This window comes from Engraulis encrasicolus, chromosome 9 (genome assembly GCF_034702125.1).
Source record: "Engraulis encrasicolus isolate BLACKSEA-1 chromosome 9, IST_EnEncr_1.0, whole genome shotgun sequence".
NCBI classification, from domain to species: domain Eukaryota; kingdom Metazoa; phylum Chordata; class Actinopteri; order Clupeiformes; family Engraulidae; genus Engraulis; species Engraulis encrasicolus.
The window spans coordinates 222946-295034 of NC_085865.1; the positions used below are offsets into that span (position 1 = coordinate 222946).

General features: G+C 41.3%; 1 protein-coding gene and 1 long non-coding RNA gene across 2 annotated transcripts; one reads left to right on the plus strand and one right to left on the minus strand.

Moving 5' to 3' along the window:
• The first annotated feature begins 2459 nt into the window (after positions 1 to 2459).
• LOC134455334 (galactosylgalactosylxylosylprotein 3-beta-glucuronosyltransferase 2-like) lies at positions 2460 to 48926 on the plus strand. Its single transcript, XM_063206357.1, has 4 exons — positions 2460 to 3167; positions 41600 to 41741; positions 48420 to 48568; positions 48733 to 48926. The coding sequence occupies exons 1-4, from the start codon at positions 2715 to 2717 to the stop codon at positions 48808 to 48810; spliced, it is 822 nt and encodes a 273-aa protein (XP_063062427.1). The 5' UTR covers positions 2460 to 2714; the 3' UTR covers positions 48811 to 48926.
• Positions 17549 to 19550, minus strand: LOC134455335 (uncharacterized). Its single transcript, XR_010036092.1, has 3 exons — positions 18996 to 19550; positions 18696 to 18789; positions 17549 to 18236 (listed from the first exon to the last, which is right to left on the minus strand). It is a non-coding gene; the product is annotated as an uncharacterized LOC134455335 (long non-coding RNA).
• Positions 48927 to 72089: the final 23163 nt, after the last annotated feature.

Consider the following 72089-nt stretch of genomic DNA (forward strand, 5'->3'; position numbering starts at 1 on the left):
TTTCTAAACTCTCTGATACAACAGTGATCACATATTGATTAGACAAGGCAGAGGGTGAGGTATGTGGAAAAAGTAGTGCAGATATTGTTTGGTCCTTCAGTTGTGCATCAATGTTTCAACCTTGCACGATAAGAGCAGTAAGTGGTTCAAACCAAGAGCTTGGATTGAGGTTACTCTGTTTCTTCACCGTCTCTTTATTTTTCTCTCTCGGTGTCTCCCACTCTCAAAAATATAAATAAACAGAAATTCACATGCAGAGTGAGGGGAACATGAGGGTGAATATGAACTATGATTTTTTTCATTTTTCCTTATTTCTCTACATGCCCGGGTCAAATTGACCTGAAAACCTTCTATGTAACCAAAACACAAACACCTTACAAGGGTTAAACCATAAGTTAAACCATAGTCACAAAACATGGTTGTCATGGTTACACTAAAAACCATGACTTACTAAAATCCATGGTAAATCTATGGTAAAACCATTATTATTTTTCATAGTACACCCATGGTCACTTTTCGTAAGGGGAGCTACGATGGAGGCCGGCTAGATGGCACCACAGCACATACGTAGTGGAGAAGAAACAGAGAAGTGGTTGAGAGAGAAAAGCAAGATGAGAAAGAGAAGAGATAATAGGAGAGAGAATTGGGAAGTGCTTGTTCAAGGCAATTCCTAGTTAAATGTACAGGTATTTCTCAAATAGTTAGCATATTGTGTTAAAGTTCATTTTTTCCCCCATAATGTAATGATAAAAAAAAACTTTCATTGCACACCGACTGAAATATTTCAGGTCTTGTATTGTTTTAATATTGATGATTTTGGCATACAGCTCATGAAAACCCAAAATTCCTTTCTCAAAAAATTAGCATATCATGAAAGGTTGTCTAAACAAGCTATTCCCCTAATCATCTGAATCAACCAATTAACTCTGAACACTGGTAAAAGCTTTCTGAGGCTTTAAAAAGTCCCTGCCTGGTTCATTGCTCAAAACCGCAGTCATGGGTTAGACTGCCGACCTGACTACGTTTAACATGAAGTCAATGGCAGTGGCATTACATGACAGTTATGGAAGCCCAGATATCCTTGATGCTCTGCTGTCAACTGTTGTTGGATCTGGTGATTTCCTGTTGAGTATACCCCATAGATTACCATACCACGTTTTGGTGCTTTGGTGGTTATGGACATTGCCAGATATGAAACCCCATTGAAAGTCAATGGAATGTTCTGTGTGGTGATTTAGAATGTTTTGGAGATATCCGATAAGAACTCTTACTGGCTCTGCCCAGATCAGCTTCACCAGCAGTTAAGCTCTTAGGCTTATGTTGATAAAAATAAACGCCGAACCATCACTTAAAAAAACCTAAAAAACGAAATGCTTCTCGCGTGCACACCTGACACTGTAGCTTCTGGTGGGCACAAGAAAGTTTCTGCTCGCAACTTTTTTTTCTTTTTCACTCTCACGTGTCATTATAAGGGCTCTATGTTATTTGTTTCTAACAATATATTTTAGTGCAAGAGAAATGTGCGGCCTGCCAGGGTTCCACATTGAAAACAAGTCATACGGAAAAAACAAAACAGGCAAAAGAAAGCTTAGGGCTGAGTATATCAAACCTGGGGTCCGTATCTCGAAAGCGTCTTTGCTAACGACGGTAGCAACGTCCTTTGCAAGTGCAACTCAACTCTCTCTCGACAGCGACGCTTACCACTAAATCCAAGGGAATGGTGTTACGTCTTAAGACGGTCTTAAGACGGTTAGCAACAACAAGAATGGAGAAACGGACCCCAGAAAGCACAGCATAGTGAATTGTGTCTTGGGAAAGAAGAAAATGCTTGGTCACAGAACGTTGGGTCCATAGCTGATAAAGCAACCAGTTTTGTTGGTTAACAAGTTTGTTTACAAGTTTATTTATTTAACAAAGGGACTGCATATATTACCAGCATAAAAAACAAAATGCTAAATATGGTACCTTACTTTATCTGTGTTCTCCACCCAAAAAGCCCTGCTTTGTGTAGTTTTTAAAATATGGTGCTTGTTAAAATTGCTACCCAAGTCCCAAAGCTGAAGTTAGTATACCTAGGTCTTTTGACACACATTGTGTGTATTTGTGAGCTCTGTGTTTTTAAAATAAATATTCTCTTTTTTCTTCCCTTTTTCTCACACTCTCTCTCACACAATCTCTCACTCACTCACACACACACACACACACACACACACACACACACACACACACACACACACACACACACACACACACACACACACACACACACACACACACACACACACACACACACACACACACACACACACACACACACACACACACACTCCTGATGGCAACCCAGGCTGCCACCGCCGCTGCAGTACACTTGTTTTCAATTCTTGGGCAGCGTTAGAGAGAGAGAGAAGGAGGGGGGGGTCAGACAGACAGCCATAAAGAGACGGAGGCACAAGCACAGATGCAGAATCTCAGTGAAGAGTTGTGGTACACTGGTTTGGATGTCGTCTCTACCTTGCCATTGGCCAATTTTCAGTAATTAGGTTAGTATCTTTTGTGTACAGCTCCTGTGTTCTGTAATTTAGCTAAGAAAAACATCCACCAAGCCATTGGATTCTTTGCGGGGACTATTGCGTGGAACTCTCGACACACTCTTACTAGAGAATACTGCACCTGACACTGCAGGCAAAGGCCTTGTATTATTACTGAGCCCTGTCATGGCAGTGCAAAGGAAACTACTCTCCATTTTCCATGCTCTGGCTTGGGCTCTGACAGTTGGGGTCCTGATTCACCTACATCCCTTGGAGATGCCTGTTGACCTTCCATTTGTCTATTTCATCACCCCGACCTACACGAGGACAACACAGAAAGCAGATCTGACCCGCTTGGCAAACACCCTTGGACATGTACCCAATCTACATTGGATTGTGGTGGAAGATGCTGCTGTCAGATCACCAATGGTAGAGCTGGTCCTGTCCAAGTCCAACGTGCCCTACACCCATATGAACATCTCTACACCGGCATTCTGCAAGAAAGGCTGCGTGGCCCGTGGCACAGAGCAGAGGAACCTGGGCCTGGATTGGCTGAGGGGGAACAGGGGACCAGTGGACTCTGGTGTTGTGTACTTCGGAGATGATGACAACACCTACGACCTGGAGCTTTTCACACAGGTTTGTACTTGATTAAGTCTTGATAATAATAATAATAAAAATAATAACAATAATAATAGTAATAATAATAATAATAATAATATATTTTATTTAAAATCGCCACACTCAAAACACTCAAGGACACTGTACAGAGAGAAACAAAAATAAAACAAGACACAAAAACATACATTTTAAACAAAAATAAATAAGTAAATGAAAAAAAAAAAAGAGAGATAAAGAATCATAAATAATAGGCTACCTGAAACAGTTTTTTAGTCTGGGGGATGTCAGGGGGAAGCGCATTTCACAGCAAAGGAGCAGAGCAGCTGAAATCTCTATTCCCCATGGTACTAAGACGGGCAGAGGGGACAGAGAGGAGAATGGAGGAAGAGGAGCGGAGGGGGGGAGGAGAAGCAATGTGAATGGTACAAAGACGGGCAGAGGGGACAGGAGAGGAGAATGGAGGAAGAGGAGCGGGGGGGGGGGGGGAAGCAATGTGAGTAAGACTTGATGGATAAGGGGGGCAAGATTGTTGATAGCCTTGGTGGTGGAGGTGTGGAGCCAAGGTGTGGAGGAGTATTTTAACCCTATCCAGACCGAGCTTTTTTTGGCATTCCTGGGAATCAGGGGGGGGGGGGGGCCCTTTTGCCCCCCCCCCCCCCCCCCCCCCCCTCATAACTTAGGAACCGAATGGCGTATGACCACCAAACTTGGAGGGGATGCTCTTCAGCCAAAGATCTATGAATGATATCAGTTTGGTGTCATTATTCGATATTATGACGTCATTTCCTGATTTTATTGCCCAAACTGTCACCTTCCATCTAACTTGGATAATGCACATCAATTTTGGTTATTATGTGCATCAGACGACTTCAAATGTTCACAAGGGTGTCTGATGCTAATGAAAATGTAAAAAAATATGAAAAGTGATGATGATGAGACTTAGATCAGTGATTTTTGGTCAGACGTACCTGTCAGAAAACCGTTGCCATGGCAACAACAAAAATGATAAACCTAATCTTTTGGTATCACATTGCAGCCAACTTAATTTTAGGAAAAGTCACAAAGTTTCGTAGTCATAGATTTAGTCATTCAGGAGTCATTCTTCTCCTTGGCACCATTGAGGATGCTATATAATGTATCTTAATACTGTAGATTTGGCAAAAAGAGAGGTGGTGATTTCAGTAATTAACTGGATTGCATTCTTGCAGAAAATGCTGGGAGCAGGCTTGCCTTTGGGAAAAAGATTGGCAGTTTTATATTTGATATCTGTACATAGATCTGTGCCTTTGTGTGAAGGTGAAGTTTCTCTCCCCCTTCTCACTGGCTGATTTAGCATATTTTAAAAACTCACAAACGGTTAATATGTGAACATTTTGAGTAGTCTAAAATGTCAGGACTTCGACAAGCAAAAGCAGATGCGTACACTCGCACACTTGCGCTCGCAGTGAACACTCTTCTCTCCAAACTTTTTCAAGGCCATAGGCGGAAGAGCGCACTGCCTTTGGAGATTCCATCAATGACTTTTGGGAGGGGAAATGTGTGGGGATCATGCAGCGTTAAGTGACTGATTGAATTAGTGAATAATTGGCTGGCCCTAGGAAGCGAGTTTATTTCAGCTGTAGCCAAATCGTTGATGTGAGCGATTTTGATGGAGAAGCACCTGGTAACCAGTAGGAGGTGGCTTCGCGTAAAACTGCTGCATATCGGTGTAAGCAGAGAATTATGCTGTAGACTTTGATGCTGCTGAAGTTAAGTAATTTCGAAGAAGTCGTTTATTTTGTTGCCAGTGACGTGTCCTGTCCCTTTTGTTTTGATGCCCATGTTCACATATATTTTCTGATGTCTGGTGACAAGGTAAATAAAAAGGCCTAAACATTTTTGATACTTCCGACTAAGTGCCATCTCCACTCCACTCGTTACGCACACATGCTTGACAGAGAGGTAGCAGTCGCTTCCTCACAGCCTTGCTTAGACTTAAACCCTATCGCACCGGACGCATCATATTTGATTAATCAAATTCAAAGCCCTCTCCCCGCTGACAAAAAAAAAGATCTCAAAAACATCCTGCGTGTCATTTCCAAACGTCCTGCAGTACACGGAAACCGCCACAAGAGAGCAGCGGTCAACAACAAGTTGACCACAGCTCGGCGAAAAATGCAAAAATGGGGTAGAAGCGGTTTCCCTGACCGACGCTGAGATATCGTCAAATTGCAAAGGGTTTGTGTACAAATTTCCGAAATATAACTCTACATCCTTTCATTTGAACACTTGCTTTGTGCAATCAATCTAGGAAGAGTTTATATTTTTACACCGTATTGCAGAGAGATCGTGCTAAAACTGATGAAACAAATAAGCACCATCCGGCGGTGGCAGGAAGTCAGCCATCAACGCATTTTGCCATAGAGAAACTTACAAAGCATACCACGACGATCATTTAACAAAACACACAAGTTGTTTTACTTCAAGACGAAGATATTGCCTTAAGAAACAGGTTTTACTTGCAATTTTGAAAATGTAATGCAAAATGTTGAAATTATGATCTCGTAAAAAATGCATTGAAGTGAATGGAGAAATGGTCCAATTGTAGTAATGGACCCATATATTCAAATTCCACATAAAAAATGAATAATGAACTATATTGCACTCATAGATAGGTTGTTAAGCAGTCGATCAGCTATGTTTTTACATAGATTTAAAAAAATTACCCAACCAGGCTATGGGAAATGTAAAATATGGTCCTGCTAAAACAAGGATAGGCTAAAAAATGGCAGGATCTCACTAAATATTTAAAGATAATCCTCAAATTAAATTGTCTGACAACTTTTTTAAATAAAAAAAAAAGTTGTAAATGCATTAAAAGTCATTTTTGAATGGTCATGAAATCCTGAAATCCTGACCCATTAAAGCCTGATGCATCATATATGATGCATTAAATATCTCAGTGACCTTAACAAAATTTTGATTTTTTTTTTTACATTCCTTATAAGGGACCAATATTGAAGCATATTCCAAAAAAATAACATTTTCTCTCAATGCTTTCATGGTTCAGGTCTCACAGGGCTAAATGGTCAAAATGAAATATACCGGTATGAATGAATGAATGGAGAATTGTGGATACTACATCTTCTATTCAATTCTATTCAATTGCAAATGAATTGCAACGCGAGAAGGGAAGCGCCGTCTGTGCCTGGGAGTTGGGACACGGACGGTCATATCCAGGCGGTCATATTCTACCCTCAGAGCTTCTGTTTGTTTGGATTATCTGGCTGGAGACTGGTTCTACGTTGCAACACGTCCCTCTTTATGGCGTAAGTAGCCTTCATTAAACCACAATCATTGACACAATGTTTTGCATGATCGGGAAATGGGTTACTTTGGACTAGTAGCAACTGTTAAATCAAAATGTAACGGTGGGGTCATCCCTACGTCCTATGTTCCCCGGATTTTCAAAAAAGGGTTCTATGTTCCCCACTGCTTCAAAGTAGACTGCTGCCACATGGCAAAGTGCAGGTTGCTGTTGCAACTGTGACAGGTTATGTTTAGGGATAGTTTTGGTCACGGCACAAATTGAAAACTCAGAAACATTGCATTACAACAGGTTAGGTTTATGGATGGTTTTGGGAAGGGCGCAATTTGAAAACTCGGAAACATACAAGGCGAGGAACTTAGGACCCTTTTTTCAAAAAAGGTTTCTACACTGTGTGTAGAATTATTAGGCAAACATGTTTTTTGACCATATTGTCCATTTTATGCGTATTTTCTGCCACCAACCTTTATGAACATGAAAACCTATTGGATTTAAGCATTCCAGATCATGCATATGTGTATAATAAGATGGGGGTGTGATCAAAGGAGCCCAACACCCAATATCCGGTGTGCATAATTATTAGGCAACTTTGCTTTCTTCTGGGAAAATGGGCCACAAAATAGATCTAACAAACTCTGAAAAGTCTATAAACAATTTTGAAGTCTTCCAGAGGGATGTGGCTCTCTTGAAATTGGCAAGACGTTGGTCACGTTAGCACAGAAGTATCAAATGCACCGTTGCAAAGTCATCAGTCTCACATGAAATGTCACTGCCAAAAATGTGAAGAATTTAAGGTGAAACTACAAGAAAATTATTACCCTGCAGTGCTATCATATTCCAGAATGCAAACTTACATCAGGTGTCCAGAAGAACAGGTTGTTGAGCACTCAGAGACATAGCAAAGGTAAGAAGGGATGACACCAGACAACCGTTTAACAAGTTAATTAAGTCAAGACTGGGTCAAGAAATACCCTAGGACAGAGTTTTAAAAGGTATTATGGACTGGTGAAAGTGACTATTGACAGACAGGGTGGATGCGCCCATAGCTGGATCTGTGAGGGAAAAGATTGCAACTTTCAAGAAGACAATGGTATTTATGCAGTATTCTGCTGGCATTTGAGTACAACTCAGCAACTGATCTGAGTGTGCACATTACCGATCTAGCCATAGGCTCATCAACCTGGTCCATTAACAGTCACTTTCACAAGTTCATAAAACCATTGACAAAATTGTCTAAAGACCTTTCTTGACCCAGTCTTGACTGCATTTCTTGTTGAGTGGTCTTCAGGTTTCAACCTATTTTACCTTGGTCATGTCTCTGAGTGCTGAATACAATGTTCTTGTGGACACACGATGTAGGTTTCAGTTCTGGGATATAACAGCACTGCAGGGTAATAATTTTGTGATAGTTTGACCTTCAATTCTTCTCAATCCGGCAGTTACTTTGTGAGCACAATGCATGTGACACTGATGACTTCGTAACGGTGCATTAGACGGATATGACCAATATCTGGGCAATTTCAAGACAGCCACATCCCTCTGGAAGACTTCAAAATTGTTTATAGACTTTTCAGAGTTTGTTAGATCTCCTTTGTGACCTATTTTCCCAGAGGAAAACAAAGTTGCCTAATAATTATGCACACTAATTTTGCCCTGATATAGGGTATTGGGCCCCTCCGATCACACTGTCTCTTATTATACCAATATGCATGACCTGGAATGCTTAAATCCAATAGGTGTTCATGTCCATAGAGGTTGGTGGTGGAAAATATGCATATAATGGACAATATGGTCAAAAAACATGTTTGCCTAATAATTCTGCACACAGTGTATGTTCCCCTCTGCTTCCAAGTAGACTGCTGCGGGGGGCAACCGCTATTCCGACATGCCGCTATTCCGACAGGGTTAGGGTTAGGGTTAGGGTTAAGGTTAGGGATGTTGGAATAGCGGCATGTAGGAATAGCGGCGGACTGTGGAAAACGTGTCGGTATTCCGACAATAGACATTAATGTCGGAGTAGCGGCATGTCGGAATAGCGCCACGTAACCGACTGCTGCCACATGGCAAAGCACAGGTTGTTGTTGCACCTCTGACAGGTTAGGTTTAGGGATAGTTTTGGTCAGGGCACAAATTTACAACTCAAAAACATTGCATTTCTGACAGGTTAGGTTTAGGGATGATTTTGGGAAGGGCACAATTTGAAAACTTGGAAACATACAATGCGGGGAACACAGAACCCTTTTTTTTTTTTTTAAAGGGTCCTATGTTCTCTGTTCCCATACAAAGACAGGGGAACATAGGACCCGGGGAACATAGGACCTGGAGAACATAGGTACGCTCCCGTAACGGTAACCAAGCTTGCTGACTTTTGTTTACACTCTGTCAACTACACTCTGGCAGCGATATTTTGTATGACAGTGAAATATTTTGTTGGGAGAATGGATAAGACTTTGTTGACATACATTCTATAGCATTAATGTGAATAAATCTCCCAAGTAGGCTATTATCGGATCTCTACGGGGGGGTTCGCATAACAATACCCTAGCTAAGTAGCATTTTCACATGCATTCACTGGACTTGGTCAATTACCAAAACGTATAGACTACCAGGATGTGACAGAACTAATTGGGGAAAAAGAAATAGGCTATCCACAGTAGAGTGCCAGATTCACCACTTTGTCATCAAGTTTTGCATGACAATAAAACTAACCGTGTTTCTGCCTTGCTATGGTGATTCACCCCAACATGTTTTCACAAGCCTACTGTGCTACTAGTTCGGCTTTGAATGGGCATAATATTTCACATTAGTAAGATAGTTAGCTGAGGGAAGGAAGAAAATTATTTCCTGAAACTTTTATCTGCATAAGCACCTGTAACAATTGGCTGGCAGACAGGCCTACTAACATCTGTCCAACCCAACCATTGGTAGCCTACAGGGCTAAGGTGCTACATTTCTTTAACTGGCTTACATTGCCTTACCAAGTCCAGCCTACTGATATTGTGAAATGATATTAATTGACCTGTAAAACAAACCAATAAAATACTTCTGTTCTTTTTTTGTCATCAGGTGGTGTGAAACCTCTCTTAAGAGTCACTACACCACCCCAGCTTGTTGGAAAGGCAACTGGCACTGTTTATCAAGAAAGACTGACGTCCCTACTTCCGAAGACTTTGTGCACATTAACACATTAGTTGAGGTATTTTCCACATTGTGTACACTCAAAACATAATTCCATGAACATGATTGTGTTTCATACTACGCTTGTGGTACATTTAACATGTCTCATGTGTTTATTCTGTCAAAGGTTTAATACCAGGTGGCGCTTGTAAGAATCCAGTGTGATGTTGAACCTGTCCAGTGCCAGGTACTGTAGTCAAGTCAAGTCGGCTTTATTTTCAATTTCTTTACATGCGCTGGTCATACAAAGAATTGAAATTACATTTCTTACTTTCCCATGGAGACATATATTAACCCTCTGGTTGTGTTTCGTTCAAAAATGACCGTTTTGAAACTTCATTCTTAAATAACTTCTCTATTTTTCAATATTTTGACGCTTCATGACATCCTCCAGCTAACCTAATCAACCATTCCATGATTGTGTTTCATACTACGCTTGTGGTACATTTAACATGTCTCATGTGTTTATTCTGTCTTGGCGCTTGCAAGAATCCAGTGTGATGTTGAACCTGTCCAGTGCCAGCTGACCGGACCATTAATTTACACATCCCAAAGTTATATACAGTTATATTACATCTGCCTACACCTGTCTTGGCAGACCTGCACTGGTTGCCTGTCTCATACAGAATTGACTTTAAGATTTTGCTGACAGTATTTAAACCATTAGATGGACTTGCCCCCAGTTACTTATCTGACATGCTCTCTTTTTATGCCCCTGCTCGAGCTCTCAGGTCCACTGATGCCAAGCTGCTAAGGACTCCCTCCCCCCGCAAAAAGAAGATTGGAGACGCTGCGTGCAATACGCCCAGATGGAATGCCCTCCCCATCGAGATCCGATCAGCCAGCTCCTTCGAATCCTTCAAGAAGCAGCTGAAGACCCACCTTTTCACCCTTGCCCACACCTAGCTGCCAAGGCGTCACAGTGTCCCAGCTGCCGCAGCCTCCTTCAGGGATTAAAGCAAAAAAAAGTCAGATGACTTTTTTTACCGGTTAGGCACCCGATCGAGTATCACTCCGTAACCCAACGAAAACCAATGTAGCCAGGCTCTGCCCTCATAACGAAACATACACTGGTTTTATGCAAGGAACGGTGCCAGAGCCAACACTAGGCATAGGCAGACAGGGCAGTCGCCTAGAGCAGAATAGGCCTATGTCTTGAGGGCGCCAGTCAGTGGTGTAGTCTACTTTTTTATGGTGGGTATACTGTATATTTGAGCATTTTTTAAAGTGGGTATACTGTATATATTTGTGCTATTCAAAACAATGGATCAATCAATTTTAAGTGGGTATACTGAAATCCCTGAAATTTAGAAGTGGGTATACTCCGTATAACCGCGTTCTACGTAGACTACACCACTGGCACCAGGAAAACCAAAAAGTGCCACAAAATCAGAACTTCAACCAACATAAAACTTTACACTTCACATTAACAATGAATATTCATTATACACTCAGTAGGCCTATATACACACTCAGTATGAATGTACCTGTAGGTACTAGATCAGATGTGCTCAATCAGATGTAGGCCTACAATGCTATGTTTACAGATGCCAATTTCTAAATACAAGAAAAAGGAAAGAGGGAAAGGGGCAGGCCTAGGCCACCAGATTGACTAGAAATGGCCGAGAATGGAGGGATAATGGATACTATATCAGACTGCAAACATTGAACTGCAATTTGGTTCATGTTTTGGTTATTTCCTCTTATATCTACCCATTATTTATGAATTGTTCACAACATTATGCAGAATGGATTCACAATGAGTGTTGCTTCAAAATGGTCTAGCTGATATCATAGAATTATTGAGTTGGAATTGCAATGCGTTGATACAGTGATCCCATTATGGGTTTTTTTAGTAGTAGGCTATATTTTTCTTTCCCATCAGAATGGGCAAACACTGTTCTGGTGAAAGCACTGGTGCGCATTGCTTGCAGTATTTCTGACATTTAAAAAAATAATGCACTGGTCATAGCAATCAGAGGGAGAAAACTAGTTGTTGGTTATTTTGTATGTTTTTCACTATTCATCCTGTAGTCTACCTCTTGTGTTCTACCGTTTTGAAAACCTATGGCTACCGGTACTTTTTTGCTTCTCGATGTGCGGTGCCAGGCACACGCTTACCATTGATTTAACCCTTTAACGCATAACATGGGTCTAAATAGACCCGGCTGAGTTTAAAATTTCTATATCTTTGTAAGAATACAATTTTCTTACTCAGCACTCCATGAATTCCTCAATTGACTTGTTTTTGTCCCTGAGATGACTTCATTTATTTTTATGCATCATAACTTTTTGCGTGAAAACACTTTTTTGGTTACTACCCCTTTAACGCATAACATGGGTCTAAATAGACCCGCATTCATTTCCTATGTAATTTCATCACAAGCTTAATGTCTCTTAGCCATATTGAAAAAGGATTTTGATTATTTTACTAAAAGTCCAACTTTTTATCATTTATGGAGTATTAACTCCCAACATCAATACTTATTTTAAATTCTTGATGGTTATTCTTTGATATAGAAGTCATTTTATATAACTATATGATATTTAGACACATGGGTCTAAATAGACCCACATTCATTTCCTATGTAATTTCATCACAAGCTTAATGTCTCTTAGCCATATTGAGAAAGGATTTTGATTCTTTTACTAAAAATTCAACTTTTTGTCATTTATGGAGTATTAACTCCCAACATTAATACTTAATTCAAATACTTTATGGTTATTCTTTGAAATAGATATCTGTTTATACAATTATATGATATTTACACACATGGGTCAAAAATGATCAGCATTCATTTTTTATATACAGAATTATTAGGCAAACATGTTTTTTGACCATATTGTCTTTTTTATGCTTATTTTCCAACAGGAATCTATATGAACTTGAAAACCTATCGGATTTAAGCATTCCAGGCCATGCATATTTGTATAAAAATATGGGGCTGTGGTCGAAGGTGCCCAACACCTTATATCAGGTGTGCATAATTATTAGGCAACTTTGTTGTCTTCTTGGAAAATGGGCCACAAAATAGATCTAACAAACTCTGAAAAGTCGATTAACAATTCATTAACAAAGTCTTCTAGAGGGATGTGGCTGTCGTGAAATTGGCAAGACGTTGGTCACTTTACCACAGAATTATGAAATGCATCATTACAAAGTCATCAGTCTCGTAAGAAATGTCACAGCCAAAAATTGAGAAGAATTTAAGGTGGAGCTACAAAAAAGTATTACCCTGCAGTCCTATAATATTACACAACAGAAACCTACACCAAGTGTCCAGAAGAACAGGGAATTGAGCACTCAGAAATATGGCTAAGGTAAGAAGGGATGACACTAGACAAGTTAATTAAGTCAAGACTGGGCCAAAAATACCTGGGGACAGAGTTTTCAAAGTTAGGCCTATATGGACTTGGGAAAGTGACTCTTGACAGACAGGGTGGATGAGCCCATGGCTGGATCATTGAGAGGAAGACATTTGCATCTTTTGAAGACCATGGTATTTATGCTGTACTTTGCTGGCATTTGAGTGGAACTCAGGAACCCATGTAAGTGTGCACATTGCTGATCTAGCCATAGACTCATCTACCTGGTCCATTAACAGTCACCTTCACTAGTTCATAAAACCATTGAAAAAAAACTGTCTAAAGACATTTCTTGGCCCAGTCTTGACTTAAGTTTCTTGTTGAGTGGTCTTCAGATTTCAGCCTGTTTTACCTTGGCCATGTCTGTGAGTGCTGAATACAATGTTCTTGTGGACACTCAATGTAGGTTTCAGTTCTGGAATATAACAGCACTGCAGGTAATACTTTTGTGGTAGTTTCATCTTCAATTCTTCTAAATCTGGTAGTGACTTTGTGAGCTCATGTCATGTGACACTGATGGCTTTGTAACAGTGCTTTAGACGGATGTGATATTTCAAGACAGCCACACCCCCCTGGAAGACATCAAAATTGTTTATAGTATTTTTGGAGTTTGTTATATGTCTTTTGTGGCATATTTACCCATAGGAAAGCAAAGTTACCTAATGATTATGCACATTAATTATGCCCTGATATAGGCTATTGGGCTCCTCCGATCACACCGTCTCTTATTACACAAATATGCATGACTTGGAATGCTTAAATCCAATAGGTCAGCAGTGGTCAACAGTGGTCAAAAACAGTTTATTTGTTCCTGACTGGAATCCTTTTAAATATATTTTAGTTCCTTACGTGAAACACTTCAGGCTATGTCTGCAATAATGGGGGAAATTATTTGTGTGTTTACTTATATAAGATACAAAAAATAACACCCATTTTGTGCATTAAAAACACCCTAAATCACAACTTTTAATCCATTAGCTATTAAAATACATTAATTGTGGAAGTTATTATAGTGAAAGATTTAGACTTCCATTAGAAATGAATGCGGGCCATTTTCGGTCCACGTCTAGAAATTTGTGATTTAATTCCAAATTCATGTTTATTTGTAAAATAAAAATATAAGAACATTTTAAAAAATACTTTTTTGAATTAAGGACCACCTATGTAATTACTTTTAGAAGAATTATGGGATAAAATGTATTGGTTTTAGAAGTTGTGTGAGAGAATACATGATAAATGCTCAGAAATACATTGGAAATGAATGCGGGTCTATTTAGACCCATGTTATGCGTTAGTGTGAGTCCAATGGCTTATGCATTAAAGTGTTAAAAAACGTCCCCGATTCCTAAACGTACTCGTGTTCTCTCCTACAAGCGGACACGACACAGTCACAGACATAGCCTACGTCTATCGTTTAACAAAAGTAACACACTTTCCCAAGCTTGTCGCGCAACTTTCCACTCGAATCAAGACAATCCACCCACCCATCAGTCCTGAGTGCGCAGTGCGCAAATAACTGAACTGAAACGAAGCGAACACAACTGTTGCTGCACACTACTCCAGTTAGCAAAAATAGCATCACACAGTAGCCTACAACAAGCCTTGAAAGTGAAAGAAACACCGAAACGGCATTTATTGACCATGAGTCCACCCATCAGAACACTGTTTCCCAGAGCAAGACGTGGCATAAAATATTGGCTCTGCCAGGGATATCCTCCGTGACCCCTGTAAAATGCAACCCATTTTTAACTTATTTCTTAAATATATATCGGCAACAACAAAGTTAATATGCTATGATTACAAATGAGACTGTACATTATCCGTTGTCAGAAAGACAACTAGAGCTAGTTCTACACGTAGCCAGTCAAACGCGCTAAACTTTGAGGATGAAAGGTATTACGCATGGCATATCCTAGCTAGCTGCCAATGATAGCCGTCCCATTAGAGCTATGAATAATGTTAGTAAAAGTCACAATGCTTAAAAGGCAACCCCTTCATGAAAAGGACATCATGCGCAGTCGAAGTAAACTATTCATTTTTTCCTAACTATCCGCCACGGCAGGTGCAATGATAATGGAAACGTGTCCTACCTTCTTCAAGCTATGCATTCCATGCATATGCATTATTAGCCCATATTGGAATATCAGTCCAACTCATTTAATGATTGTCATTTCATGGCACTTTAAACATAGTATTACACTTATTTTCTTTTCTGCCATCAGCAACAATGTTGGCTATTTGTTTTTTTAATCTCTCGCGCTGCGCCGCAACCGAATTGCTGACCGCTCGGGAATGGCTCAAAACTACTGAGTGAATCTGTTGTATGACACCACCGGTGATGGCGCGTGTATAACTAAATCCGTACACCAAACACACCTCTCCTTCCCTTCTCATGACCAGGAGTGCTCTCGATTTGAGTTCAGTTGGAAAGTAAAAATTGTAAATTAATTGACATGAATTATAAAGACGGAAATCCGTCCAAACGAAAATCCAGTTGACGGAAATCCGTCATAGCGACGGAAAACTTTAATCCCTGCTCCTTACTGTTCACAACCAGCCCTGGCAGGGGGCTCCCCTAGGTGGCCGCTGGTCTCTGCCTGAGGTTTTTTCCTCAGACCTTATTGAGCTTTTTCACCCTACAAACTATGAATCAAGAGAAAGGGAGCTTTTCCTCACCCATGATGCCACCAGGGGCCGCATCTGAGCACCAAATTCAGTGTGACTATCTATCACTTATCCTGGACCGTAGGGCTGCACGATTATGGAAAAAATCATAATCACGATTATTTTGATCAAAATTACGATTTCGATTATAATCACGATTACACCCCCCCCCCCCATTCCAGAGTAGTCTATCAAAAAAAAGAAGCCACATTTTAAAAAAAAATCTGTTTCTTAAAATTTCAGTAAAATTATGTAGTGAATATGATCAAATATGCCATAGGCCTACAGTGGCAAAATCTTATTGGCTCCTCAACAGGCCAACTGAGTGGCATCACACTGTATTTTCCCAAATCACTTGCAAAAACACAAGTAGGGCCTATTTCAGGAAGGGGGGGGGGTAATCAATGTGTTTGATTTGTAATATGACATTGGCAGGGCAGGGTGAGTGAAGACCAGCACAAGCACAGCACGAAAAGGGGGATTTGTGACAATGAACTCGTCCCAAATCGCCCACGGACTTGCCTAACTTTCGTCTGATTTTGAGCGCTGAGAGAATGCGAAATTAACAGTTTTGGGGACACGTAACTCGCCCGGAAGCGAATCAGAGCCGTGGAGAGGTCTCACAGCAGGGTGTTAATGGCCCAACGATTAACATGAAAGGCAATGACAGCCAGCCCGGAACGCGGACTAGCCTTGCTCTTATTGGACGAAAAAGACACGTGACTCAAAGTAAAAGAGCTGCGCTGTTGGTTAGCAGGGTCGGCAGCTACGACCTTCTATTGGTCACGTTGGATTAATTTATGCATACCGTAGACCTATACAGTAGGTCCGTATAATTATGCAAAAATTATTATTACTAATATACCTAGGTTGATTTTACTTTGTATATTCACATCATTATATTCACATCATTATAGACTGCACTGTGATGGGGCTTCAGCATGCATGATGTGAATTTATTGATGAAATGAAAATGATTTTTTTTAAATGCTTTTAATATCACACCAAACAATGTACACACACTTAGACAGGAACCGTGCATTTCATAAATATACATAATTTAAAACTACACACATACCCTGCAAACAATATACTCTAGGCTATATGCAGTGATGTATACAGTAGCCTACTCAGGTCACAAATGTACAACTCAGAAACAAACACGCATCTCTCTCCCAAGCGGCGTTTCCGATTGTCTCCCACGTCCTAACACTGGCCGTCAGAGCATTGAAGAAATCTTAATACTCAACAGCACTCAAATTTTGCGAAGTCGAACAGGTGAGGTCAGGCATAAACGCGTTGTCCTGACCGTCTGTTAAGACAATGCGATGCGACACAGAAAAGACGGGCGGCTCTCCGTGCATAGTGACTAAAAGTTAGCATCAACTTTGAAAAAGGGTCAAGTCACCATCAGAAGAAAACGGCCGTCTTGTAAAACATGTGTTTGAGTGAAACGGTAGACGGTAGTAACTTTGCGAGGCTATTTATTTAATGCCTACATATAACGTGACCCAAAATGTCTCTAAGCTGCACGTTGCAATATAGCCAAGTATTCGAGAAAACCTGATGCAGCCAGAGTCCAACAACTTCAATGCACCAGAAGTGAATTCGCCTTCTAGTTGGGTGCGTGCGTCACGTGTATTTAATAGAATATATGCGCATGTACAATTACAATACAGCTACCTTATTACCTGGAATATTTTTGAGGGCTGATATTACAAAAAGCTAGTAGGTAATTTCACTTTTATTTTCTCTACCTACCATTCAACCTTGAGTGGTTGGCTCTGTCCACCCACCAGTTTGAACTAAATAACTAAGAATTTAGTTGGGGGGTGAAAGGGGAAAATAAGGGGAAAGGGGAAAATAAGTTCAAAAATGTAAAAAAAAAAAAAAAAAAACAATTTGGCAAAAAATAAATCAGAAAAAAACTGAATGAGGAAAAATAAAACGGATTTCATAGGCCCCTACGACAGGTTAGGTTTGGGAAGGGCACAATTCATAAAACTCAGAAACATACAATGCTTTTTCAAAAAAAGGGTTCTATGTTCCCCGCTGCATCCAAGTAGACTGCTGCCACATTGCTAAGAGCAGGTTGTTATTACACCTCTGACAGGTTAGGTTTAAGGATAGTTTTAGTCAGGGCACATACAAAAATGGATTTGAGTAAAAGTTGTCAATTCATAGTAAATACGTGGTAAATATGAAAGTAAGAGGAAAAATAGTACAGGTACAGCATTTTAGTGCAGACTATACAGGTATGTACAATATTATAAACATTGCTGTTGATGTCATGTTCTTCAGCCGCCAATCATGCCAGCAGGGTCTACTGAAGGTCTCTGGTCACTGCTTCCTCGTCATACTGCAACAGGCACTCAGTCTCACTTCTGGGAGCTGTAGAAACAACAAATAAATAAATACTTCGTCATGCACCTCATATTGACATAGCAAATATATCAATAAGCAAGACATATTGAGCCCAACAGGGATAATCTTACACTATATCAGTTTTCTGTGGTCTCTTGTAAGATTGCCCATCACCATCCTGCAGGACACTACCGTCTCCCTGCCAGGATCTGTAGGATGTAAGAAAATAAATCAAAACATAGCAATGCACAGCATTGACAACTTATCTATAAAGTAGCACAAGTCATATTGACAATGTAGGACAGGGGTGGGGAACCTATGTCTCTAGGGCCGTTTGCGACCCTTGAGGCTGTTTTATCCGGCCCCCGATATAATTTTAATGCACATTTAATGCACAATTTCTTCACATGAAATATGACATATTTTGTAAAGGAATCTTAGAAAATACATTAGCAATACAATTAAGTTATATTCAGGGAACCTGAAGAAGTTGGCGTTTGTTTAAATGTGGCTGCATTCAATATAGGCCTAAAGTGAAAGGGAAAATCCTGGTTTGTGTTCATAGTACGGCCCTTGGAGGACTTTTATGGCCCCTCGGATGAATTTGAAGTGGCCATTCGAATGAGAAAGGTTCCCCAACCCTGACGTAGGCTATAGGTTAAGCTTACCCTCTTTCACTCTACTGTGCCCATTTCGGGTTGACCTCCACACGCGTCTGTAGCACAGCACACAGGATTGCAGGACACAGCATCCTGCAGGACACTGCAAAAAACAAGGGGAACGAATAAATGACCTGTCCAGTTCTATAAAAATGAAAAGAAATTTGATGCAGTGCCAGAGCTGTGGTAAAAGTAANCTTGGTTGTATCATCTNGGACTAGGGTGTGTGTGAGTGTGTGGTAAATCTAGTGTTCACATTATTCAGATATGAGAATTAATTCATTAATTTTAACTGATATCACCACATACCGATATCAGTGCCATTTCACCCTGCCAAGACACTGGACCTTCTATGATCAGGGCGTCCTCGTCATACTGCAGCAGGCACCCTGTTGTTTCTACAGCTCCTAGAAGAGAGACAAATAAATTAAATACTTCGCCATGCATCTCATATTGACATAGCTAATGTATCAATGAGCAAGTCATATTGGTCACAAAGAAGTTAATCTTACATTCTTTCAGTCTTCTATGGCAAGACTGCTCCTCATAAGAGCTGTTAGGCCTTCAAGTGACTCGTCTTCTCCATATTATGAGACAGCAGCCTGTGAAAACATGGTAAACAGAATAACCCATTAACCTTGGGTCCTAATATAATACATGGACATAAACTAGCCTACATTATTTAGACAATGTCAGTAGACCTCCACGTGAAACAATAAGAAAAAGTGACCATGCATAATTTCAATTTCTTGAAGAGGCCAGCTACACTTATTTGTGCAACAAGTGCTGTTTTGAGGACCCATACGTTTTAAGGACATGCTGCCTACTGTTGCAAATGCCAGGGTATTTCACATTGATTTCGGGGTGGCGTGCTCTATGCAACACTTATTTGTGCAACAAGTGGTGTTTTGAGGACCCATACTTTTTAAGGACAGGTTGCCTACTGTTGCAAATGCCAGGGTATTTCACACTGATTTCCTAACTACAGGGACGTTAGTCGAGTAATGACGCTACGACCAAGCTACTAGGGAATGTAATTAAACTAGTCGCTTCGCTACTGCCCAGCACCGAAAACCAACATACCCAGACGGCACACCAATCTTGCCAACGTCGCCTAGATGCATTTTTGCCGCTGTAAAATACATTGGCAAGACGTCCAAGCGTTAGTTGATCAGCGAAATGCCGGGCAGGCGTGAAAAACGAGCAGTGCCCAGCAACTAGTTGATGAGCTAACGCAATAGCATGCTAACGGTAGCCCTTGTCCAGTGCTTCCCAAACTTTTTCACATCACGTACCCCTTGGAGCATTTCAGCTCCATCCGCGTACCCCCCCCCCCCCCCCCAAAACACGATGCACATCAACAGAAACGTCCACAGATGAATGGGCATAGAGTTAACTGTTAATTGTTGCAACATGTTGTGTAGTCTACACCAGTAGGTCACTATGAAAGACTTCCAGCCAAAGATGTAATGGCCCATTAAGGTTGCTAAATTCACATGTTTTCAACCAGCCATTATTATTTAACGATCTCTCAGCACTGATTAAGGAGAGGGTACTTAGAGGCGTGAATGTAGATGAGAACGTGCCATGGCTAGTAGCCATGTCAACTTTGTAGACAAAGTTAAAATTTGAATGAAATTTGATGGACCTGTGACTGCGCTAAAAGTTATAGGAGTCACCTACATTGAACACACATACTTGTTCATGGCTAATTACGGATGTTTAGGGGGGTGTTATAATGTAAGATGACTGCTCTTGGCTAAAAAATGACATTGCATGAACATAGCAGTTCACTAAAAGCATGCTAACAAACACATAGCCTGCAATCTGCCTGACGAACTAGACCTGACGAAGCTTATTTTGTCAAAATCCCAAAAGTAGCAAGTTATTACCTTGCTCTTGGCGTAATAACAGGTACTTGTGGATTGAAGCACATAGTCCCAGAAACTCTTCACCAACTCCAGAAGTTAACGTGATGATGCTTTGTTTATTAACAGCCATTCATTTGATGCTGCACTATGCAGACTGGAGGAGATGGAACGCACTGAGATGTGCCACGCAACGCGACTGTCCTCAACAGCTGATTTTGCGATTACCGGTAACCCCCATGGAGAAATAAATTAAGATGTGTACTGAAAACGATGTTTACGAGGAAGCAATTTAACCAATACCCATGAAATACCCAAAACATCAATGCCCATGCCTGATTCGAATATTAAAAGCTATTGTTAGTTATATATTGAAAAACTATTTTTTTTTCAAAATTCAAAATCCTCTCGCGTACCCCCTGCCATCACCTTGCGTACCCCTAGGGGTACGCGTACCATAGTTTGGGAACCACTGCCCTTGTCAATCTTAACCCTTGTGTTGTGTTCATAAGCTGCATACACCTGTGGTGTTCGGGTCATTTTTGACCCGTGATAACAAAACTCAGCTATAACATACCTAAAAACACTAGTTATCATCAAATATTGTTTTTCATCTCATAGCTAACTTGATATGTATTCATATCCATGGAAATATTACTTGATGTATTCATCTTTTTGACTTTAAAGATCTTTTATCTTACATTATGCAAATCGTTTTTGATGACCAAAACTATCAAAATCTGCATAAATTTACTATTAATACCTCCCAAAGTGATACAATTAGTGATTATGTTGTCCATGTATTACAGCTGATATGAGAGTACAAGAATCCCCAAATTTATTTATTAGTTTTTCTCTAATATTAAAAAATATCATCAAGAGTGGCATTTGTGGTGTTCAGGTCCAAACCAACCCAAAGAGATTTATAGCAGGATAAAGACCAAATGTCAACTAAATCATTTTTTCAGTGCATAAAATTCATGTTTAAATATGTTGACTTGGTGTTTTTCAATATTCATATGATTTTAGTGTGGTAAATATACAAAATAACAATTATGTCAGAGTCACAGCTATTCCGCCAATCTAATGCAAAGGTATTGGAAATGAACACCTCAATGAACATGAAAAAGTCACACTATTCATCTGAATCCCCTATGCCATGAACATGGACCATTATGTCATTGCCACATCAACTTCAACATCAATAAGACCAGTTCTACAGGTTTGGGTGCCATTATGAATTTTTGATACGTTTTTTGGAAAAAATAATGTGCAAAAAATCTCATTATATAATGCAGAAATGAATTCCCTGACCATGAAAACATATGAGTAGACACCAGAAATACATCTGTACTCCTTTCACAACAGGAGATATGACATATTGTAGTGTATGGGACTGTCCGGCGGCCATATTGGATTTGTAATATCAAAAAGCTGGCAAAAAAAAAGTTCAGGCAAGAAATATATTTTCCTCACCATAAATCACCAAACTGAAGACAAAGGGCAACCAACAGCTTTTCAGAAATGCATAAAACAACCAAAAAGCTATACCGGGTCAATTTTGACCCCCGAACACCACAGATGTAACTTTTTTTTTTTTTGGACCTTTAAAATTTACTAAAATGATAAAACATATTTTTTTTGTGTTGAAATGATTGTGACTGAGGATTAGATGAAGCCTTATTCCAAGAAAATAAAGGAAAGTGTGTTTTTTTCACACTAAAACTTGAAAACGGGTCAAAAATGACCTGAACACAACATAAGGGTTAAGCGCTGGGAGATGGTCACTCCCATGTAAGATCACTCCCGGACGTGTAGTCCCAGGTGATTCTATCAATCCCAGGCGTTCTATCCCACCCGATTACATTTCTCGTATTATCATACACTACCACATACAAGCAATTTAGGGTTAGGCTTAGGGTTAAGGTAAGGGTTAGGTTTAGGGTACGTAACAAAAAACTAACATCAAAAAGATAACTAGCTCGGTGGGCTCGATAGTCTGGCTAGTGGGAGCGAACCGACTGGGGATCGAACCGCGCTGGGAGCGACAAACTGGGAATCATCTTTAGGCAGGGGAAAGGCAATTGAGAACGAGCAATGTCAAACAACTTACCATCAACAAGTATACTTAACATATTCACCGTTTCACTACTGCATTTTGTCATTACGATGCTCGCAAGTTATCAGAATTTACTAGCGTACAGCAGCAACAAGAGTAGTCACATTCATTGAGGGGACTTGTGCTACAACTTAGCAATGGCGGATCTGTGTTCAGAGGAGCTATTCAATCGCTCTTGAGTACTGAAACTTTAAACCACAGTTGAGTAAAATTTACTTACATGTATGTGAAGCCCATTTTCCGTTGGTATGTGAGGAACTTTCCCCCATATCGCCAAGAAACTTGTAACAGTGAAACCACACAGACAGCGCGTGGTGCTGTTCAGATAGGTCGGTGTTGTTGACCGCGGTAGATGGCTTCTTTGTGGCTTGTGTGTGGAATTCGCATTGTGCGAATTAGTTGTACTGCCACCTAAAGGCTTGGTGTAGAACTAATTTAACCAGAGACAGTCTGTTTTGAACTTCCTTGAACAATCCTGGCTTTAGTTCAGAATAATTTAAAAACCAGAGTGGCCAAGCACATTGATGTTTTTCCTCAAAAGCAGGGGTGAGGAAAATTTTTAATTCAAAGGGTCACTTCAAAATGTAGGCTATGTCCAAGAAAGATCATTCAGATGTTTCTATTCTGATTTCTATTCGGTTCATTTAAATGTTTATAGCACCGATCGAATTGTTTGATCAACTTCATTTCTGAGCTTATAGTATCATAATAAAATGCACTGACAGCAGAGCTGTGGCTAGAAGAAAGGTTTAATGCAGGGGTGGGGAACCTTTTTCATTCGAAGGGCCACTTCAAATTCCTACCATGGTCATAAAATCCTCCGGGGGCCGTACTATGAACACAAATCAGGATTTCCCCATGAAATTTAGGCATATATAGACACCATTAGGCCTATATAGACATATAGACACCAGGCACGTGCAGAGCATAGTTGCCCACGGTGCCCGAGCAACGGCCCTTTTGCCCACATTGGCTGATATTGCCCTTCCAAGGGAGGGGAAAATAATATGGCAATTATAATTTCATATTTCAATATCATTTGATTTCTTTATAATTCATAATTTTGATTGAAGTTTTGTACAATAAAGACTTAAGTCAGTCATACAAATTCATCAGACCCGTCGAGAATGGGCACGAGCGATGTGAGGTAAGTAGGCTACGCAACAACTCCGGTGGGGAGGGAAAAGGCACGCGACAGGCGCTTGAGCGCCTATAAGACACACGAAAGATTTTGAAGATGCCTGGGTGTCGGCTAGAGCCCTACACACAGTCTACATATTAGGGTACAAAATATGCTCACAATCAACCTCTCTAATACAATGTTGAGTTTAGAACTTTTAGTTATCATAGCCTACATCTGACAGCCAGCCAGCGCCACGTTTAGGTAGCAAAAAAACCCGACAGCCAGCTGTAGATATGCCTCGGACAAATAGGCTAAGATTTCATGTTTCAACTGATTTGCTTTGCAATTCGTATTTCTGATTGAAGCTTCCTAAATTAAGTTTTCAAATTCAGATTCACCTGCACCTCGAGAGATAGGCAAAGGGAGGGGCAGCATGCGCGATGCGGGGGGCACGCGCAGCTCTACATGGGAGGGAGGGGGGAACAAGCATGCATGCGACCAGGGCAGAGACGCAAAATATGTCGAAGATGTCGTGGGAGTAGAGCGACTGCCCTGACGGCCTGAGGTGAGCTGGAAACACAGCAGACTACACAGTATTAAACTGCATGATCACAATTAATGTCTCTTAAAGCCGATCTCGAGTTTAGGACGTTTGATCCTAAATAATCTGACAGCCGGGGTGTGCCACGTTCAGATATTGGGGGAATACGACAGCCAGCTAGCTTGCTTGCAGTCAACGTTTTACATGGCTCAGGTTGTTTTGTGGAAGGCTAACCCAACTAAGAAACATGCAGATGACATGTCGTTTTATCAAGCAAGAGAGAACTTAAGGGGGTAGGCTAGCTAAAGGAAGCACATCTCTGCAGAGTTGGCTGCGAAAAAAATGAACAGGTGCAGGTGAGGCAGAGAATCTTTTTCAGGATTGTAGAGGTTTGATCTTGGTGAGACCGCTAGGAAAGTGCGTTTTCTTATGCTGATATAGCCTATTCTCCGACCCAAAGATAGGCTACTGTTTCCACTGTCAATGTCCATGTAATTGAAATAAATCCACTCCACGTGATAACTGACGTTTACTGTTCTTCTCAAGACATAGGCCTACAAAATGTGCATGAACTAACTAAAATATCTGCAATGAAAATAAAAGGTTATAAAGTCTGCGAGAAGCTCGGAGCTTCAGAGCAACATATAAGAACTGGTGCTCCCACGTCTTTGCGATCTGAAATGAAAGCCGGCTCGTCCATTCTTAAAGCGACAGTACACATTTTTAATATAGGCTACAAAAGACCCAACAAATGACCTAAACCTGTGAATTCTTATTGTTTTAGCTTTCCTATATAATATTCATCATTTTAATCATGGAATATGCCTATTAATTAAATTTCAAGTTCAAATTAAATGATCTTTTTAACCATTTTTAACTATTTCTATTTATTATAACTTAAAGTCTACTTTGGCTGCTACAAGGATTATAAAGATGACAGTGGGTTAATTGATTAAGCATCCTCATATTTAGCCTATTAATTTACTCATCATTTCATTTCATTTAAGATGAGGATGACTCAGAGCCACAGACCTCTGCACATAGGGCAGGTAGGCATAAGACTGATCATCTCTGTGACTGATACAGGTTTAAAAACTATCAAGGCTTTTTCTCATAATTTCATTTAATTTAGGGGCAGCCACATATGAGGAAATGTGGATCAGGAGACATTTAGGGCAGGTGGGCATAAGGCTGATCATCTCTGATATGATTAATAGGTAGGCCTACATGTTTAAAAACTAGCATGTTATATCATATTCAGGATACTATACAATAAAACATATTAATAATTATGACAATAATATACTACTTCTACTACTACTACTACTAAAAATAATAATACCCATGGTGCAGTTTCCTAAAAATTCTGAAGGCCGCTCATTGTTGATGGGTTTTTTTTTGGGGGGGGGGTTGCCCTTTCTTCAGGTTAGAGCAACTGCCCTTTGAAATTCCTGTGCACGTCCCTGATAGACACCTTTAAAGGTAGACACATTTAAAACAGTCCCCACCTTTTCTAGGTCCCCTGAATATAGGCCTAACTTAATTGCATTGGAAATGTAATTTCTAAGATTCCTTTAGGCCTGCAAAATATGTCATAGGACTATTTCATGTGAAGTTGCAAAACATTATAATGATATCAGGGGCCGGATAAAACGGCCTCAAGGGCCCTCGAGACATAGGTTCACTACCCCTGGTTTAATGGTTAGTGATTCTGAAAAACACCACTGGGCAGCGTGAACAAACATACACACAGACACACACACACACACATTTTAGTAAAAGGCCAAAAAATGCCCTAGGGCCCCCAACAATCCCGTTGCCTAGGGACCCCAAAATCCTAGAAACAGGCCTGCCGACCCCCCACTCCCTCCCACCCACCTGACCTCACCCCACCCCACCCCACTTGAAATTGACTGTAGCAGCTCCCGACCTGATCACTGGCATTTACATATTAAAGGCTCTCCTAAGAAGGGGATGGGAGGGGGGCATGGGGGAGCCGCAAATGCTGTGGCTTGAGGTATGAGGCAATTTAAGGTGCAAAACTCATCCACATATTCCTCTTTTCATGCAGTGAAGTGTGTACCTAGGCCATACCAAGAAGCTGTGGTCTGCATGATGGCATATCTACACTCACAAAGCCTGGTAGCATAACCAACTTGATAAGCTTAACATTTGTACTGTCTATTGTATGATTCCCAGCTAATTTCAATTCTGGACTGGAGGGAGTGCACCTGTGAGTAGGAGAGTTAGAAGGAGGTTATCTCTGTGTTTTAACTAGGGAAAGAGAGAGTGAGTTGAGAAATCAAAGGGCTGTGCTGAAGAGCTGTCACTTTTGAATTTAATAATATGCATATGCTCTGGTCTGTAAAGTAATACTTCATGACTTGGCATGAAAACATAACCATTTAAATAAAACATAGCTTCATGATATGTATTATTGCCTAGGGTTCTGTTAGGTTCTGCCAATTTGGACTGCAGTGCATTTGTCAAGCTAGCTAGCTAACACATTTGAGTATGTAGGAAGCAGAAGCAACTATGGCAGCTACACATTGTGTTGAATTTCACTCATTGTAATTTAACTCACTGCACAAGTGTAACTTTACATTACTTGTCCACCAAAACAGCAATATCTACACGCAGGTTGGTGTTAATGAGTAGTGAGTAACAGCCACTAATTGTTGTAGACAACATTGCTTAGCTTATTTCGTTTGTGTTAGCATGCTAACTAGCGTTTTTTTAGACCAGAATTAAAGCTATTTCTCTTGGTTTTCCATAATCACAAACAGTTGCTGGTCAAAGCACATAGTTTCAAAACACCTTCAGAGACTCCAGCATCATGAAATGGCTGGTTTAATGTTTGGATTCCTCATATATAGCCACCATTAGGATGAAACAACTCCCCTCCACTGCCCAGCAGTGAGTGCACTGACACGGAGATTTCTGTCTCCGACTCCCAGCCAGCCTGCCAAAATGCTGCCGCCCGCCCCCTCTCAGTACTGTCTGCTTATTGGTTCACAGACTTATCCTCCACCCAGAGACAGTTGTCAACAATATTACTATTGGCTGAAATGTCTTTGTGCTGAGAACGTGCGGGCAGTGCACAATTCTGCAGGTGCGCGCAGCTTAGATGGAACACTGAATTTCCTCCCATAAGATCGCGATTTTCATGTTTTATGATCGTGGCGGCCAAAATCGCGATTTTGATTTAAATTGGATTATTTATGCAGCCCTACTGGACCGTACCACTGTGGACCTTATGCCTCTAAGAATCCTGGGCCCAACCTATGTGGACCTTATGCCTCTACAATCTCTATTTAAGTCTACTTCTTTTGCCTTCTTGCTATTCTTTATTGTTTCTGTCTCTTTTCTACTTCTCTTTTTAACTCCATCTTTAAAGTGTTTATGAAACGAAAACAAACGGTCATTCCCATTAAAGACTTGTTTTTTCTGATAGCATCGATGAGACTTTGAACCCAATCATCCCGGAGGAACTTGTGAAAATGGAAGCTCAAAGTGTGAATTCTGTGAAATTTGGTGTGACTAATGAGCTGGGCTGTGACATCAAAGAGGAGAGTCCCTGGTTTGCTAGTATGACGATCTGAGAAAACAACACACATTTGATGGACACTCATCTTATAAAGGAATCAAAATTCTGATACAAACATCAGCGTGTCGAAAAACCACACATCCAACCTCATGAGAAAAAAAAACAGCAGCACAAATCTATTTCAGAGGCACTGATACATCTGCAGAAAGTGACATGTCTTACAGGCGAAGTGACGATTGTTGACATAGCCTGACAGTTCGTTTTGTTTATGGTTACGGTTGCTAAGGGCGCTTTGCCATGACCCAAAGATGACATGGCGTGTGTGTTTGTTGACAAATGGGGGGCATTTTGATTCAATTGCGCGATATAGTGTGATTGAAATGCATGTAGGCTACATGCAAAAATATCATCAACTAGAGAAAAAACGGAGGTATTAGGCTGTTGGAAAAATACCCTAGATAGCCTGAGTCCTCAGCATATTTTTAGCGTTTATCATTATTATTATTTTTTGTGCTCAAAGTCACAGGCGTCGCGTGTCCCTCAGCCTGACTCTGAGGACGAGGTGTGTCCAAACGTCAGCCACACGTGCACCACAATACTAAAAACAAACAATCAACGCTTCAAAGTAGGCCTACACTATGTGCATCTCCGTTTATTCGCTAAGCAGTAGCCCAGTCTGTGAGTTGGCTGTCCTCGACCGAGAGCACCACGCTGATACGCGGATATCCTCCCAAAACCAATTTATTGACCAGTTGAATGGCAATCAACAAAAAGTGCATATTCCGAGAGCATTCACATCGGTTTGGCATGTAATGTGCATTACCCTTTCCTGAAAACAACATACAAAGCAGATGGACAAGGTAAAACGAGTAGCCTAAAGCAAAGCAGTGCACTCACCTGTCTTCGTGCCCGAGCAGTTACAAGGGCAGTTTCAGTCTGCACGCCAACGATGTCAATTGTTGGAACTGCTTGAGGCAATAGCAAGGCAAGTTTATTTATATAGCGCATTTCATACACAGGTGCAACTCAATAGCCTTGGTCTCATTAGCCGCGCTTCAGCGGCCCGGGGCCGCCCGGGGCTCAGGAGAGTGGCCGGCTCGGAGCTGCCGGCCCGGGCCATTTTTTGCCTGATCGGACTCATAGCCGACCCCAGGTACATTCAGGTACACGCCTTGTTTGTGAAACGTCAGTCGGGCACAGCCCACTTTCGCCCCAAATCACAGAAGGACAACAACAGAACGACAAAGGAGGAGAATAAAATGGAGCAAACTCTGCTGGAGCAGGTCGCCGTTTGGCTCGTAGCCTACGGACAAAGACGACAAGAACTGCAAAGAAAATGGCTTGCCTTTCAAGAACAGTTTTATTACATGGCAAAGTTGTCGATTCAGAAGCTGTATGGGACGCAGCGCATGTTAAGAAGACAAAGACGCATGAAAATACGAGCAGCTCGACAACTGAGAGTGAACAGAAGGAGACGTGCGAACATGCCCAGTTAATCCCCCCAATCGCGCACAGAAGCATGAGCCCCGGACATAGCGAGACATGAATGTGCAGGTAATTGAATAAGTTACCATGTGAAAGGAGACCAAATCCCTGAGACATAGCACCTTCATCAGTTGCTATAGAAAATTATATCATAGCCCCGGACATAGCGACACACCCCCTCGTTGCGGCGTGCCACCTGTCTATTCATTCATGTTATTTCCATCCATTTGACATTAAAGCCCTTGTGTAAATTTCAAACTGTGTTTGGCGATCAGTCTGAAACGTGCGATATAGCCTACCAGACCTTCGGCGATAATAGCGCAAAAGCTAAATAAGCCGACATAAATGTCATGTGTGAGTAGCCTATTTGTGAGACACTTTTTATTGGTGTCCAGTGGAAAGCATGCCAAATCACGATAATGGCACAAGAGTTGGCGGCTAAAAGCAGAAAAAAGCCGACATGACTTAGCTATGACATCCCAAGTTTAAGTGTAGTGGTGCCCATGATCCGATAACAACAAAAAAGTTATGTTGACTAAATAACTTTAAAAACACAAACAGAAGTGCCAAGGTTGCATCCTATGAAATTATGCCATAAGAAAGCCAAACACCCCAAACTAATGCTTAACCATAATTTGCCCAGAATTTAGCGATAAGTCCCCCATGCAGCCACATTTTTACACAGAGGTTGACCCCGCCTCCGGCGGCCATCTTTAGCACGTAGCCCCCTTTTGATGAGATCACCGTTAGCCCCCTTTTGTCCGGGCCAGCCCGGGGCTGGCCCTGCAATGAGACCAAGGCTATTGTGCTTCACAAAGTTAACAAATGTAAATGAAAGGAAAACAGGGAAATTAATTAGAGTCAAAAAAACATTTAAAACATTAAGATAAAACATAAGGTAAAAATAATAATAAAATAAAACATAAATAAACATAAAACCTTGAAAAACATCAATAATTTAAGAAAGCATCTGAGAACAGCTTTGTCTTGAGTCTAGATTTAAAGCTATCAATAGTGGGCGCATTTTTTACGTCATCTGGAAGCTGGTTCCAAAGCCTTGAAGCATAGAAGCTAAAGGCTGCCTCTCCACACTTTGTTTTGACTTTTGGAATCACCAGCAAATTCTTCTCCGTTGACCTTAGTGACCTGGTCGGTGCATACAGCTGAAACATATCCAGTAGATATGTGGGTCCCATTCCATTTAATGATTTAAACACAAGTAACATTGCCTTAAAATCAATTCTGTAGCTTACTGGGAGCCAATGCAGCGATCTTAAAATTGGAGTAATGTGGTCAAACTTCCTTGTCTTTGTAAGAACCCTTGCAGCTGCATTTTGTACCAGTTGAAGCTGTTTAATGGTCTTATTTGGGAGGCCAGTAAACAGACTGTTACAGTAATCGACTTTACTAGAAATGAAGGCATGTATTAGCTTCTCCAGATCATGTTTAGACATCAGGCCCCTAAATTTAGAGACGTTTTTTATGTGATAAAATGCAGACTTAGTAATAGCTTTCATGTGACTGTTGAAATTTAGGTCACTGTCAATGAGGACCCCAAGATTTTTAACTGTTTCCCTTGGTTTCAGTCCCTTCGTTTCAAGGATAGTAGCAATCTTTTGTCTCTCCTCTCTTTTCCCAAATATAATTACTTCAGTTACTTCAGAGGAAATTGTGAGACATCCATTTGTTAATTTGGTCCATGCAATGATAGAGTGATTCAAGGGGGGTGTAGTCATTGGGGGACATAGATAAGTAGAGCTGGGTATCATCCGCATAGCTATGGTAATTTATGGAGTTATTCTCTATAATGTGTCCCAGTGGCAACATATACAGATTGAACAGTAGTGGTCCCAGAATGGAGCCCTGGGGGACCCCACAATCCAGAGACATTGGTGATGAAGTATGTCTTCCAATGGCGACAAAAAAACGTCTTTGTTGTAAGTACGATTTTAACCAGTCGATCACTATGCCCGTAAAGCCAACCCAGTGTTCCAGTCTATGTAGTAGTATAGAATGATTAACTGTGTCGAAAGCAGCACTTAAATCAAGTAGTACCAAGACGGATGATTTGCCAGCATCAGAATTCAATCTTATGTCATTCATAACTTTGATAAGAGCTGTTTCAGTGCTGTGGTAGGCACGGAAACCAGATTGAAACTTATCAAAATATCTATTAGACATTAAAAAGGCAGTTAATTGGTTAAAAACAATTTTCTCTATAATTTTACCCATGAATGGTAGATTGGATATGGGCCTATAGTTGTTTAGTACCAGTGCATCCAGGTTGTTCTTTTTCAGTAAGGGTTTCACAACTGCTTCTTTCAGACAGCCTGGGAATATGCCTGTTTGTAGTGAGGTGTTGATGATCTGAAATACATCTGGTGATATTAGGTGTAAGATGGATTTGAAGAAGGCTGTTGGTAGAATATCTAAGTCAGATGTAGAGGAGCTAAGACTTTGTACCGTTCTATTAAGAATGTCCACATCAACTAAATTAAAATTTCTCATGAGGTTAGGATTTAACTTCACCGTAGCAAGTTGGTCCGAATCTTGGGTCGGTTGCACATGTGTGAGTATGTTTGTACGTATTTTTTCAATCTTACCTTTGAAAAAGGATGCAAACTCGTTGCATTTGCTGACTGAGAGGAACTCAGAGGGCATTTGATTTGGGGGCCTTGCTAGCTTTTCCACAGTGCCAAACAGGACGCGTGCATTATTAATATTTCTGTTAATTATGTCAGAGAAAAAAGATTGTCTAGCTTTAGAAATTTCTTGGTTGTATTTCGAGAGTGTGTGTTTATAGATTTGGTAGTGGACTTCAAGTTTGGATTTACGCCACTGTCTTTCAGCCCTCCTGCATTCTTGCTTTAGCAATATAACTGTGGGATTCATTCTCCAAGGGGCTTTTTTATGTCCCACTGTTTTGATTTTTTCGGGGGCAATAACATCCATAATATGGGTATCCATATCCATAATATCTTTGCATTAAAATTAACCATGAGATCATCAGCATTCTCTGAAGTTTGACTTTGGATCTCTGAAAGTGCTTGCTGAAAGAGTGAGGCTGTCTCACAGTTGATTATACGTTTTTTGACTGTAACAGATTCCCTTTGAACATGAGGGTACAAAGAAAAATCAGAAAAAATGCAGTAATGGTCAGAAAAGCCATAGTCTTTGACACTAGCACAAGCATTGAGGCCTTTTGTTATTATTAGGTCTAGAGTGTGACCTTGGTTGTGTGTTGGTCCTGTTACATGCTGTGTAAGGCTAAAAATGTCAATAAGACTTAAAAATTCCTTAGCATAGACATTCTCTAAGTCGTTCACGTGAAAATTGAAGTCGCCTGTTATAAAAAGGCTTTCATAGTCCACACAAACATTCGACAACAGCTCACCAAATTCCTCTAAGAAGAGTGGTGCAGAAAGTCTTGGAGGTCTGTAGATAGTTAATAACAGTATGTCAGAAGAACATTTTAGAACTGCAGCTAAGTATTCAAAAGATGAAAATTCACCTAGTGCTGTCTTTTGACATTGAAACAGTGCCTTGAAAATAATTGCTATCCCCCTCCCTGTTTATTCTGCCTTTCTGTACTAATGAAATGACAGTGTGGCGGAGTTGCTTCTATAAGTGTGATAGAACTAGTGGATTTTTCCAGCCATGTTTCAGTTAAAAATAAAAAATCAAGGTTGTGGGTACAGATAAACTCATTGACAATAAAAGGCTTGTTCCTTAGAGACCTGGCATTCTGTAAAGCTAATTTAACATTGAGCATTGGAGGCATTTCCACTGTGGTATTCTGAGTGAGTTTTTTTGGGACAGCACTGAGATATTCCATGCTTGCCCTCTTGGGGTAATGTATAGGCCTACGTGTCCTCAAGAGGCTTCGCTTGGTTGTAAGAACTGGAATAAGATTGTCCACGGGTCCCCTTATCTGCTTATTTTCAAAACCACTGTTACTATGTGGGTAGGGACCCAGTTGATATCAGACTGTGCTTTCAACAAGGTCATCATCACTGATACTATTGTACTCCAAGAGCACAGACAGGTGGTGGTGGGGCTCTGCCTTTTTTGGGTGCAGTCGTGGATGGAAGTATTCTTTCAGATTTTGGGGTATAATGAGGTTGACCTTGAGAAATATCCGCATAGGAGGCTTGGTAGGAATGTCTGGGGGTAGAAAAGGTAGATCTGGCAAAGGGGAGTAGTCTCGCCATAGTTGCTGGAAATCTCAGTCTGGGAGATGGAGATGGTGTTTCGTCGTTCCGGGAAGGTTGTGATTCCATTGGTGATTGCATTTTGTCGCCGTTGCCAGGGCTTGATGCTGGTGGCTGCGTTTCGCCACATCTGGGGGGTGAGTTTGGTTTTGAGGAAACCACATTTCCTATTTCCTGTGTTGACAGTCGCTTTTTGGCAGACCTGGTAGGTGGAATTGGTGATGCCAATGGCATTTTGCCAGTCCGACAAGGAGGTGAACACTTGATCTCCGGCGAGCGGTTTGCTGCCAGTTTCTGTGACAGGTCTTCCAGCTGTTCCGAAAGCTGGTTCAGTTTGTGGCGAGTTCTGTGTGTTGGTGGGTCAGTCATGTCGTTTTTTTCCACATGAGCAGAGAGGGACTTGGCTACGTCATCTGTGTGTGTGCTTTCGCCAGTCTGTGGCTCAGTTTGCACACTGGCAGGGACAGAGGGCTTGTTGAAATGCCCATGTGTCTGAGTGGATACAGATACAGGTCGCTTATCAGCGCCCAAGGTCTCAATGCTGTAAACAAACTGGTCTGTCAACACTTTGGCGCCGGTCCAACTCAGTTCTGCACTGTTTTTTTTGAAGAGTACAGAGCGTCTCCAGAAACGGTCGAAGTTGTCAACAAAGCTGATACCGTTGGATCTGCATGTCCTTGACAGCCAGGTGTTTAAAGAATTTAATCTGGAGAACGCAAAGTCGCGATAGCAGGGTGCTGGTATTGGCCCGCTGATGAAGGATGGAATTTTCAGATCTTTTAGAGTTGAAAATAAGTCATTAAAATCCTTTCGGACAATTATTTGCTCTTTGAACAGATCCGCTGCCCCACAGTGAAACAACAAGGCGATCAATAGATCTGTGATCAGACACCAATTGTGGGATACTATCCTTGGTCTCACGTACGGATGCATGGGGCAGACAGGACACTTTAAAAGTTCCATTTTTGACATTTTTTACACTGAGATCACCAACAACAAGTGTTGTAGGAGAGGCAGGCAGCTGCCGTCTAGCTTTGTTCTTGTTGTTCCAATGCGGTGTACGTTCAGTTTTTATTTTGGGAGCAACTGGTTCCAATTGTTCAAGGCACTCAAATCGATTTTGAGGTTTTTATGGGCTGCCCTGAAAGTGTTGGTCTGGAAGCAGCAGACCGCACTGGTGTTGAAGTAAGTATTTTATCTCTGTTTTTGGGTCGAGCCCCTTTGCTTTCCCAGTAGTCAGTAGGCCTACTCACATTTTGCTTTGCGAAGCTTTTGCCAGGTGTTTCGTCCAGCGTCACATATGTCACACCGGCCAGTCGTTGGTCCGCTTTTGCACTAGCGGCACCTGTTTCAGGACTTCCTTCAGTCTTTGATAGGCGATCACCCAGTAAGGATTCCAGTGCAGAAATCCGTTGTTCCAGCAGTATCCATTTTTTGGACTGTCGTTGTCGCATTTTGTTATTGTTTCAGCTCAGCAATTGTTTTGACTTCTAGGTTCTCTTGTGAAAAACACTAATGTATGAATAAAATCCTCTGTTGTTCTTCTCTAAACTTGTTAAAAACTGTGTTTAACTGATGGCAAATAAAATCCAAGATATAGTGTGAAAAGAAAGTAAAGAAATTGAAGTTAGGCAGGAGCAAAGCAGAAAAGCGACCTACTCGCTTGAGTAGGAGGAGCAATCTCACACACACACACATTCCCTTCAGTCCAACCATGCCCACGATCTCCACATTTGTGGTGAAGCTTGCTTCAAAACCACACATTGGATCCACAGAGCCCTAGCTTGTTTTAGCCTTCTCCTTGTCGGCCACAGTTCCATCATTCTTCACAGAAGGGAACTTGTACAAAGATATTCCTTCTGTCAAGTAGCCATTTTTGCAGCTGGCACGGTTCGGCCCTCCAGCAACACACTGCTTGACACTGCACTTTGTTTTGGTACTAGCCGCCATTGATCTGAACAAGGTGGAATGAGGTGAACTCACCCCTTCTATGTCACGCATATCATTTGCATAAAATTTGCATGTCACCAAAAAAAGTAAACATAACACTATTTGGGAACGTTTTAACATGACTTTTAGGACAAAATAGCACCCAGACAATATCCCATTTTATTCACAAGGCTTAGAACTTTCAGAATCTGTCCCGGAAATGGTCACATTCCTTTACTTTGTTTTCGTTTCATAAACACTTTAACATTGGTGTTTTTCCATTTGTTAATACATTCACTACCAAGTCACGTAAAAATATGTTTTGCCTCACATGCGTTGGCTCCCAAACCGTAAATTTTCGTTTTTATGTTTTTTGATTGGATTCTGAATCTACGCATTCTAATGCACATTCTGTGTGATTTCCGTAATAATGTGATGAACAGAACTGACATAGATCATGAAAACACCTACAAAGTAGAGGTGGGCATAGGTAAATTGTTTTAATCTAGATTAATCTCACTGTAATTATGAAATTAATCTAGATTAATCTACATCAAAATGGCTCATTCAGAATAGGCACGCTAGCGAAATAATGACGAAATAAAACCTAGGGGGTTTCTTAAGATGGCGCATTAGACCAGAGCTCATCTCTTTTTTCCAAAATGCATCTCATCATCAAAAAAATTGTTTATATTTGGAGATGAAAAATAAAATCACTGCAATATTTGGTAACACTTCCAACTAAGGGGCCATAATTAACAGCAAAGTAGCTATATCCTAATACTTTAGTAAGGGTTAATAATCATGACTTAACGCCACATTAGACACATATTAATTGTTATTAACCCTATTCAGACTGGGCTTTTTTGGCATTCCTGGGCCTGGGGGGGGGCTCTTTTGACCCCCCCCCCTCATAACTCATGAACGGAATACAGTATCACTACGAAACTTGGGGGAGATGATCTTCATATGGACATCTATGAATGACATCATTTTCGTGTAATTATCTGGTATATGACGTCATTATGACATCATTATCTTATTATGCCCAAAATCTCGCCATAATGGATTTTCCAACAAATTTAGGTAATGCACTTAATTTTTTATGATTTTATGCTTCAAACCACTTAAATGCTCACAAAGTGGTCTGGTGCTAATGGAAATAACAAAAAAAATATGAAAAAACATGGCGTCATAGATATGGTAAAGTGATTTTTGGTCAGACATACCTGTCAGAAAACCGTTGCCATGGCAACGGCAAAAATGATAAACCTAATCTTTCGGTACCTAACTGTAGCCAACTAAATGTTAGGAAAAGTCACAAAGTTTCGTAGTCATAGCTTATGAGTGATTATCTAATTCGCCTACACTTTTAAGTCCGTGGATTTTATTTGGCAATTCCACTAACTATTAACTGCATCCAATGATGTTTTGGACATTAGAAAACATTTATCTTTCATATAATACAGAAAGTGTAGACATAGCATTATTTCCCTCAGCAAGAATGAATATTTAATACTGGTTTTGGGCGTTTTTCATGCCGTCCTGTTTTCCAAATGTCAGATTCAGTCTTCATATTAGCATGTAAAGAAACTTGTTTTGCCCAAGACGATTGCAAATGTTGATTCACAGTAATCATCACAATATGACAAAACTGTCAGAAAGACCACTGTCCTTTCCATTATACATGAAATTTGCCATTTTGTGTTTGTCCACGAAAACTGTGTTAACGGTGTCACGGTCTGAAACCTCCTCCATAAATCAGTAATGGTTTTGTCTTAGGCCATACGAATAACATCACGTGATGTCATAACCTCTTTGGCAGGATACGGGAAGACTTTTTGGAAAATATTGAGCTCCATCCTTCCATAATTTAATCCATTCTTTTTCATGTTCTCATAGCGGGAAAATTGCCTGTCAACGGTGTTATCAACATATTCATAAGAATCTGAATTAGAAATCACATGTAGAAAAACACAGATAAAGCATACAGATACATGAATTGATTAAGGTGTTGTGGTGGAACTTCTGAGGTCCTCAGTTAGCACAACACCATAAAAATGGCTGAAATGTCAACGGTGTTACCGTCAATGGTGTTACAATTAAGTATCATATATGGGTTGCCAGATGAGGCTGATGATTTCCAGCCCAAAAAATGATCAAAATCCGCCCTAAAAACCCGCCCAATTCTATTGATTTATATGGCAGTGGGAAGGCTTTTCTGATAGATGCCATTTTTACCCGCACACGGCCATCCTAAGCAGCCCAATTGGGCGGGAACCAGCCCAATCTGGCAACACTGATGACAGTTGAGGAGGAGTATGTTTTTGCCAATTTATATCCATATTGACAGACAAACAAACTAAATAATTTGTGTTCTAGGGAGATGGGTTTGTCTGCTCTGTTTTTTCTCCTAAAAAAGTGCCGACTTGTTCCCCTGCACTGTTGACCGTAACACCGTTGAGTAACACTGTTGACTGTTTTGAAAGTGTTTTTGCGCTATTGATCCCTTATGTGTTGGAAAAATCCTATGAACATACACTAGGGATTATCTCTGGAGAAGGAAGTCTTGTGTAAGGAGGGTGACTATATTCAAATCAGACGTTACAGGGATTTATGATGAAAAATGTGTCAGTCTGTCACAGTGACTCATAAAATCCTACTTATGAAGCTCAACAATCACATTTTTCTATATCAGTTGCACAGATTAAAGACAACATTACTGCTAAGGGACATAAGCACTTTCAAACATATATTGTTTCAACTCTGTAGTATTTTTATATACGTTTGAAATGACATAGTATTTGTCCATAACACTGTTGACAAAATAATTAAGCAAATGTTCGCTTTCATTAGAGTATTTATCAAATGATTTAAGATTAAGCTTGGCAATTTGTTTGTTTGGAAACTTAAATATATATACACTATGTAAACATCTAGGTCATTTAGTTGAAAAAAATATTGATAATTGATATTTTGCTTTTGCCAAAAGCGTAGGGGAATCGTAGAATCACTCTTAAAGTCATTAAGGAATTATACAACATCAAAGTTGGTGCGGGCACTTTTAGCCACCCCCCCCGCAGTCTGGATAGGGTTAATGCATATGTCAAACATTAGCAAGCAGTTACTTAACTGTTAGATAATAACTATTACCTTGTGTTACATGTTCATAGCATAAAAAAATATTTAGCTAATAGATAAGTAAGGGTACAGTAATAGTTAAGTAGCTATTAGGTCATACTTAACTAAGGACCAAAATTAACACTTATTTAATACAAAAGTAAGGCATAACTAATGAATAAATAATACCGAAATATTGTCTGTAGATTGAGTACCCATCATGCACTGCACTTCTTGGAGCTAATATTCTCAAACATTAACTTAATTATCACAAAGAAATCGCTTCAAAACTATTACTCTTCATAATGTTCTGCATTAATTGTAGGGTTTTTACCATTACAACTAATGAGGGGCATATGAAAAAAATACATCTCATCACCCCACCATCATTGAGAAGTGTACGTCCAATCCTGGCTATATAATGGTTCCTGTTGCCATTATTACAGTGATTTGAACGAGTGAACGCTAGACGTCACAGTAGACTAATTACTTAACTACAAGTATTAGGTATGCGCAGCCAACTCTATTATAAGGGTCCCAAACACCAATATCTATGGATTAAATAACCATTAGTTATCCGCAGCCAACTCTAATATAAGGGTCCCAAACACCAATATCTATGGATTAAATAACCATTAGTTATCCTCAGCCAACTCTATTATAAGGGTCCCAACTCCCAATATTTATGCATTATTTATCCATTAGTTATGCCATACTTTTGTATTAAGTAAGTATTAATTTTGGTCCTTAGTTAAGTATAACTTGATAGCTACTTAACTATTAACTGTGCCCTTACCTATCTATTAGTTAAATAATAATATGGTATTGTTATCTAATAGTTAAGTAACTGCTTACTAATGCTCAACATATGCATTCATAACAATTTATATGTGTCTAATATGGCGTTAAGTAATGATTATTATCCCTTACTTAAGTATTAGGTTATAGCTACTTTACTGTTAATTATGGCCCCTTATTTGGAAGTGTTACCCAATATTTGAAAAGTGTTTTGAATATGTTAGGAAGCATTTACAGTCATAATATACTGACATTTCAAAATGAACAGTGCTATAAATTGTAGAGGCAAATACAGATAAATCTATCAAACATTTAGACTATTTAAACAAAATGACCTCAACAATTCAGCATTTCTAATGGGCAGAGAGAGAGAGAGAGAGAGAGAGAGAGAATCTGCCACTGACTGTTAAAAAGGGCAGCGTCTCCTTTAGAGAGGGAGGAGCTGCGCAGCAGCAGCAGATACAGCAAAGTCAGAGCCAGGCTACTAGATTTCTAAAGCTAGTTGTAGACCCTAAAGCACTGGCCCACATCGATTTGGCCTAAACCTGACAGTTGTTCTCTGCGTTAGAATGCCAGCGGAGTTACAACTCCAAATGAATTCAGTTTGCAAAAAAAAAGTCAAGCGCGACGACCGCGAGGTTGGCTATATCAAGCGCAACAACCGCGAGGTGTATTACCGTCTGATATGAGTCGCAGATGCGCGATCATAACACAAACATTCAGCGAGTAGATATTGACTGTTTCAGTTAAACAATCTTCAAAATGTATATCACACGGAATGTTTTGCAATTATGGCACAGGCAAGATTTCTGGAACAGGACTGTTGTTTGTGTTCCATGCAATGCGTGAGGAAATGTAGGCTATGCCGGGCTGGTAGCCTACACAATAATGTCTGCTTCATCTCAAACAATAACGTCTCTCTAGTCTACCACTTATGAAAAAGCACTAAAACAACACCTACCACGGCAGAGAGATTAATGTTTACAGCATGCAAACACTGTTCATATTTAGTAGGTCTGCTCTGCTGAGCAACAGGTGGAGAGGCGAAGTGACTGGAGGGCAGTCTGAAAGCGTCTGTCAATCGAACGCTATGGTGAAGCGCATCCCCAAACCCCAAATCCATATTTTGAAAATAGATTAACGTGCGATATTTTCTTTGTCGCCCTATAAGAGTCTCACATTATCGCAGCACGTTAACGCCGATAACGGCCCACCACTACTACAAAGTCAAAACTCCCACAAAGTCAGGATCTGGATATTTCATCATCTGTGCATTTTATTACACTCAGTATTTGAGTTTTATTATAGCCAGTCAAACCACTTCCTGATCACATCACGTCACGTCTCGATTTACTTCCTAGAGAATCAAAACACGTCGTGTCAGTGCCTTACTAGCTAGCCTATTCCTTTCTTAAACATGGAAGGATAAGGAGTTTTGCTGTCATCAAGATAGGTGTAAAATGGAACGTTGTAATGCAAAACAGCATGCAACACAGCAGGAACTAAGCTAATTTTGGTTGAATACTTTGGCATGTCTTCTTTTATCTACTAGCTAGCATTTCAGATGATGTGGCTCTGAACAATTAGCCTGACCAGGTGAGTTTTGCATCGAAATAGTTTACTTGGAAGCTACTGGAGTTGTTATTCGGGCGTGAAAATGCATTTAGACCCACAATATAAACTCGGTGAGTCAAAGAGCGCACCCGTGACAAAAAAGGCTTTTTCTCTCTTTTCAAACGCTATTTCTACCTAAACCAAGGCTCGTGAATAACTTCAGAATGGAATACGCTAGGAACAAACCATAAAAATATACAAACAGCTGAGAGTTTGGGCTTTCGAACAAGCCCTGACATTTGTCTGTAGGTTTAAGACAAAATATTCGGTGGCTGTTCAAAAAATGACAAAAAATGATGAAATTGGCTGGGAGTCTACAACTAAACTTCCAAAAAAAACGGCTGGTATTCAATATGTTATTGAAATACCACTGTTTGCCGACTTTGTCTAAAAAAATCCAACAGTCATTGAGAGTTCTTTTTTTAGTTTTTGTCAATAACAAAAAGACCAGTAAAACAACTTAAGTTATTTAAAACTAAATGCTTTCACTGTGTGTAAATAAGATGGTTTGTAATTCATCTCTGAAAATAAAATGTGTTCTTGTTTCTGTGATTTCAGATACGGTACACTAAGGGAGTGTCAGTGTTTCCAGTGGGACTTGTCGCAGCACGCTTGTATGAGAGGCCGATAGTGCGCAACGGTGAAATAGTGGACTGGTACACTGGCTTCCGGGGAAGGAAATTCAATGTTGACATGGCAGGTATTTACGTTACACACAAAGACACACACACAAAGACGCGCGCGCGTGCGTACACGCGCACACACACACACACACACACACACACACACACACACAAACGGGTTATGATGTTCAAGTCTGGCTACCACACGACATGCACACACACACACATCCTAAAACCCTGCGTGTAGGTGTGACCTGTTCAATGACAGTGTATGCAAGTGATGACACAGGATGGCACACTTCATGGAAGTGCCGTGCCACTGGTGTCTTTTCATCCTTGCGCCTAATGGCGCTGTTATGTTCAATAATGCGCATCTTCACTGATCTGTTTGTTTTCCCAACATATTGTTTTTTACATGGGCATGTTATCAAATAAACAACATTCCGGGTGGAGCAAGTAGTGAATTGGTGCAGTTTGTGTGTCTTGTTGGTGACGGGACTGCAGATTGTGTTGCTCTTGGCAATGTGGCATGTGTCGTCACAGCTCAGGACGTGCCAATGCTTTTTGACATCTTCTTTTATCTGCGCACTGTGTTTGCTATATGTTGTAGTATAGACAACAGAGGAGCGCTTCTCTCTTTTTGGGGGCGTCGAGATACGGTGGACTTTTTCCAAGGCCTCGTTAAGACAGGTGTTGTCATATCCTCTCAGGCTGAACTGCTTATATGCCTGGTGACCTCCCTGTTGAAATCAGATGCATATACGCTTGGCTCTAAGGAATTTTGTGTAGGGTAAACCACGTTTCAAAGCAGGTGGATGCACGCTGGTAGCATGTAAGATGCTGTTCTTGTCTGTCGGCTTCGTGTAGAGCGTAGTTCGTAGGCTGCATTCTTCAAGATGTACCACCGTGTCCAGGAACGATAGAGATTTTTCATCAATGACCATATTGAATTTGATTGAGTCCACCATGTTATTTAGATAGTTCACAAGAGTCTGAAAGGTTTCAACAGAGCCCTCAACCCTATTCAGACTGGGCTTTTTTGGCATTTCTCGGCCTGGGGGAGGGGAGCTCTTTTGACCCCCCCACCCCCCTCATAACTCATGAACGGAATACGGTATGACCACCAAACTTTGGGGAGATGATCTACATATGGATACCTATGTATGACATAATTGTGTCATTATCTGGTATTATGATGTCCTTATGACATCATCTGATTATAATGCCCAAAATCTCGCCATAATGTATTTTCCATCAAATTTAAGTAATGCACTTGAATTTTAAGAATTATATGCTTCAGACCACTTTAATGCTCACAAAGCTGTCTGATGCTAATGGAAATAACAAGAAAATATGAAAAAGGAACAATAATGAGACTTGGATCTGCGATTTTCAGTCAGACCAGAGATGGTCTTATACGACACGAATCACTCATGAAACCTTCCATAGGAATGAACGAGAGCATTTGGCTACGCGAACATGGCGTTTGCCGGCTTCACTCCCACCTGTCCGGTAACGAGAGCCAATTGCTTGCTGAGCTGCGCTGTCACTTATCCAATCGTCTCGACGCCTCGACGCAAGTGCAAACGTAAACCTTTACGACTGCTCGTACCTAATCGGTTTGTTTGCTGGCGGCCATGTGGTTTGTTTGCCGTCCGTGGAAACTTCATTGTGATTTGGGCAGAGAGCGCAACTCGACCATTAATCACATTTCTGCGCCCATCCAAAATGCAGGGACAGGGACAGATAGCCTAATCACGGAAACAAAAACGGCCGTGTGCATACATGTGCACACCAGTTGTGTTTTTTCTTATGGTTGAAAACAAATAAGAAAAAGCAAAACGGGAGCAAGTCTGCAAGACATTCAACTTTGATCAGTTTAGCTTTTTTTCTTAGGCTATATTTTTCACCGTTGGTCATATCACAGTTTAAAACACCAATTTTGAGGCAGGCTAGCCTAGGCTACATCATTAATTTATTCAATAGCCTATTTTTTTTATTACTGATGAGCAGGGACGACCATTGTGCTTACTGCTTTGGCTATCAGAAAATAAATCCAGTGTCTTTTCTGTATGATGACCTGAGAATGGATGCCCGTTTGACAGCTGGCCGGAAGAGGTGAAGTCCACGCAACTTGCTCCCACCTGCCGCAAAACAGAACGTTGTCGTGGAATGTGGCGCATGCGCAGATCAAAAATAGCATAAAGAAAAACGCTGTTTTAAAGCGTTACTTTCATGTTTCGGTCATTCTAAGACTGCCATTAAACCCAGTTTTTCATTGTGATTCCAACCATATGAGTTGTGTATCGCTGTGTTGTCCCACTGTCACACAACATTATTTCCCCCATTCATTCTAATATACCCCATCACTGACTAATCTCAAATAGTCAGTTTGAGGCGTAGCCAAGATGGCCGCCGAGTGATGGGACTTATGGGAACAGACTTTGGTCAGACATACCTGTCAGAAAACCGTTGCCATGGCAACGGCAAAACATGATAAACCTAATCATTTGGTACTAATCTGTAGACAACTCAATTTTAGGAAAAGTCACCCAAGTTTCATTGTCATAGCTTAAGTCGTTAAGGAATTATACAACATCAAAGTTGGTGCGGGCACTTTTACACCCCCCCCCCCCAGTCTGGATAGGGTTAAACAGGCAAATAATGTCATCCACATATCTTTTCCACAGGATCACATTATCAGAAAAAGGATTGTTATTCCTGACATATCTCTCCTCCAAGTAGCCGATGAAAAGGCACGCATAATCAGGGGAGAATCTTGAGCCCATTGCAGCCCCTTGTGTTTGCAAATAGTACTGGTTTTCAAAAAGAAAAAAGTTCTTGTGGAAAAGGAGGTAAACAACATCTGTCATAAACTGCATAGGGTTTTTTTATCAGTTTGTTCGTTGAGGAAGTGTTCGATAGCAACGATGCCCTTATCATGTGGTATGTTCGTGTAGAGCGATACTACATCCATGCTGGCCAAGAAGATGTCTTGAGTTTCACAATCACTTGCTACGTGTACATGATGTTTTTGAATCGGATCTAATAGATCGGATTTAAGTAGATCGGATTAAGAGTTATTTTGCGACGTGTATACATGGCAATTTCACTTAAATGCGATTAAAAGTCTGGGGAAAATAAAGCATTGCGATTGGACTGAGGACGCACGTGCTGAGTGAGCCAAATAAGGCGTGGGGGCGTGGTCGCCAAACCTCCGGGGAACTACTGGGACACAAGCTTATCTTCAGCCCGAAAATGAATTCCCTCAGTGGACTCAAGGCTGGTAAAATCCCCTTTGGGTCTGGTTCTTTCAAATGCTAGTTAGCACCCTCCTAGCTTAGAAAAACGAACTGGTGAAAGGGTGATGTGGAGTAACTTTGTTGTGCTTAATTACTTCGTGGGGCACTTTTACATCAATATATGGAAGCCACAACATTTATAGTCGCTTAGGGACTTTAAATTAAGCAAAACTTTCATGTGAAAATCAACAGGAAGTGCCGCCATCTTTTTCTCACTGACAAAGAGCACGGGCTCTTGGCGCCATCGTGTGGTCAACGAGCATGCGTGGAACGACCGGATTTATTGTAATTCTGATTAAAAGGTTACATGACAGAGGAACGTGTTTAATCGGATTTAAAAGAGGAATAAACCACCCACTTTAATCGGACTTAAGTTTAAATCGGAATAAACTTAAATCCTGTTCGGTAAGTGTTTACATGATGTTTTTAAAGTGGAATTAAGTTTTAATGAGATTTAAAGTGAGTTAAATCGGATTTAAATGCCTCATGTAAACGTACCAAATGTGGACATTGGAGAGCTGTTCAATAAAGTCATTAGTATCACATAAGTATGATGGGAGTTGTACCACAAGAGGTCTTAAAATTCGGTCAACATACAATGATAGCGAGATCTGTCATCGCAAGCAACAATTGGACACCCTGGAGGCTTCACCAATGTCTTATGTACCTTTGGCAGGATGTATATCACATGAGTGACAGGGTGATTAGTAGTGAGGAACCTCTTTTCAGTTTGGCTAATTTGGCCCTTTTCAAGGGAGTCGTTCAGAAAAATGTGAATCTCTCTCTTAAAGTCGGGGGTTGGATTTTTGGCTAATTTGATGTAACAGCTGTCATTGTAGAGCTGTGATATGATTTCAGTTCTATATTCGTCCTTATTTAATAAAACAATTCCACCACCTTTATCCACAGCCTTCCATACCACTTCTTGTTTTTTGCCCAATTGGGTGAGGAGGTGTCTTTCTTTGCTGTCATATTTCTTATAGTCAGTATCGAGGAGGATGTTGACAATATCTCTGTCAACCAGGTTACAAAAGGTTGTAATGGCTGCGTTACAGACCGGTGGGCAGAACTGGCTCTTGGGTCTTAAGGGTTGTGTCTGGTTCATAGGTCTTAAGGGCTGCGCTTGTACGGAGTGGGAAATGTGTGAAATGTCCATCTGAGGATTTTCTTTTCTGAAAAAATATCTCAGTTTCAACAATCTGTAAAAAAGGAACATTTCCATTTTGAGCTTGAATCAGTCAGTAGGTGTAGGAGGGACACAAGACAAGCCTTTGTTGAGAATCTGCAGTTCCGGCTGGTTTAATTGGGTTTTGGACAGGTTGAAGACGAGTTGCTGACGATCGGTGTCCCCTGTATCATCATTCACCGTTGTGTGGTCCCCTCTTAAAACCCCAAGTCTCTGTATATAACCTGCATGTAATATAATATTAGATCTACGCATTATCACTTGGATATTGCTTATACTTGTTTGTTTATTTATTTATGTATTTATTTTGAATTATCCAGGTTGGATGGTGACGGGACGAGTAGATTGGCCATTTAGCAGAGTGGTATTGGATATGGTATGCTACAGTGTTAATTTCGTGACGAAATATTTTCGTCATAATTATCGTTAACGATTGTTTTTCATCTGACGACAAAAAAACGACGACGGAAAAAAACAGCATGCCTTTGTATGAAAAATATAACGATATTGATTTAATATTTTCGTCAAAAAAATAAAAATGTGACTACAATACCACCGGAGACGAAAACCAATAGGAAGCATTTTTGTTAATATGTCACTGAAACATTGGAAAAGAATTGCCTGCTATTTCGCAAGTCGCGACCCTCATCTGCTCCGCGTCTCCTCTCTCCTCCCTTCCCTCACACACACACGTGCAGGCACAGTGACAGGCAGCGTCTGTGCCCCACACCCGTGACAGCAGTAGCCTACTTTTCAGTGCAATCCTGGCTGGAAAAATATTGTTGCCCATGTATCCATGACGAAGAAGTTTATGCAGTCATGAAGTAGTGGTCTTTCTCTAACGATGCATTTTTGCGGAACTTCTCCACTCCCTGTCGCTTTCTTGAACCTGCTACCCGACGGTCGTTGTCTGATCTTTTTTCAATGTTCGCTAATGTTTGTAATTTAAGGGTCTATGCATAGGCACAAGCGTTCTGATAAGAATCACTTTTTTGCCGATAGCAAAGGATTCGGAAGTGTGAAGTTTTGCGACTTGTTTCAGTCAAGGACACCGAAATAGGAAGTGAACGGCCCTTCCACGCTTTCCCATGCGTTATTGCAATAACATCTTGCGAATGGATGCAACCATGGACCCAACCATGTCAACGAGAGCGCGTGTGCCATCACAATTTTGTATCAAGCAAATAATATGCAACAGCTTGCAATACGCGCACGAGAGAGAGGGAGAGAGAGTCAGCGAGCGAGAGAGAGAGACGTCTTCCAATAGGTCCCGTGCCATTGTAACGCTTGCATGCAGTAGGGCCTATACCAGTGGTTCCCAACCTTTTTCTTAAGGGACCCATGTTTTTACTATTGTAAGCTTTGGTGACCCAACCACGCGAGCGCCCGCACGAGACGGAGTCACAAGATGCCCTTCGTTTCCTGCGAAAACTTATTTTAGTTATTTTATTCCTCAATTCGTCTTTGGTCAAATATAGAATAAATGTTTAATGTAGCACTTACAATTTGTTGCGTCTATGCATTTATTAGTTAAATGCTTTGTCTTTTATTCAACATGGGCTATATATATTTAAAACGAAACCCCTTAAAATCAAGAGGGCTCCGCGACCCCCTGTGGATCTTTGGCGACCCATAAGGGGGTCCCGACCCATAGGTTGGGAACCACTGGCCTAGACTACTGTACCCCGCGATGCTCTTGATTACTGGAATACCCACAAGTATTTTTTCATAACGTGCAGTCCCGTTTCCCCCGAAGTCGTTCTAAAATATCGACAGAGATTTATGAGTGTCGCTGGCATTATTGTTTTTACACATTGGACGCACTGGCTTATAAGACGCTCTGGCAGTTTTTGACAATATTTTATTATTACAATATGTCATTTTAATCATTGATTTCCCCAAATAGTATTTTAGTTTGAAAATTTTATAGAGAAGTGTAGACAAGAAGAAATGAATGTAATATTTTAGTTGACTAAAATTATTTTAGATTTCGTCGACTAAAATTGCATGAATTTTAGTCGACTAAAACAAAAAATATTTAGATGACTAAATTGTGACTAAAACTAAAATTACATTTTCGTCAAGAGACTAAAACTAAAACTAAATTAATACTTGATTTCGGGATCAGAGGGGCTATGCCACGCAAATATGCCTATGAGATGTATGCAAGTTACAAACTAAAACAAAGAGAAATGAAATTGGTTCATGATCATTTTGAGGTTTTGGTACGATTGTTTGACACTCTGTCTCTGTCTATTCTGCAATAGGCTTTGCGGTAAACCTGCACCTGCTCTTGGCCAAGCCGAAAGCTCGGTTCATCCTGAAGGGGGCCAGAGGTGGACATCAGGAGACCGACTTCCTCAGCCTGCTGACCAAGGTGGAGGACCTGGAACCATTAGCCAACAACTGCACTAAGGTGAGGAGGCTGTAAGATGATTGAAACTCACACAGGTGCACCTTAACAAATTAAGCATCACATGGTTGTCTGAAATTTGATGTGAAATGTTAACTGCAAAGTTGGGTCAATTGCACAATTTGTCAGTTTAATTAAACAGCTTGTTTTTCCATTTCAATTCACAGGTTTTGGTTTGGCACACACGCACAGAGAAACCCTACCTGCGTGGCCAGAGTAAAGACATCATAGCCGTAGAGGTCTGAGGATATGACATCATCATGAGCATACATCAACTGTGGGATATGGCCCAAAAGTAGTGACTCATGGGACTCATTGTGGTTGCAGGGCAGGAATGGGAGTGCACAATGCAGGAGTGGTGTGTGTGTGTGTGTGTGTGTGTGTGTGTTGGGGGGGTGTTGCACAATGTGGGAGTAGGCAGGAGGGCCCGCAATCTTACTTTTATTTGCTACCATGCCTTATAAAATGCATAACTTATGTTGTTTCTTTCCAATGTTTTACTACTAATTGTTACTACTGTTTTAGTACTATTTGTTAGGTGGGGATAGGTTTAGGTGGAAGACTGTACGGTGCTGGTGAAATGGTGCAGTGTCTCATATGGCAGTGTTTCTCAACCTTTTTAAGGCGAGGCACCCTTTCAATTCATGAAAAATCTCAAGGCACCTCAAACTTACAAGTTGTAACATGGTATCGCATCCGATACCACCCAAGCTTAGAAAAGTAACACATTTGAAGAAGTTCAAAGTTGCAGCCTTATCTCAGACAGGCTATGTGTAGGCCCTACTGGGGTGACCTAAATTCAATTTATTGTGCGTAAATGGTGGATGAAAGATTCCACTGACTAAGCATTACTTTATTGATTAAGACAAATATGTATCATATTACATAATTTATTCAGGTCAATTTCACATAACGTCAGCAACGTTTCCACGGCAGCCCAGTTGAGAAACACTGTCATATGGTGTCAAATTATATGTTGTCTTTCTTGCGTTGTGCATTGGTAAGAACGCCAAAATGCAACTCAAGCAACTTTAATGAACTTGAAGACAGTACAACAATACAGTTGGTCAATTTTAGACAACAATGTGTTTTTTCCGTAGTTATTACTCATTTCCATACTTGGATAAGTGTGGTCTAAGAAAATGAAGGAAACAAAATATACATACTTTCCATCAATAAACAAATTGTGAAAAAAATGGTAACACTTCACATTACGGCTCGCTAATAAAGTGAAGTGAAAAAGTGAAAGCCCAATTGGGAAACAACAACTCCCATTGTCATTTTGGTGTCTGTTATAAGACTGAACGTGAACTGGGCCATTGGACTTGATATTACTGTTGATAAAAAATAATGCTCATCATGAACATGTACATGTTTAGGGCAGTCATGGGTGAGCGGTTAGGGCGTCAGACTTGCATCCCAGAGGTTGCCGGTTCGACTCCCGACCCGCCAGGTTGGTGGGGGGAGTATTCAACCAGTGCTCTCCCCCATCCTCCTCCATGACTGAGGTACCCTGAGCATGGTACCGTCCCACCGCACTGCTCCCCATGGGGCGCCACTGAGGGCTGCCCCCTTGCACGGGTGAGGCATAAATGCAATTTCGTTGTGTGCAGTGTGCAGTGTTCACTTGTGTGCTGTGGAGTGCTGTGTCACAATGACAATGGGAGTTGGAGTTTCCCAATGGGCTTTCACTTTTTCACCTTCAATTTGTCTGTCTATTAACTAATGGAGAGGAGTTTCACTCTCTTTTGGACATCAGTCATGTATTCTATACTGCATCTTGGTTAAATTTCATTCATACATTTTTAAACCACAGCTCTGCGACCCACCCAGGACCCCTTCGTGACCCACTTTTGGGTTCCGACCCACCAGTTAAGAGACACAGGTATAGACAACTACAGACCAATAGCACTGTCTAGTATTACCTCCAAGGTTTTAGAACGGGTCCTCCTTACAAGGCTTGATACTTTTTGGCAACGTCAGATAACCAGTTAGGTTTTAAAAAGAAACACAGCTCTGATATGTGTTTATTTGTTTTAAAGGCCAACTTCCGATAAAACACAGTTTTACTCACTCCTTTTGAAAATCGGATGGTCACCCCAAGTTAAACTCACATGCAAGGCTTTCATAGCGGTACGTCACCTCGCCTGGCAGTGTTTCCGGTGTTTTTCCCTTGACATAAATAATGCAGATAAGCGGGTGAATCACAAAAGCCTTTCTGTGTTGTGTCACATCGAAAGAAGGTGTTGCCCACAAAGGTTTATATCGACCCATTTTTCTAAAAACATGTCGAGTCGAGCTTAGCTTAGCTATCAGCTGGTTGCTACTCTCAGAGCACAAAGCCTTATACATAGAGATTGACCACTCTGGTCAACCCATGCCTGCAGTTTGCCTAGGGGTCACTGTCGAAAGAGCACAGCCCTGAATGGAGCCTGCACGCCTCCGTTGACGCCCATATAGTGCAGTACCACCGGGGGAAGTGGCAACTTTTAACGATCTCTCGGCAGAGCAGGAGTAGGGAGCCAATAAGAGACGCATATGCAAGACAAACCCGGAAGACCCTCTCGTTGCTCCACAAACCACCTTGCTAGCTTGCAAAAACGGCTTGAAGCAAAGCAACCAGAACATATTTTAAAACAGGATCAACGCATAACACATTCAATAACAATGGGGAACACAGCAATATTAAAGGGACACTGTGCAGGAAATGGTCAAAAAGGGTACTGCAACTATGCTGCGAATTAAAAATTGGCTGCCTAATGCCAAATTTGAACTTTTCATGAAAGTTTCCGAAGTAATAAACTAATATTTTCTAGTATGGTCAAAGTACAGTCATTTTTTGCAGCTAAAAATGGCTATTTCTGGAAATTCAAAATGGCGGACCATGGAGAAGATCCCCCTTTTCATGTAAGAAAAGTGCAATTTTTTCAGTCTTAATGAATACTTAGAATTTTATGGTGGTGGTAAGTATTAATAAAAAAGGTATCATTAATGAATGGGAAGCATGAATTCTGGAAATAAACAACTAAAAATCTCACACAGTGTCCCTTTAATGAAATGCCGTTGAGAGGACATCTTTAAAGGAAATGGTTGCCAAATATGTAAACCAGATTTCCACTGTTTTTGTGTATTTCCTCGATGCCTCTAAGGCTTTTGACCGCATAAATTATACCAAATTATTTATTAAACTGCTACAGAGAGGGGTACCAAAGGTCATCATTAGGATCCTGGTGTTCTGGTACAGCCACCAGACAATGCAGGTCAAATGGAGGTGTGGAACATCCTCCCCATTTCATGCATCAAATGGTGTCCACCAAGGTGGGCTTTTAACTCCTGCACTGTTTAAGGTTTACATGAATGATTTATCTGTCCAGCTGAGTTTGTGTTCTACAGGCTGTCTAATTGGCAGCTCTGAGTTTAATCATCTCATATAGCAGATGACCTGGCAATTGTGAGCCCATGTAGTGCTGGCTTACAACAACTTCTTAGGGTATGAGTAAAGAGGACAAGAAAATGACATTCCCCGTTTTTTTTTTCTTGGTGATGGTCCACTTATGGTGTGATAGGAAGTTAAGTATCTTGGTCATATAATATCAGATGATCTCTGTGATGATTGTGATATATATCGCCAACAACGTAAACTGTATGCTCAGGCTAATATGTCATTTCACAAATCTAGCATGTGTTCTTTTCATGTCAAGTGCTCCCTGTTTAGAGCTTTCTGCACAGACATGCAGATTTATAGTGTAAATATAAGAGCTATTCAGCTATCAGAAGCTAAAAGTTGCATATAATGACACCATGAGACTCTTGATGAAGATACCCAGATGGTCCAGTGCCAGCTGTCTGTTTGTCAACTCCATTGTCCCTGGATGTGATGCAGTCCTGAGAAATGTAATGTTTAAATTCATGGGACGATTGGATTGCTCCCGAAATAGCATAATAGAATCTCTGGTAAACCCAGCCAAGAGTTCTGCAAGGTTCTCTTCCTAGCTCAGGTGGTACTGGAGAAAGTGCCTTTATGGTTGATGGTGGTTGTCCTAACTGTCTTTTAATTTATTTGATCCTTGTCTGTCTTTTGTTTAACCTTTTGTAATTTGTATCTGTATGTATGATATGGACTATTGTGTCTGGTATAAATAAAAAATTGAATTGTGACACAGCGCTCCACAGCAAGCAAGTGATCACTGCACACTGCACACAATGACATTGCATTTATGCCTCACCCATGCAAGGGGGCAACCCTCAATGACACCCGAAAGGAGCAGTGCGGCGGGACGGTACCATGCTCAGGGTACCTCAGTCATGGAGAAGCATGGGCTCCCCCCACCAACCTGGTGTGTCTGGAGTCGAAACGGCAACCTCGGGCTCCAAGTCTGACACTCTAACCGATTACCCATGACTGCCCTAGGTGTAACTTTCATGGTCATTTCCAATGTAATTTTTATATAATTTCATGGTAATAACTGTTTATTATTAATAACAACATGAAACATAACCAGTGCATTCTGGGTGATAGCACCAGAATGATTTCTAGTCTATAGCACTGTAAACAGTTTTCAACAGAAAAGTACAAATGCTGGTAAGTACATGGTTACAGTCGAGTGTTATGCTATAACAGCAGAGATGATAGATCTTCGTAGTTGTTAGATGGTATCAGGGGCGCCGCCAGGAATTTTGGGCCCTATGAAAGATTATAAAGATTATAACAGCCCCAGCCCCCCAATTCCAATATCATTTTCTCTAACAATTAAAATTGTGCAGATAGCTTCGGCCTACTCAACGATTTCCTTTTCCTTTCTTTGCGCCTAATCCATGTGGTTAGTATTGCCGCCTGGGTCCGCGGCGCAATTGCATTGCACTCACAGAGCTTATTGGTAGTCGGTGTCAGTCAGGTAACTATAGGCTGTGCAATGCGCAGATCATCCAAAATATCTAACCGGCAATATCTAACCTTCAGCTGTCTCGTCAAATCGCTGTTCATTTTCTGCATCCAAGTTTTCTGTCGGACTTAAACCAAACGTGACCACAGACCCGTCGCCAGAACTGATTCTTAAGGTGGGCTTATGAAATCCAAGGGTGGGCACCAAAATTATTTTGCTTATTTGACCATTTGCGCAGCCCAAATCCATCACAAAAATCATTACATTAAACATGGCACGCGCGCGCACACACACACACACACATGTGCGCGTGTCGAAATAGAATACCCGCAGCATCTCGAACTAAACAAACCAACAAAAAAACACCACGACTGGTAGCGGCGATTCTAGGGCAATTTGGGAGCGAAAATGTTAAAGAATTTACCGTCTTAGCTGTTCACCATAATAGCCTAGGCTTTGGGGCCCTAAGCGGCTACCTCGAGCTGCCTGGTGACAAGATGCACCTCTGACGACAGGTTCAAAGCAAAGCAACCGTCAGAGTAGCTGCCTTTTGCCAAAATGCCAACACAGACAAAGCACACACCACCAACAACTGCATGTGCACATGATGAGATATTAGATGACGAGCAACAAGCATATCAAACTGAATACAAAACAAAACACCACGGCGCAACCAATAGAGGCGTAGTAGCCTAGTAGCCGACGCCTAAGACCTCAGTCACTCTGTACACCTGCTGCCAGCATTTTTCGGATGCTGTCCGATTCAACGCCTCGCGCGGCAGATTGGACCGCACCATTTTGCAAGAGCTCAGGGGGAAGGGTAAATGACAATATAATAAAGAACTGACGAAAACGTTATGGGAATCGACAGTTGTGTGTTTAATAAGCATATTTCCAATTACTATTTCTTTGTAATTCTACATTTCTAATTTTTTTGTTTTTTAAAAGCAAGAATATATTATTAATATTTTATTATCCGTGGGCCGAGGGCCGTTCTGCGTTGGGCCGGGCCGTTAGAATCAGTACCACCTTTCCCCCCCTAGCGGCGCCCCTGGATGGTATTATACAACATCTACATGGTATCAGGGCCGTAAATTATTATTACATTATTTCCTCTTCCTATGTTATTGACATGGAATTCAAAGCATGAAGGGAAACAGTAATACTTCAATTTGCACTGTGTCATTTTTTCAGTCAATTTCCAGAATTCATGCTGCCCATTCACAAATGTTACATTTTTGACAACCCTGGTTTTACCACCAGCATCAATTCCTAAGTATACCATATGACTCAGAAAATTGCATTTTCCGCACATGAAAAGGGGAATCCTCTTCATGTCTGCCATTTTGAATTCCCAGGAATAGACATTTAGACATTTTTAGTTGCAAAACTCACTGTACTTTGGTCATACTAGTAGTAAATGTGGTTTACTATTCAGTAAATATTCATGAAAATTACACATTTGGGAGTAATTTGGGTATATTTCAGTGCAGGGTTTTGAATATGGGGCGGGAGCTGCACTGACTACAACAGGAAAGCCCTGCAGCGTATAGAGAACACAGCTGGGAGCAGGCGCGGCCGGTTCATTAAGGGCAGATGGGCAGTGCCCCTCCAAAGATTCTTCCTCTGAGAAAAGTAGATCCATTCAGAAATTGTAGATAAAATATGTATTGCAACCTCAATCACAGTGGGAATCGTATTACATCAATGTTGTGGTTTGTGACGATCTTTGTGAGTGGAATCGTTTTTTTATTTTTGTTGAGAAGTCTAGTTTACATCCAGTGTGGCTGTTTAACGTTAGGGTCTATGGCCACTGGCCTGGGCAGATTTCTCGGCGCCTCAGCTAAGACCGGCCCCCTCGCCCCAATCCCATTCTACAAAATTAGCACTGTAGCCTACTTAGCATAATATCTTAACATAAGCGCGACTTTATGGATGCTATCAGGGCAGATGTATGATCTGCCCTGACCAATGACAGGTTGGTGGCCCTGCCTGCTTTGAAAAAGACACAACAAACATATTACTCCGCTCATCTCTAACCTGTGGGATTTTATTAACTTCATTGCCGCAAATTTCCCTCACAAAATCGGTGGATTAAACGGATAACCATGTCGGATTTGACGAAGGATATGTGTTGGCTGGCTGGCTAAGGATTCACGTTTGGGGTAGGTACAGTTTGTATATTTGCTATTGCAAAGTCAAGGTTTTATGACCGAAGTCTTTGCATAATGGGTAACTGTCTGTTATTTAATGAAATTTGTGGGCTTGCAATGTTGAGACAGCAAGCAAATGTAAAGCTTCGTAAAGTCTGCTGCTGCTACTCCCACGACTAGCCGACTAGTTGATGACATTCTCTGAGAAGCTGTGTTGGGCTTACTACATAGTTTAAACAAAGCGTGAGGGATTAAGAATCAAGTCTTTGTAAAATAGGGAAACTGGAAGTTATTTAATGAAATATGTATGAGCTTATTGAGTTTGGGATGTTGTTGACAGCTTCATTTATGCTCAGTATTGTCTGTTGTGTCCCCGAAAACTAGCTAAAAAACTTGCACACGGTCCTGCCTAGCATTGCAGAACAGGAGCGAGTCTGTTGGCTAGTGAGCTTCAGTGGCTGAATGCACAATTCTCCAGTTAAGTTTTAACCATGGCTACTCGTTTCGAAAATAGGCACGTCCTTTCCCGGTATTGATGGCATTTGGTTCTGTTATGCATTTGAACCGGCAGCAAGGGGACGACTGACTGAATTGAATAGTGTTGCAGGGCTTGTTGATTTGGTTGCATCAATGTAATGTACGAACGGTGAAGGCGAGATCAGCAGCAGCGTGTACTGTAGTAGCCTACTTGAGGACAGTTTGTTTCGCATGTTGGTCTACAAAAAATGCTTCTACATTTCAAACGAGTATGTTTGCACACGAGGAGTTTTGCTCTGCTTTGGCAAAGGCTACGATGCTGTGCTAGCCTTTACCTGGGCTAAGATTCTCGAAACCTTCGTTGCTAACTAACTTAGCAACTAACGACCCAGCTGCGACAAAATTGTTTCTGGAACACTTCGTTCGGACTTACAAAGTCCCAATGTTTACAAGTAATGTAGTTAGTCGTTCGTCCGATGTTGGTGCGAACGACGCAGGTGTTCCTGCAAAACGAAGTAGGGGCTGTTCGTTAGTACTACTGTCGGAATTGGAACGAATAGCATGGTTAGCTAGTTCACCTTTGTTTTGGGAAGCACGTCACTCTTGCTCGTGGGTTTGGGGCGGGTTCAGGCGGAGTTCAAGCAACATCGATCGATTACTGCCACCAAGTGCACAAGCCTCCGACCCACTACACCAAATGTCTAGTCATGTTACGAACAGGGCTGAAAAAAACCCCACCAACACAATATTCAAACAGGGGACAAAAATATTGTCCAAATATAGTAGGAAATTATATGTTTCACTATCGTGCTTCACGAGCTCCGATCAATCAAAGCTGTGCCAAAAAAAGAACCGTTTGATTACCATCGGGATTTGAACCCACACCAAAAGCAGCATCTCGCATCTCGCATGAATGTAGATTATTTAATTGCTCACATATCTCCACACATAACAAAGCCAATAGCACATTTTGATTAAACTCCAACAAGCATAGGCTACATGGAAATACATGTAGCCTATAAGTTGCCATTGCGAAATGCGCTGTTCACTATTATTTTTAAAAGGCACCAGTGTGCGGTGATCCTTCTTGTAGGCCTATTCCTTGCATTGTAGGCTATGCCTTAGTCCACAAGAACTCCAAACTACATCGTAGGCTACAACAAGTTCAAAAAATGGACATTATGCAACTGCCCTAGTATGTTGAAATAGTGCGTAATGGGAAGGCACTCGGAAAGGCGAGCGTGATGACAAGAATAGGACACTTCTTCGCGTTACTAGGTCTTATAGTATTCATATTCTTCTTTTCATTTCAATTCTACTATTGTAATACAAGTCTGTCACAAGTAGCCGGCCAAAAGGCTACTGTTAAAGCAAATGTTGTTTCAGCAGTGAGCACACTCCAAATAGCGCCATGGCCCATGGCGCACGAAGTGCAGTGCAGTCAGGGGGATCAGAAAACAACACAGCGCATCGTGTCATTCTTTCTCTATCTGTGTGAATTGGGCCATCGTTTTGTGTTTTTCTAAAATACAGGTGAAAAGCAATTTGACTTGGCCTTAATGTGACTGCGTGCGTGGCTACGAGGCAAAGACTCTCGGATGCCAGAGCTCCACAAGCGCGCCCAACAGCACGCGTGGATCGGCCACTTTACGCACACACACAGAGGTTGGATAAACAGTTGCGCAGAGGAATAGGCACCTGTGCTTAATGTAGGCCTATCTTACTGAGGGAATCGAAATCTTGTCACACTGAAAATGCCTTCGCGCTTACCATTCACCGCCCATTGCTCTTCATTGATGGTGATGTGTAGACCGACATTTGGTTATTGCATTTAATGGGGTGGATTTTGGGGATATGATTGTGTTAACAGGTCTTTTCCGACCTTGAAGGACTTTGAATGTGCCATGTTTACAGACATTAACGGCCCCTTCCATAGGTCCCTTCCTGCGGGTCTTTATGTAGCCTACAACGGCAATAATGGCAGTTCCACCCGCTTACGTTGCGCGTAAAGACGCGTGCAGACTGGAAAATTAAAGAAACATTCTGATATGTTTTATTAATTCTCAAGCGTAATTTCAGTTATCATTTCAAGCAGCATTTAACTGCAATCTGCCTGGCCATGACCTGTTGAAAGTGTTGCGTTGCCCATGAGCGTGAGAATGACTTCGCTTGCCGTTCTGGAAAAAAGATGTGATGGGTGGTTATTAAATAGCCTAGGGCTATATTCATCGGGGATTGAACTCACGCCTCCAATAAGGAAACGGCAAACGTGTATGAATTTCCGACATTGTAACCACTCACCCACCAACCGTGCTTCCATATTAATGGTAGGCTATAGCCTACAATATTAAACATTATATGCAAAACCTACAAATAATACATGGTGGATTGTAATGTCGCATTTGGTAACTGCAGTTGAAGAGGGGTGAAGTCGGGGACATGATTGTGTTGACAAAGATTTGTGGACTTTGATAGATGTATAGCCTGAATTTGACAGGCACTGTGTGGTACAGCGTCACTGCTTTGTGACAAATGCACCCGAGCAGAGGCGAGATACTCCGAGCATTTCCAACAACTTCATTGTGCGTCTGAACTTAGCCTACTTGGTTGGAATTTCATTGGACTTACTTCGTACCTACATCGGACTTTGTTGGTTTGAGGCTTTCGAGAAATCATCGTTGTTGGTTAGTTGTTGTGTCGGACTTCGTTCGTACTTACTTGGTCCGAAGGCTAATTTTGGTCGGATTCGAGAAATCCACCCCTGATTGTTCGTGCTGTCCGGTTGCGTGGAGTGCATATTCTTGTCGTGTTGCTTGTCGCAAACTCCAACTCCGCGAGCAGACAAAGCATTTTTCTTGTAATTTCTTAACATGTGTGCAGTCACTCTGCTTAAATGAGCAAGAGAACTAGCTGCGTGGAGAGAACTGTCAAAAACAGCTTTCTTCAGAACAGAAGTTGAACAGATACACCACTCCAGGCATGCGCGTTATCACGGGAGGTGGAGTTTTACTAACACACCAGACACTGGGAAAACGCTCTCCTGACTTGCCTACACACGCAATGCAACTCGTAAATGATAACATATTGATTTAATTATTATGGACTTGATCGCCAAAATTTCTGCCCTGCCTGTTTTCCCAGCCACCGGCCGTTACTGGCTGGGAGGATCATCAAGGCACCTCTCCCCTCCCTGCAAGACATCTACTCCAGCCGCCTCACCCGCAAAGACCTCAAAATTGTGAGGGATGAGACCCACCCAGCACACAACCTGATTAGTCTCCTGCCCTCCGGAAAGAGGTACAGGAGCCTCCGGTAGAGAACCACCAGACTGGCGAATAGTTCATCCATCAGTCCATCAAAATGCTGAACTCCCTCCACCCCCTCCCAACACGGACTGCTCCAGCCACCAGGCAGAGAGGAAGCTAAGACCCTTCCACACCCACCGCCCCCCCCCAACACACACACCCTCTCTCTCTATTCTTTCTTTCTAGCTCTCTCTCTTACACAACCTATGGAACTGCTCCATGTGACTGCACCTTACCCGCACTCTCAGACCTCCACTACCAAGAACTGCTTGCACTATGAGACTTGCACCTCCAACTATGCTGCTAAAATGCTGCTACTTGACCACTGGACTACAATGGACTATGTATAGTACAGCATAGCCTTGACTTTTTGTATTCTACAATTGGACTGGACCTGCACAACCCCACAACACACACACACACACACACACACACACACACACACACACACACACACACACACACACACACACACACACACACACACACACACCACTCCCACATTGTGCACTCCCATTCCTGCCCTGCAACCACAACCACAACCACACACAGCACCTATAGTAGTGCACTATGAGACTGCACCTCACCTGCTTTACCTCAGTCTTTGAACAATTACACCAATACAGCATACTGCTACAATGCTGCTACTCAAATCTATTACTCTTTTATATAACTATTATTATTACTATTACTATTGCTACTGTAACTGTTTTTTTGTCTTATCATTTTCATCTTAAATGTTAAATGTTAATTTGTACTGTACTTAGTATTAATCACTTATTGTTACCAGTCCATCACTGTTACCCGTCCTGTCCTACACTTTATGTCAGTCTGTAAAATGTCAGTCTTGTGTATGTCTATGTCTTGGCATAGTATAGAGAGAAAACGTAATTTCATTTTCCTTGTATGACTTGTGCATAAGAGGAAAGTGACAATAAAAGCTGATGTGACTTGACTTGAGTAAACCGGTTTCAGAAAAAGAAACGGTTTAGGGGGTGCTGTGGCGCAGCGCGCTAAGCCCCCCACATTTGGGCTTGCATGCCCACGGGGACTCCAGTTTGAGTCCGGCCGGGGTCATTTCCCGATCCCACCCCGTCTCTCTGTCCCACTCGCTTCCTGTCACCATCTCAGACTGTCCTATCAAATAAAGGCATAAAAGCCTCTAAAAAAATATTTGTAAAAAAAATAAATAAACGGTTTCTGATGTTTGATTATCAGACCTGAATACATCCATAAATGACACACCTGAATAGGGAAATGTATGAAGTTGTTGCGTGGCAGGTATGACACTTTCTCTGCAGAGGAATGTCATGGGACTTCTGGCGCTGTTAACCGTTCAGATTGTTATCATGTGAACACAATGAGAAGGTGGCGATTGTGCGTTGGCTGAGTATCTTCTTATCTTGGAGCCCTCATGTTTCCACCTGTTCCGGCAGACTGGCAATCTAATCAACAGTATGTCACATACTTGCTTTGCATCAGTGGTTGCCGCTGCCTTGTCTCTGGCAAGCCAACTCTGCTCATTTGATGTTGACACTGCTAGCTCCACACTGAACTCCTGTGTCCACAATTAGTGCCCACTATTCACAAAACCAGCAAAACCTTCACAACCACTACCTTGGTTGACTTAGACTATGCAGCGTTGCAGCTGACACAATTACCACAGGGGAAATTTCTTGAGGGAGGGTCACTTAAACAGTTATGCATCCTCTTTGACCAGTGAATCATGCAGGTTATTCTTTCTTTTCTACGCAAATCTGGGGAGGGGGGTGTTTAGAAAATGACCATGAGTGCTGCTTCCTAAATAGACAGGCTGGTATCACGGAATTGGTATCAAGTATGATTGACTGGGAATTATTTTGGTGTTCCCTTTATTTTTCGGAGCAGTGTATGGCAACTACCTGAAAACATATCTCTCAAAAATATGTTGTACAGCAGATGTGACTTTGGAGGATTTTGATGTTGTTGTTAATGATCTATTTAAGTGATCCACACTAACCATTATGACATGAAAGTGACAATGACCTATAACCTTTACAAAATTGTAATGTCCAAGTCTTAATCTGTTATCTAAGGCTCTTCGTAATGCCATATCAATGTTGTTACGTTGTAGTTGAGTCATTCCAGCCAAGTCTGACCGGGCCTACCAGTGGGCCCATCTGCACAAAGAGGCTACATTTTGAAAAGAGGCTAACCCTAAGTGTTTTTAAACCATTTTTGTGACTTTAACCCTCAATATAACTTAGGAAGAAAATATTGCATTATGTAAAATATTGGCATACCAAACAAGTAGCCATTTAATTGCCTTTAGTTAACTTTGAACGCTGAAACTGTAAAAATAGACCTTCATATTTCTTCTGAATACTTCATATTCACACAGTTTTAGTCAAAAAATTGACAGGAGCGGGCGTGTTCTCCATTGACTTGCATTGCCTACACTACCTACGGAAGTTGGGAAGCTCCAGCTGCCATTTTCCAGTGCTGTCGCAAATTGCTGTGTCCTCTCTAGTGTTATTTTCTACCTCTATGGACTGACACTACACATTTTGCTGTTCACTTACAGTATGGCATGGAACATGACATACAATTAAGCATGAACATATTTCTGTTCTGTATTCCAGAACACATGGAGAACCTTGGAAAAATGGTGGAAAATTGGCATTTAAGACCATAATGATGACCGTTGACCTTGAATATGACCTTTACATTTGACTTTTTGTTGCTCTTTTTTTGTGACGGGGCTGTGGGAGAGGCTTCTTTGGTGCATGATGCCCACATACGCTGCCATGTGCAGCATATTGTGTCATGGGAAATAATCACCCCAATTTAGATTTCTACCTGCCTAGATAACTGTGATGAACATTTGAAAAATCCACTTTCTTCCGCATTTCAGCATTGGCTCCAAAGAGGCAGATCTTGGTCACACCATGCAACCAAACAATGTTTGCAGTAGATAAAAAATAATGATCTGACATTCTTCCACATCTGTCCATCAACAACAGCTATCTGTCAGTAACACTCATCCATCAGTATACTGTCTTATCGCATCTCCCTTTCTCTCTCTCTCACGCACAAATTGTTCTTTGTCTGGCTACCATTCACATCCACTGGTTTTCGACTTAACTGCATGTATCCCAGCATATCACTCTGTATGTATCCTCACATCAATTTCTTTATCTAGTAATGTTAATGCACAATGGCGCTATGCTTTATAAGACTAGATTAGATAAGACTAGACAAGACCTAAAACTTCCAGGTTTTATTTTAGTTATACCATTTCTATTCAGTGACTGGAGATTTGCAGTGTTGCGGGCATGCTGAAGGAAAAGGATGACATGTTGTCTTCTGCTGTATAGGCAATTATTAATTGTAAATATCAATCTTAATTTACTGTCATAGTGGTGACTAGAAAGAGGCACCAGTGTACATGATCTGAACTTTGGGTTCAATTAATGCACCAATGAAAATGCGGAGTGGATAAAAGGCATTTCAGCATTGGCTCCAAAGAAGCATATCTTGGTCACATCATGCAACCAAACAATGTCAGCAGTACACATTTTCATCTAACATTCCTCCAAATTCTGTCTCTTGTTTATCCATCAACAGCATCTATCAGTCTGTCATACTCATTCTTATGCATCAATATGCTTTATACAATAGTTAGATCCGGTCGAATTATTTCACAAATTGTGATTGGACAAGAGGCGTTCTACACGTCACTAGGAGTGAGGGTATCCTCCAACACTCTATGAATGACTCTTCACATCTAATAATCACTCCGCGACCAACGATACAAAGTAACCGTAACCAACGTGGTGCACGTTGCGCAGCAACCAAAGACAATAACTGGAACTATTTTTCCGGAGCGGAGGAGCAAGCAAAAAAACAATCAAATAAAGTAATTAAAATAATTTAACATTTCTTTCAATGAACTAATTGTGTTAGCAAAGGAACTATTGTATAAAAGCAATATAACACTTGTGGTCGTGAGGTTGTTCTGGGACACCCTCACGGGTGTAATTACCTACGGCACTCAGCCTGTGGCTTCGTGCCTGTGGCGAATCACACCCGTGAGGGTGTCCCAGAACAACCTCACTCCCACTCGTGTCATATTGCTTAAGTATTATCTCATGTCTTTGTCTCTGTCTCTGTCTCTAGGGGCATCCCAATCCATAGGGGTTGCATTTCAAGCCCTACAACTTGCGGCTTTGTTTGAAAGCACGAGGGGCAAGAGGAAGGCAAAGGGGTAGGGGTGGAGATTAGTCATGGGAAAGGCCCTTTGTTTGCATGCTCTCTCTCTCTCTCTCTCTCTCTCTCTCTCTCTCTCTCTCTTTCTCTTTTGCTCTGAGCTTTGGGTTCAATTAATGCACCATTGAAAATGCAGAGTTGATGTGATACTGTATTTCTCCTTATTTCCCTATTCGAGCATAGGCCTACTCATAAAGGAAGTGTGATTGTCAAGACAGCCTAAACTAATATTCTGCTTTTGGTATTTGGAAATAACTAAGGGTTTGCAAAGGGAATGCTGTCAATAGTCCATATGAACCTAGAATATTCCCTGTGACGGGCAGTGAACAGCAGCAGAACTACATTTTACATTGTTAATGACATGTGGCGATGAGTGCCCCCCGTAGTCATTTTACATAAACAAGTAAAATGTATTTATAACGCACATTTAATAACAGTGCAAAACTGACCGAAGTGCTGTACAGTTTATGGCTAGAGGAAACATCTAACAGCTGTATTTCTGCTGTCTACCCATATGTTTTCATTGTCAGAGAATCCATTTCTGCTTTAGACATTTTGCATAGTTTCATCCAAAAAATGTATCAAAAATCCATAATGGTGCCGAAACATATAAAACTGGTCTTGCACTTTCCATAGAGTTGATGTGGCAATGAAATAATGGTCCAGGTTCATAGCATAGTGGATTCAATTGAATAGTATGATTATTTCTACACAGTCTCACCCCAAGTAGTCAATTTTTGACTACTCAATTTTTGACACCCCAAGACTGCAATTTTTGACGTCTTGGGTATTCCTTCCACGTCACATTTTGACTATCCTAAAACTATTCCTAAACCTAACCTCAATGACGTTATGCTGCCACAAGCTTGTCAAAACAAGTCAACACATGTAAACATTCATTTCAAGCACTAAAAAACTAACTAAGTGGACATTTTGTCTTTATCCTGCTATAAATCTCTTTGGGTTGGTTTGCACCCAAACACCACATATTGATGATATTTTCTAATATTAGAGAAAAAATATTAAATATTTTTTTGGAAGTTGTGCTACCATATCAGCTGTAATACATGGACAAGAAACACTAAAACTGAGACGCAAAGGCCAAGATATAAAAGCATGGTTTTAGCCTAGATTTAACGCAGTGATAGAGGGAGCGAGTCTGACGTCTAGAGGCAAAATGTTCTGAAGCCACTGAGACGGGACCGGGGAGTATGGAGGAAGCCTTGGTTACCCGTTTTTCTCGATTGCTTACACAAAATTTTTGGAATCAGGTCTTGAATTATCAAAACGATACACACAAATCCTCAAAACTCATACACAACGGGTGTCATGAACTGGACAGAGGAGGACCCAAGTGCGTCACGTTTTCAGAGTTTATTGAATATTGGGAAAGGGAGTTGGGAGCCCGTGTGTGTGTGTGTTCCCCAGTGTCTGGAGCAGGTGGTGGAGGGTCTGGAAGTCCTGGGGGGAACACACACACAACAGGGCAGATGAAACGCGGCAGAAGTACATTTCTGGGTAAAATCAGAATCGTGGTTGAAATGACACAAGGCAGGTCAAAGTTACCGGAGCAGGAGAGCAGAGGTTGTCAAACCGGTCCAGGTCAATCACGGGGATTCAGGCAGAGAGGGTTTGGATGCAGATCGGGAAGGAACAGATACTGGAACAGGAACCGGGATCGGGATCGGATCAGGACAACAGACAGGGTTACTGGTGGTCAAGACGTGGACGAACAGAACAACAGGATGCCAGGTTTGAAGATGATCCGACAAGGACAAACACAAAGACAGCACTAGATATACACAGAGGAATCAGGAGGGAGATGGGATACAGCTGGGAGGTTAGCGAGAGACAATGAGTAGAGACAGGTGAGGACAATCAGACAGAGCAGAGACAGAACAGAGAGAGTGGCAGATGATAGAAGGCAATTGAGGTAGTTAACAAACAGTAGAGAGAATCAGGTAGACAGAGAAACACCAGATAGTCAGACACATATAACAGACAGAGTCAGAGACAGAGAACAAGACAGGCAGACAGGGAGGGACAGAGAACAAGACAGGCAGAGAGAGAGAGAGAGAGAGGCAGAGAGAGAGGCAGAGAGAGAGAGAGAGAGAGAGAGAGACAGAGGGAGACAGAGAGAGTCAGAGAGAGAGAGAGAGAGGGCGAGAGAGAGCAACAGAGAGAGAGGAATAAGAGTGAAGAGCTCAAAGAAGGATGCCAGGGAGCGAGCTCATGACAATGGACAAAACTCACTACCCCTGAAAAATGCACGTCTTCTCCCAAAACAATACCCTCTTCTAAAAAGGCAATTTTGTTTTTGACAAACAAGCAGCGCACACTAATATGAGTCGTTGAACACTAATGGTCATATGATAAAACACTATACTCAGCTTGACACACCGTAGAAACTAATTTTGTTCAGTGTTCCACTTACTGAAGAGGGTATCTTTCTGTTGTAAAACACTGAAATGTTGTTTTCAGACTCAGAGTACACATATGTGGCAAAAATATATATTTTACATATCTTTGACATCGAGAAAAAAAAATCACTTTTTTGCTTTAAAATATTGGGTAACCACATGAAAGTGATCTCTTGTATTACATATTTTGAGGATAAAAAACTAAACAAATGTGTGTTCTCACTGCATCCACTCATGTTTTCATCAACATCACATGCAATGCACTGTGGTGCCAGTCCAACAACTTGGCCCTGAATGTCAGTAAGATGAAAGAAATGGTAGTGGACTTTAGGAAAGTGCAGAGCAGGGCATACACGCCACTTACCATCAGTGGGGAGCCTGTGGAGAGTGTAACGAACGCAACATAGAAAGGACTCGAATACCAAAAAAATAGGTTCAAAGGATGTTTATTTACACAGTCTAGGGGTAAACAAAGAAGAGGAGCAGAGCTCTTATGCAGTAGGGGGGTCAACAAAATAGGGAGCCAAGCCCCTGTTAGAAACAAGTTTGACACGTTGCTGGAAGGTACCATACTTATGAGATCCTAAGCCCCATACACTTTACTTCTATTCGACTGCAATAGGAAGCGAGAGGTGTATGTCGAGAGCTACACTCAAAAGATCTGATCACCCCGCTTAAGTTCCAGTTTACGATAACATATTTTTATCCTAAGTAGACACCATTGACACTCGGGCTGACCCGAAGTATAGCGTCCCACTCCACATGGAGAAATGTCCTTGGAGCTGCTACGTTTCGACAGTACAATAACCTTATGAAGGAATAAACGGGATCTACAACAAAATATAGATCAATGAGAGTTTTATTACAGGACAACTCTAATTATACGACAAAGTACAATTTGAAAGAAAGCCAATCTTTCAAACTTGTTAGAAAGTTAGAAACAGTTTTTTGATGAAAAATGAGGCTGAGGGCAGAAAATCCTATAGATATACATGGGGATGTGGATGAGCAGGGTTATTTGGGGTATGCTGACGAACAAGGGTCCAGGACCTACAGTAAATACACTAAAACAACACATACACGACTCGAGGACCCTGGATGGTAACAGAATTTTAAGACAAGGAGGGTTAAGCAATTGCTGTCGACTAGAAGACTCTAACGCATCTGCAGAAAAATGACGAGAACACAGCCGTGGATTTTTGAGAAGCTGTTTCCATCCACAGGTATTGTCCTACTTTTTTCTTTTTGTCATTCAGAAATGTGTGAAAGTTGAATCACTGCCCTTGTTGCCATTTGATTAAAAGTTACATCCTACAGCAGAGTATGGCTTGTTCCCTACAAACACAGGTGTCAACTGCTATTCTTTCAAGTGCAGTGTGACTACCACACGTTATCTCCGCATTGCGCACAGAAAACATGGCATGCTCCGTGCAATGTTTTGTTTCTAACAACATATTTAGGTACAATAGAAAATACGTGGCCTGCCAGACTTCCAAACAGGAAAAAAAAGCTAACAAAAGAAAGCCAGGAATGATTACATCAGGTACCAACAAAACTGGTTGCTTTATCAGCTATGGACCCAACGTTCTGTGACCAAGCATTTTCTTCGCTTCTTACAACACACAAGACACCATGTTGTGCTCTCTGGTTTGATATAATCAGCACTTATCTTTCTTTTGTCTGCTTTCTTCCGCCCTCAATATCTTGCCTTGACTACTGCAACTGACTGACTTCCAGCCTATGCAATAAGGTAAGTGGTGGCGTGTCTGGTGTTCACCCACCTATGTACTGTATATAACTATAGGGTCCTTGTTGATTTAGACAGTTACATTGTATGACTGCTGCTGCCTCCAATGCACACTGATGGGAGTGGGGATGTGGGGAAATGAGAAGATTACAACAGCTCTATCAATGAAACAGCAATGTCATGGCTGGAAAGTTTTTCCCAAGACTTTTTCTTTAACAAATCGTTATTGGATCTAAAGATTAGTCGACTATTAAATTAATCATTAGCAGCCCTAATCCTTTTCCCACTTTTCTGTTTCATGTCAAGGATACATAGGCCTATGGAAATGATAAGAATGAGTTTAATTAGATTGATTTAGAGAATTAAATCCATTGATTACAAAGTCTGTAATCATTGTACACTGTACACTGTACATTATTTTTAAAATCTATTTATAGACTCATTTTTAAATTTCATTTTCACATTTTTACAATTTTACTTTCATTTCAATTTTTAAAGGAAGAAGTTTATTAACCCTCTGGGCGCCAGAGGTTTTTGGTGATTCAGATGATTTTGACATGTTATATTCAAAAGGCTGTGGCTTGACATAGGTAATATATTGAGCCTGACAATAAATGAGACGAATATTGAGGATGACCCAAAGCTTATTTTAGGAGTAAATTATCCCATAGGTTAATTATAACCATAGGTTATCCCTCTGTCCACGTCATTGTTATGCACCAAAACCTGGTATCACACTTTTTTTTGCCAACATAGGCTCATCTTACCTGACTCTTGCCATCTGATATGCTCTCGCATACCATCTGGGACCTGCCCTTCCAAATGAGCCATTTTTTAAAAACTCTTGCATGTGATTGGATAAAGAATCTGTCCGTCATTTTGACTGACACGCCATTTCAGCCACTCCCGGCCGTTGACTCAATCCGTGACGTAGTTAAGTCAAGTCAAGTCGGCTTTATTGTCAAATTCTTTACATGCACTGGTCATACAAAGAATTTGAAATTACGTTTCTTGCTCTCCCATGCAGACATAGACTAATCTAGGTAAGGACATAGACAGTATAGACATAGACAGTACTCATACATGGACATAAGACAGTATGGACATAGACAGTGCTCATACAGACATTTAAAGTGCAAGACTGGACAACAGAAGACTTGTAGAGAACATACATTAAAAGGAGGTATTTTGTTGTGCTTTTTCTAAAGGTCCTTTATAGCGTTCTGACATAGTAATAGTAGCATTTGAAGAAAAATAAATATTAAAATAGGTCTATCAAATACACCAGCAGCAGTGAGTGTGTGTGTGTGTGTGTGTGTGTGTGTGTGTGTGTGTGTGTGTGTGTGTGTGTGTGTGTGTGTGTGTGTGTGTGTGTGTGTGTGTGTGTGTGTGTGTGTGTGTGTGTGTGTGTGTGTGTGTGTGTGTGTGTGTGTGTGTGTGTGTGTGTGTGTGTGTGAGTATGAGTTGTGTGTCAGTGTGTGTATGTTTGAGTTTAGTGCAGAAAGTGCGGTGTGCTTGTGTGTGTGTGTGTGTGTGTGTGTGTGTGTGTGTGTGTGTGTGTGTGTGTGTGTGTGTGTGTGTGTGTGTGTGTGTGTGTGTGTGTGTGTGTGTGTGTATGTTTTGAGTTAGTGCAGGTTGAAAGTTCAGTCACAGATGTAGTAGTGCAGGTGGAATGTTCAGTCGCAGATTTGGTGGTGGGGATGAGGGGAGGGGGGGGTTGTTTTCAGTGGCCTGGCTGGCTAGAGGCTGACAGTGGAGGGAGAGTGGGTTGAGTGTTCAGTATCTTGATTGCTTGATGCATCGTGCTGCTTGCAAGCCTGGTGGTACGGGAACGGAGGCGCCTGTACCTCTTTCCAGAGGGCAGGAGGCTGAACAGTTTGTGTGCAGGGTGGCTTGTGTCTTTGATGATCATCAGTGCTTTCCGGGTGAGGCGTGCGGTGTAAATGTCCTTCGCTGTGTTCACAACACGCTGGAGTGTCTTCCTGTTTTTCTCCGTGCAGCTTCCTCCCCACACTGTGATGCAGCTGGACACGACGCTCTCTATGGTTCCTCTGTAGAATGTTGTCATGATGGAGGGTGTAGCACTTGCCTTCTTTAGTTTGCGCAAGAAGTAGAGACGCTGATGGGCCTTCTTCGCCAGTGATGTAGTGTTGGTGGTCCAAGAGAGGTCGTCGCTGATGTGCACTCTCACTCTCTCCACAGCATCACCGTCGATGGTCAGTGGTGGCAGTTGTTTTTGGACCCTCTGAAAGTTGAAAACAATCTCCTTGGTCTTGTTCACATTCAGCAGGAGGTTGTTGTCTTTGCACCATCTGGCCAGCAGGTCTACTTCTTCTCTGTAGTGAGTCTCATCGCCCTTGGTGATGAGGCCCACCAGTGTTGTATCATCCGCAAACTTCACTAGATAGTTAGTGCTGTGGGTCGTTGTGCAGTCGTGTGTCAGCAGCGTGAACAGCAGTTCAGCAACAACAGTTCAGAGCGACACCATGCACGCCAGCATTTTCATCACAACAAACATGGCGGTGGCTGGAAGTAAACGGAGTAAACTTTCTATAAACAAACATTGTCCTATGTGCAGACAATATCTAAGGATAAATGGTAATATCTGCAACCGCCCATGGATATTTGAAGAACTTCCCTACTGGAAAGGGTAAACCAACGTCCAGCTGAACTTGATCGAAACTTGTGAAACTTCTCCGAAAAATCCTGTCGCATGCCTGAAATGCCTGCTCTTACCCAGTGATGCGCACACACAATATGATAATTGTTCATCCATATATATGTTAATATTGTTATTGGATATTGATTGGCACCAGGACATCTTCCTCTTAGCCTCTATGCTAATCTAAATGGTTGACTGTTAATACCATTGCTTTCAGGCACACATGCAATATATGACAGACTTGTTCCACTATCATTTGCGAAAGCATATCAGAGGGCAAGAGTCAGGTAACCACTATCATGCCAAGACGGATCATCTGTTTTTAATTGCCTAAGCCTACATACTGCAATTAGACGTCTGGAAATGCCAACACTATCAGTAGGCCCTACTTCATCACGACTTGTACACAGGTTGATGTTTGAACATTTTGTATTACACACCATCAAGTGTAAAGAAATACTGGACACTGTCCATTCTAGCAAACTTAAAAAAAACATTGTTTCGGTCATCCGGTGGTCATGTGACTGAAACGTTGTATTAAAGCCTGTCGGATTTCTTTATACCTCACTGGGATTATAACCTACGCACATGTCCAACGACAGAGGTGTGTAAAAGTGTCTGTTTGCACTGTATTACAAACTATCACCATCATGCACAAATGCAAAGCAGGGCCAAACATGCTGCATTCAATGGGTACGAAGACTGTGAGGAACGACATAACAGCTCTCTTCCTGGTGGCAGCCATGGAGCACCTAGGGCAGGGGTGTCAAACATACGGCCCGCGGGCCGCATCCGGCCCGCCAGAAGGTTCGATCCGGCCCGGATGTAAAAAAAATATATATATATTTTTTTTTTTTTTTTTTTTTTTTTCAAAGAACTAACCGATATGCGGAATTACGCCAATGGGGGCAGAATCGAGACCTGCATGGCATTAACCCAATGGTCCTCTCTTTCTCTTACACTGTATTTGTAGAAAAGTGCACATCAGACGTCTAGTGTAAATGGTGAATTTGTACTGTGACAGGCATTTGATAAAGCTCATATATAGACCTCATATATACAGTGCCCTCCATAATTATTGGCACCCCTGGTTGAGATGTGTTAAAAGCCTTAAAATAAATTCAGTCTTTATTGCAGAAGAATACTGTCACACTGAAAATTGTAGGAAAATGTAGCCTTCAACTCAAATGAATTGTAAGAAAATAAAAAAATCCCTGACTAAAAAATAATTATTTTTCATTAAATCACCTGTTCCACAATTATTGGCACCCTTAACAATTCCCAGGAAATAAATATAATTGAAGCATTTCTGTCATTTCTACAGTAGTTTATAAAGTTTACCAGAGTATGTAGGAACATTTAATTAGTAATTCATCACTTCCTGTTTCCCTGGGGTATAAACATGACGTGACACCGAGGCCATTTCTCTTATCCACTCTTAAACATGGGAAAGACAAAGGAACACAGCATACAAGTGAGGCAGATGTGCGTCGACCTTCACAGGTCAGGCAGAGGCTACAAGAAGATTGCCACTCAACTGCAGCTGCCCATATCCACTGTGAGAGGAATAATTAAGAAGTTCAAAACAACTGGAACAGTGGTAAACAAGCCTGGACGAGGACCCAAGTT

Coding starts and splice junctions, on each gene's coding strand:
- LOC134455334 (XM_063206357.1), top strand. CDS start 2,715: ATGGCAGTGCAAAGGAAACTACTCTCCATTTTCCATGCTCTGGCTTGG. Junction 41,742..48,419: donor ATTCAATGTTGACATGGCAG/GTATTTACGTTA, acceptor ATTCTGCAATAG/GCTTTGCGGTAAACCTGCAC. Junction 48,569..48,732: donor TAGCCAACAACTGCACTAAG/GTGAGGAGGCTG, acceptor TTCAATTCACAG/GTTTTGGTTTGGCACACACG.